The 72,089-nt window shown below is 35.3% G+C and overlaps 1 protein-coding gene across 1 annotated transcript; it reads right to left on the bottom strand.

The window, feature by feature from the left end:
- Nucleotides 1–33,605: 33,605 nt before the first annotated feature.
- Nucleotides 33,606–68,082, bottom strand: RPA4 (replication protein A4). The gene is given in 7 exon segments (XM_010821615.4): nt 33,606–65,433; nt 65,435–65,542; nt 65,544–65,717; nt 65,720–65,807; nt 65,809–65,914; nt 65,917–66,045; nt 66,048–68,082. Coding segments are annotated over 7 exon segments (774 nt in total). The 5' UTR covers nt 66,178–68,082; the 3' UTR covers nt 33,606–65,394.
- Nucleotides 68,083–72,089: the final 4,007 nt, after the last annotated feature.

Below are 72,089 nucleotides of genomic sequence, written 5' to 3'. Positions count from 1 at the left end.
ACTGGAGAGCTTTTAGACTTGGGCTTCAAACCTTCTCTTGCCATCAGGAGGAGAGAAATACTGTATTTATGCTTTGTAGGGTCTAGAACCATAGAATGCAACTTTTGGTAGAACCTTATAAAACTGTAGCTAAGTTTTCAGGAAACAAGGGATAACTGAGATCTAAATTAAATTCAGATATTCGTAATGCTGACATTTACCTAAGGCATTACACAAAGAAAGAGGAACCTCAAATTCCACCAAGCCTACATACATGAAGTAGCAGCATCATTTCAAAAATCATAATTATAAAATTCATAGATAAGTCTAAGCAGAGAGAGACAGAGAGAAAGAAAATACTACATAATTTTGTTGCTACAAATAGCACTGACTTAAAGAACATGACAGATAAGATTAGCTAAACATCTTGCAGTTCTCCAAGGAACTATTGTTAAGTGAGACCCGCAGGAAAGCAATGGGAAAATGTGTTTTTGGTTGACTATTTCTAACTATATGCTTCTAGCAACCTAATTTTATTTCATTTATCACTTTACTAGGATATGATTAGTGTTTTTCTTCCATACTGGATTAAAGGTGGTGAGCAGGGAATGGTAGCAACATTATCTTATCAGGAAAGAAATCAATATTCTGTGGTTGTGTCTGACTTTAAAAACATAAAGGACTATGTAACTGAAATGACATGTATAAGGCCTCGCATAAGGAAACAAGGTAGAATACGTATTGTGATAAACTTATATAATTAAGACCAATATTTTATAAGCCTTACCTTCTTTGAAAATTCTGCTGCTCTTTGTTCACTTTCTTCAACTTTTGCCTTATTCACACAAGAATCTATTAAGATTGACCAAAAATGATTAGAAATTATTTAATTGGACCACTAGGCAAATGACAGCTGCCAGCCTATAATTCTACTATGGAGACTATCATTATTATGTCAACTGATGTTAGAGGGAAACTGATGTATACTACACATAAAACATAAACTACCAGATTTTCTTTCTTTTGTATACTACCTGAACTCAATGATGGTATTGTTGAGGCACAAAACCAAGCATCCAAGAATATATTAGACACAATCATCATCATTTAAATGTATTCCATTATTTACCAACTTTATCTATCACAGAACTCATTAAAAATATTTTGTAGCTTATTATGGGTAGAGAAGTGCCAAAGAACTATGGTTAAGATTATTAAGGCTCAAAATGACTCAAAATAAGACTAGAAGGGGAGGTACAACGTACAAAGATTTCACTTGAACAACTTTGAATCAAGGGCAGAATATATTATGTAAATAAGAAAACAAACATCAAGCTTCTCAGGTCTAATCAAACACTAAAGAATGTAAGTAACTGAAGAATCTGCTTTGGGAAGCATTCTCACTATTTATATATACAGTGTATTATATATACCAATCCCCAACCATGTTATACCTCTTTATTTACCTAAAAGAAATGAAAGCATATGTCTATACCCAGACTTGTATGTGAATGTTCATAGCAACTTTATTTATAATAGCCAAAACCTACAAAGAAAGCAAATGTCCACTAACAATAAATGTATAAACAGATTGTGGTATATACATATACTGAAATAGCATTCAGTTATAAAATCAAATGATACATGGAATACCACAACACAAATGAATCTCAAAATAATTATGCTGAATGAAAAAAAGCCAAAACAGACAGCACATGCTATATGCTTCCTTTTACATAAAATTTCAGAAAATGAAACTAGTCTATACTGAAAGAAGGCAGATCAGTGATTATCTCAGGATGCGGAGAGGTGGGGAGGCATGGGAAGAAAGACTACAAATGGGAACACAGAAATTCTAGGGGGTGACAGAGATGCTTATAATCTTGACTGTGATGATTTTAAATGTACACACAAACATCAAAATTTATCAAATTTTACACTTTAAATATGTTTTTTTTTCATATGTCAAGAATACCATTAATAAAGTTTTTTCTTCTTTGTAAATAAACAATGTGTGGCTGGAGCAAGGCAACCAAAGAACAAATTGGGAAATGGTTAGATCAAAGAGGGGTCAGATCTGTGTTGTGCCGGCAATGATTGGTAATGAGTTTGATTAAAATTTCAATGGGAAGACATTGAAGAAATTTAGGCCAGGATATGATCTGATTTATAAAAAAAAAAAAACTAGACTTACAGACCTGTGAAATCAGAAGAGACGCTATCCTCTTCAAGTTCAGGTGAGCTAGAAAATCCACAGATTTCCTAGAAGTTCTTGAAGCACCTGTTAATTTGTGTGTGTGTGTGTGTTCTAATGAAAGTTTCACAGTCTGTATTAGCTGCTCAAGACCTCTGAGCATAAAATATTAAGAGCTACACATATACTTGAGTAATCTGAATTTAGGGCCGAGGTAACTGAAGCCTAGAGAAGTTATATGAGGTCATAATGGGTTTTTAATACTGACTATGTTCTCTCAACTTATCCATTCATGTTTTCTCACCTCAGTGCTCTTGATAAAGGGGACACATTCCTAAGTACCTGGCACACAGTATACAAAACAAATATCTATCTATTTGGCTAACAAAATCAACATTTAGTGTGTATGTGACAACTATGGTCTGCAATAGATAAGCCAATTTAAACATTTGGAAATAGTCCCTTATAACTCTCAACAAATATGAAATAAACCACTGTGCTTATTAAGCTCAGGGAAAAAGATGCAGCAATGCCAGCATTCACATTAATTGTAGGTGAAAGGTACACTGGCAAAAGCTTTCTGAAAAGCATTTAGCCTTTCAAAGTTCATACACTCACTTTAGAGGAATCAATCCTAAGGAAATATTGAGAAGAAGCCAAATATTTATATTAAGAATGTTCACAGCCAATTCATTTATAATTGTAAATACCTGAAAACAATCTGTATGTATAATAAGGTCTAGTCAAGACAATTATGATATTCTACTAAATGGAATATTATATAGATATACAAAGTCAGATTTTGAAAGGTTAATATTGAAACATTCTAATAATATAATGCTCCATGAAAAATTATCATACAGAAGAGAAATGAATGGAGGGAGAGAGAGCAAGAGCTAAACAGAGATGGAGATGAAGATGGAGATAAGATGTACTGAGCTGAGAAGTAATGCTGAAATGTACTGAGCTTGAAAAGTATGATTGGTGGTTTATTTTATCAATTACATACATCTCTAGACTGCCTTTAATAAGTGAGCATGAGTTTTACAATCAAGATAAGAATTACACATGATAAATAATAAGGAATTCATCTGAATATTACTGTGAGTCTTCCTGTGCTATGGAGTGAAGAATAGCATACAATTAGCATTCAACAGCTGTAGTTTTCTACCTTTAAAGACAAATGAGTTCATGTTTGAATCTTACCAATAGTAATTTTGATTAGGTATGAATAAAACAGCTTATCTATAAAGTCATACGGTATAGTATATTTCATAAGAGAGGCTGCCCATTGTCCTTCAGTGATTATTCCAGAAAGGGTAGCTGATTACCATCTCGGATAATATAAGGTCATTTCCTCAGCAATCCAAGCAGATGAACATGATCATCTCAAATTCCTTCCCAGATCTAAGGTCTATGAAAATATAAACTGATCTACTTTCATAGAATTAAAATGGATACATGTATACGTATGGCTGAGTCTCATTGCTATTTGCCTGAAACTATCACAATATTGTTAATTGGCTATATCCCAATACAAAATAAAAGTTTTTTTTTTTTAAAGAAAAAAGGTCTTAAGTTACTAAATTAGCCTGTATTTCTTTTTCTAGGACCTGAACACTAACATGGCATTACTAATCAGACCCTACTGTATACATGATTTACACAGAGCCACAAAGCTATCAGCATAACCTTAACGGATTTGAGTCACGTTTCTAAAAAGCAAGGCACTGACCCCTAATATAATGTCTGTTGGTGCAGCACTGATTTTAAACTCAATTCAAGAGTGTTGAAACTTAACAAACAGATTAGGATTTCCAATCACACAGACAGAACTCTCATGATCATCATAATTAATAGTTAGAGCAAATGAGTACCCATGGATACAATGACCTACCATATTAAAAGAGGAAGTTTAGTGAGAGAGCTACACTTGAAAAGTGTCTATTATAACCACAATCAAAAGACACTGAGGATTATGTTACATACCTATCAGATGAGTAAAATCAATGTCTAATCTTTGTCTATACTTGAAATCTGGATCCATTCCACTGCAGTGCAGCACTATCTGTGAAACACACTCCTCAATTATTTTGTAATACTGCGGCCTGCAAAAGAGAGGAAGTGTTCTTGAATGCCTTTTCTACCCAGACAAATCTATTTTAAGAAATGATTCTGCATGATAAAGAAAACTAAGTGATTTTCTAGAAGGTTAAAAACTCTTCCTAGCCATTACTCTCTCTCAGGAAAAACATGCCTAAGCTTAAAGGTAGGCTGGACATTACAATGCAAAACCCACTGTGATATAATCAACTGTTAATACCTTGACTTAATACTCTAGCTTGCAGGGATTTATGCTTGTGTTCAAAAATACTTATCAACCTTATATACTTACTTAAGCTATTATTCCTGAAGTTAATAAAAACAAATGACTTTTTAGTCCTACATCTATGGGTAAAGAAATTGTTCTAGGCCTCTCCAAGTTCTCAATTTCAATAAGGGATGAGTATCTTGGCATTACATGGCAAATGATGTCTTGAATTTACTGCCACACTGTTACTCAAGATAGCTATAACAGCTTTTACAAAACTGGACTGGGCCACTTATGTTACAGACTATACCAAAGATCTATTTATACACATATTTTAAAAGATTTATTTTATAGAAGCATACACACTAAATATGCATGGCTATAGCTTCAATTTGTTCAAAGTGTCAAAGGTTCTAAAACATTTCCTAACTCTATAATCTATCAAGGTAATTATGGCCTTAAAAATGACCACTTACATACTTCAAAAAATTTTAAAAAGTACATTTTGCATTAAAATTTGGGGAAATTTTAGCATTTACCAGCAGCTAATAAATTCAGAGAAAAATCATAAGGAAATATCAGTATGGACAAATTGTAACATAAACATCCTTAACATTAGTGTGCTGATAACTAGTCAAACTACTAAAAGTTTGCAAACAAATCCAAACATATTCTAATTGCACTTATGTCTTTTGTCATGGGGTTGGTCGCAAGGATGAGAAGAAACAGTAGTATATATTACACATCTGAGGCTTTTTCAAGTCATCAAAAGATCTATGGTAAATAATATCAGATTGTAATCAATCAGGTCAAAGACTCTCTGGATAAACAAGGAAAACACAATAATTCTCTTTAAGTCAAAGTATCCATCAGTAGAATAAAAGTACTAGTGACTCATCTTCCTCACATGGATGTTCCCAGGATGAAAAAAGTATCATATTAGAACAATTTCTCATTCATTCAAAGTTACTGAGAAATGGACACAAATTATTTCCCCAGGTAACTGTGTACCCATGGGCACTGTACCCCTTTACTTACCACCACTTATTTGAGAAAACAACAATCATTTTACGTTGCATTACTATCTTTCCTGCTTAAAAAAAGAATAGCATATAATATTTTAAACATTTTTCTAGTCTCTGTAACATCATGATGCCTGCCCATCAGTTATTGCACTGGTCTGAACTATAACAGAACTGTAATTGTACTCTATGGGCTTTAGATCTGTCATTTTGGTTGTGACTGTACCCGACCCCATGGTACGTTCCCTTGCCTTTTAATGAAGCAAGGTTTGAGAAATCAGAGAGATCAAGTTTGCTAGAATTTCACACATATCAGAGTATAAGGAACAACTATTAGTCTCTTGAACAATTAAATGTAAGATCATGAGATCATTGTCACCAGTTTATTGATAATTTCAGTCACTCAGAAATCTTTCTCTGGTTTTCAGATATATTCCCAGAACTGGACTCTGAAATTTATGACTTCATATGGATTACTATTATATTCATTTATTTAGAAGAATTACATTATTGTGTATAAATCTAAAATATTAATATTACTATTTTCTTAGATAAGTTCATATCTATTACTAGATAAATACTATACAAGAGGAATAACAATAGTCTTACTTATCAAATGTACAAGAACTTAAAAACTCTACCATAGACTATTTGAAGGTTACTCTGTGCTACAAAAATTTTTATTACAGGGTCAGTAAAATCTGTTAGGTTTATTGCTACTTAAATGGCATACATCATTTTTATAAGCAGATTCTTCTGGCCCAATGAAAATTTAATTAACATATTTTTTTAAAATGTTATCTAAAGTCATCAAATTCTTATACTCTACGTCTGTATATACATATACTGTCTACTTCTCACTACATTGCTAATTTTCCTTTAATATCTAATTCAAATTACATAAGTCGTACTTTAAGAACAGCCTCTTACCTGATATAATAGTCATTTCTGATGAGCAAAAAATGTTGTAGAATGGATAATAAATAATTTTCAGCAGCAGTGTCCTTCAACATATTATACAGAAGATGGTATACTTCATTCATATCAGTGGAAAGTGAGTAAAGGAATAAAATGCTGATTCACTTTCATTCATAACAAAAGCAGCTTCATTTTTTAAAACATTAAGAGATAATTTTGTTTCCATTACTGTTTCTAAACTTTCAAATCTATGATGCAGTATTTAAACATTTGCATAAAGAAATTTAATCTATGGATCACTTTAACTTTTTAACCAGAAAAACAGACTTAAACATTTAGCCATTAAAGACTTAAATGATCAATTATTCATTCTATTTTGAATTACAGCTTACAGTTGGTACCACTGGAATAGCAAATGCCACTAATGAAAATGATTTTTTCCTAACCTTCCTATGTTTATAATGGAGCACCTATATTATTCATACAAGCTACTCCTCCTTCTTTTTCACTGCCACACAAGATAGTAACGCAAAGGAGCACTGTGTGGACAGCTGAAAGTTCATAAAAATCAGTTTTATACAGATGAACCACTACATATGAAATCATTACAATTTGCATTCATTTGTATTTCCTTTGTGCTAAAAGAGGGGGGTTAAAGACAAAGATGACACCACCCTTATGGCAGAAAGTGAAGAGGAACTAAAAAGCCTCTTGATGAAGGTGAAAGTGGAGAGTGAAAAAGTTGGCTTAAAGCTCAACATTCAGAAAACTAAGATCATGGCATCTGGTCCCATCACTTCATGGGAAATAGATGGGGAAACAGTGGAAACAGTGTCAGACTTTATTTTTGGGGGCTCCAAAATCACTGCAGATGGTGACTGTAGCCACGAAATTAAAAGACGCTTACTCCTTGGAAGAAAAGTTATGACCAACCTAGATAGCGTATTGAAAAGCAGAGACATTACTTTGCCAACAAAGGTCCAGATGTATGGATGTGAGAGTTGGACTGTGAAGAAAGCTGAGGGCCGAAGACTTGATGCTTTTGAACTGCGGTGTTGGAGAAGACTCCTGAGAGTCCCTTGGACTACAAGGAGATCCAACCAGTCCATTCTGAAGAAGATCAGCCCTGGGTGTTCTTTGGAAGGAACGATGCTAAAGATGAAACTCCAGGACTTTGGCCACCTCATACGAAGAGTTGACTCATTGGAAAAGACTCTGATGCTGGGAGGGATTGGGGGCAGGAGGAGAAGGGGACAACAGAGGATGAGATGGCTGGATGGCATCACCGACTTGATGGACATGAGTTTGAGTGAACTCCGGGAGTTGGTGATGGACAGGGAGGCATGGCGTGCTGAGATTCATGGGGTCACAAAGAGTCGGACATGACTGAGCGACTGAACTGAACTGAACTGAAAGACAAAGAAGCCTGAAACATTTTTCTTATGATGCAAAAAGAGTAGCAGAAGTTTAAATGCTTTTATTAAACTATAAAACAGATTTCAAATATGGATTCACTTTTATAAGAAAAGCAAGGACCTAGAAAATCAATGTAAAATAAAAGTAGAAGAGGAGATGTAATCCAGTATCTTAAAAATAACCTGAACTGTCAACATTTTCTCTGAAGTAGAATTAAGTATATGATGGATTACTTCTTACACCTCATCTAAGAGTCTTGTGCTAAAGTCTCATAAGCTCCTTTCAATGGCTATGAAATAGATCCAAAAAACAGATTTATGGTGAAGAAAAATTTATACAAAGCAAGATATTTATTGATATAAAACACATTTAATATTATGGAAACTGCTGTAAACTAGAGTCACTGATAAAGGATAAGAAATTACTGGAAATTATCTCTCAATAACAAAATTGTTACTCACTGCATTTATCCAGTACTCAAATGTAAGACACTTTGGTAAGAACATTGGAGGAAAAAGTTGAAATACTTCTGCCCTCCATTTCATAGGGACACAGAAGTGAACGTAAATAAGACAGATACAGGCAAAGTACTACAGGGCAAAGAAGATGACTGGAGAAGCCATTATAGAGAGAAATGCAGCTCAGAGGGCTTTTTGGTTCTGATGTATTTCCCCATTTTCCCAGAACCCATAGGTAAGAAATTTAGTGTATGTGAAACAAATGGCCAGCAATGCTATGACAATCATCTTTTATATCAAAAATCATTTTGTATAAAACCGTTGCCACAAAAAGGTTATATGCTAGTTGCATTTGACTTAAATGCTTCCACTCTAGCAGCTTTGTTCTAGTCAGACCCTATCACATTTAAACTGTTTTTCCCCACTTAGGCACCCAAATATTTAGAATGAGAAAAAGACATTTATTTGAACTGAATGATATCTCTAAATCACTGGAATACCATTTAATAAACTGAAACTGTATATTACCTATAGTCACATATGAACTCACTGAACTTTTCCCCAAAAATCCTTATCCACAAGGAATATTACCTTAGGCTCCTGTCTATTCAAGACCATTGAACAGAGTATACCTATAATGCTGCAAGCCATTGTGTGTATTTCAGTGTACTCTGGGTAAATCATCAGGAGAGTCTGACAATTCTTCATCAGGAATCTCAAGAACAGCATCATAGTGAGGTTCTAATATAAATAAATGGATATAGATTGGGCTGGCAGACAAGAATTCTAATAATGGTTCACAAAATCACCCACAAATCCCTTTTTCACAGTACATGCAAAACGATTTTTCTGGTTTGTCAAAAGGATATTCCATTTCTGCGCGAATGTCATTGAGACGGTGTGATAATTCAGTTAGGTCGTCCTCTTTGTTCTCATCAAATACTTTCAACTGAATATCAAGTTCATCATTCTCTTTTTCTTTCAAATCCTAATATATAAACAGAAAACTTAACAGCCGAATAACAGTTTGACAACACCATACTTTGGAAATAAAGCCCTGATACTATTATTTATTTGCATATGCAGAAGCAATTTCAAATATTGACCCAGGCACTTGGTTTCCTGTAAGAAAGTAAATGTACTCTGTTTTTCTATTTAAAAATGAAAAAAACCTCATTGCATTCACTGAATTTTCTTTTCATACCCCAGATTTTGACGATTCACATTAAAAAATTAATGATCACTTTTACAATGGAAAAAAACTAATTGCTAACAACCCAAATTAAATGCTGTTGTTTTGACTAAACACACTAATCAAAGATTGCAAAAGAACTCATGCAGCTAGAACATTCACATATGCCTCTGGCAAAAAATGCAAATATAGATCAATTGTACTAATGAAGAACAAATGCAAGGATATATTCAAGCACAACAGTACCAAGTATGGCGTGAAAAGTTGTATAAACAAATTTATTTTCAATGATATTTTGTGATTTTAAAGCAAAAAGGCATCAGGATTTTTTAATCAAGATGCACAACTAGCCTCCTCCCCCACCTTTTATTTTTGCTTAGCTGAATCACAAAATACCAACTTGGGCATCAAAGATTTGTTTTTGTAATACATTATAAGCACATGTGTTACAAACCCCTGATAATTCAAAATCATAGTATAAACAAAATCTTTGGGAGCATGCCATGCTGGAGATTCGGAGAAGGCAATGGCACCCCACTCCAGTACTCTTGCCTGGAAAATCCCATGGACGGAAGGAGCCTGGTAGGCTGCATTCCATGGGGTCGCTAAGAGTCGGACACGACTGAGCGACTTCTCTTTCACTTTTCACTTTCATGCATTGGAGAAGAAAATGGCCACCCACTCCAGTGTTCTTGCCTGGAGAATCCCAGGGACGGGGGAGCCTGGTGGGCTGCCATCTACGGGGTCGCACAGAATCAGACACAACTGAAGTGACTTAGCATAGCATAGCATGCTGGAGATTGTTGGGCTTAATATATATCACCTGGAATATCTTTTAATATGTATCCTTTAAGTTTCCGCTTTCAAAACCCAAATTGATAATCACTGTGGATACTCAAGGGTGTTACAGAGAGACTAGGATGTTCAGATCTGAGCTTGAACTCTAAAAGGAAATGCAAGCATGGTGTACTTCAAATTCGGTTGATAAAACAAACTCAGATGCATTTTTTTTTGTTTCTGTTTTTATTCACTAAGGACAATTATAAATGAAGATGTAATGGCTATTACTGAAACCAAACACAAACTTATACAATTTCTAGATGTTTTCTTCCTAACATTCACATACATAAGAATTTCCTGAAAATTTACCTACAAAGCATATGAAAGTATTAATATGTTTTAATATAAAATACATAACAAATACATGCATTTAAGTTTAGTTTCCTCTTTAGTAATAATTTGTTTTAGGTCTAACTTTTCACTTTGAAGGGGAATGAAGAATTTATTGGAATGTAAAGTTACCTAACATTGATGAGTTACATTATCAAGTGATTTCTGAACTCAATTCAGAAAACAGCAGAAACAAGACACATCCAATGAAGAAAAAAACATTTTTATAATACAGAATTTTTCCTTATTCTTATGTCATAATATATTCCTTCTTAGATGTTCACTATCAAATTTTAACACATTCAAATATGTTTGAATAGAAAAAACAAGTTATATACTGTCATTTAATAAGCCTCAGAAATTTACAAAAACATGGAATCAACCTGTATGATCTAAATACTTTCATTAAAAATAACTGGTTAAATGTTTATTTCCATTTTTAATTAGGATAATACATTATTTATATAGTATATATAGTATGTGAATATATATAGCACAATATAAAATATAGATATACATAAATGAAATATCTCATAAATATTGTTTGTTAACAATGTACCATTAAAACACATATGCATATCTACATACACATACATATATAGAAAACTTCCTTTCATTCAAATGTCAAACCTTGTAAGGTATATTCAAAAAGTCTTGATTAAATAAATATTTAATGAATTAATAAATTTTTTATACAGCACAAGTGTGACAGATACCTTATTGGAATATTGGAAATGTATCACTGACGTTTTATATTTTAAATGAAGAATGACATAAAATTGCTGAATTACACTGTTAATTATGTGAAATACTGTAAATATGTTTCAGATATTTTTTGAACAGATTTGCAGTACAGATACAGAACATTATCAGCAGTTTCTCTAAAATAGATAGTTACGTCTCTATAATATGGTGTACTTCAAAGGAAATCAAAGTCCATTACCAGTATATGACTGATTACCAGTCAAGCAATCAAAATTGAGTCTTCAAAGGAATAAGAAAAGGTTTATTGGTCTTCTAAAAGAGGTTAAGAATGCCGGCTGCCTACAAACACAATTTCTTACTGTCTTATTCCTTCACATACCTGATTTATCTAGTATTTTCTTAATTCATTTAACTAAATAAAATGGCAGATGGAGAAAACTTCACAAGAAATCAATGTAAGTTAACTACAGAGCAAATACTATTTTAAAAATCACTATGCAGTGTTTAACAACTCATTTGTCCCAAATTACTAAAGCAAATTTATGAAAAGTGAATTTTCCATGTAAGTGAAATATAAATTCTCTAAACACCACAATGTATCTATAGAGACAGGGAAAATTTTGAAAATAAATTTCTAACATAATTTAATTAAAATAATTGTCATTGTCTTGATGATTCTAATGATTATATGAAACAACATATTATTCTACTACAATGATGGTCTCTGGGATTTTTGAAATGTTAAGAACTATTTTTTCCCTAGCATTTAATGATTCCAGATAGGTATTACTTTTGATGCATGTGCCAACAATTTATATTACCCCTAGTCACATCTAATTTGCTACTTTGAAGATGATATATTCTAGAAAATTAGAAAGTTCATCCTGTTACACAGTGTATAAAAGAAGAGAAAACAGGATACAAATAAGGATATTAAAGACTCATCTTTGAATATATTACTAGGTTTCCGTGCATGTGTAAAAGCTGTTTAAGGTTATTATAAATTCTACTGGTTGAAATGTAAATATTTAGTACATTAGATAGATAATAGTTGACATGCTAGGGACATCTAGTATAAATTAAAGCATGCCCATTCTGAGTTTTCCTCTGAATTTTGGTAATGAAACTACAAGGACAACATCAAAATGGGTCTACCTGCCTAGATTCTGATTCTCATATTGTGTATCAGAAATACCTGGGAAGGATTATTTTTTCCAAACAAACATCTCTGCCCCACCTCTGATAAGACTGCAATAGGCTCTTTAGGGGGACAATCTGCCTGCAATGCAGGAGACACTGGTTTGATTCCTGGGTTGGGAAGATCCCCTGGAGAAGGGATAGGCTACCCATTTCAATATTCTTGGGTTTCCCTGGTAACTCAGATGATTAAAGAATCTGCCTGCAATGCAGGAGATCTGGGTTCAATCATTGGATTGGGAAGATCCCCTGGATGAGGGCATGGCAACCCACTCTAGTATTCTTGCCTGGAGTGTTCCCATGGACAGAGGAGCCTGGCAGGCTACAATCCATGGGGTCAAAAAGAGTCCCGACTTTTTGACATGACTGAGCAACTAAGCACAGCACAACTCAATTTCTTGAAATCAGAAAAGTACTTAGCCATATTTCACTTTATTGTCATAGATAGAAAAAAACATTGAGAATCTTTGTAGGTTCTATTCCAAAATTTGAGTAGGCAGATACAGGACACTTCTTTTGCTGAGGAATCACTGAGACCTAAGAATTAGGACATACTGAAGAGATATGGTAGTTAAATAAAAATCTAACTGGAAGCATGTTTAGAAGTACAGGGTACCTACCACAATATATAGCAGCTATAGGGCCAATAGAAAAGTGCAGCTAAGAAACACTGATACAAAACCTTAGCTGTCAATGTAACCAAATGAAAAATACCATGAGACCAGTGAATAGCAGAGATGAGTACATCCTGACAAAAGTGCAAAACATAAGAACAAGAGCTATTATGTACACTTTCTGAAAAGATGAAGACTTAAATAAATTGAGAGTCACCATTTTCTTGACCAGCCATTCAGTAGTATAAAGTAGAAAATGAATGTTCAATTATAAACATAGGGAAATGAAAGCTGGAAGACTAACAACAACAACAAGGGCAGAAAAACACCACAGATTAGTAAATGACTAGAGAATGCTCAGGAGCCCCCGAGGCCAACAAGTGTCCAAAGACATGATTATTGTCCCAGAAACAGAGGAACAATCCCTGGAGGACAAAGATGGAAAGTAGTGAGTAGGCAGCTCAAAAGCACACTAGAATCCAGACTGTAATATTACCTACATAATTACATACTGTAATATTAGCTACATAAGGCCACAGTCTTTTCATGAGGAGAGATTTGTGAGAAAAGAAGAATAAATATGTAACATACACTATTAACTAATGAATGTCCCTAAGTTAATTACATGTGGGAAGAAAGTGTTAGTCACTCAGTCGTGTGTGACTCTGGGACCTCATGGATTGTAGTCTGCCAGGCTCCTCTGTCCATGGGGATTCTCCAGGCAAGAATACTGAAGTGGGCAGACATTCCCATCTCCAGGGTATCTTCCCAACCCAGGGGAACAAACCCAGGTCTCTGTTTGGCAAGTGGATTCTTTACTGTCTGAGGAAGTCCCAAGTTAACCTCATACTGAACCTCTCAGGTCACTTATCATTCACTGCAACCAATTCCTTGGTTTATAAAGTCATGGATGAAAGAACCACTCAAAGTGGAACTGACATAGAAATTTCTGAAACTGCATAGACTCAATCGTATATCTTATTAAAATGGGTCTCAATGGACTTAATTATATATTTTATGATGATGAGTTTTAACTACTTTAAGTTAAGATCATCAGAATACAAGTTACAGATGCATGCTACACACTAATTTCTCACCAGGAAATCTCCTTGATTTTGGTTATTTCTAATACCCTAGGAATACCTTATATACATGCTCATTGACATTTGTTTTGTCTTTTCTTTACAGGGTCCTTTTATTCCCTTCTGCTACTTTCACTTCTTATTTATTTCATATGGCTTGAGTAGATTAAATAGAGAGACTAGGGATATTTTGCTTATCTCTTTTAACAATGCCATGGACTTAAACAAACTCCTTCATCAGTTAACATAATCAAGTCATGGCAGCTGCATATCTATTTTTAGAACACCTGTGTTGATTTATCCTAGAACAAGCTTATAGTTATTTGAAAAATGTTTTTAACAGCATCATAATTAGAGCAAATAACCACACTCAATTTAAGAAATAAAACTGCTTTTCTTTTAGAAAAGTTGCTACAGAATTGGTAGTGAGAATACAATTTTTGTTATGTATCTAGAATATATTAATCAAAATTCAATGCATACTTATGTTGAATATAAAGGAAATCAATCTAAGTTATCAAAGAGGAGAGCAAAAAATTTTATTGAAAGTTGAAGTGGCAAAAAACAAAATAGCAGTCTTTTATGTTCTCAGTATTCAAAGTCAAAGAAAAGAAGTTTCCTTTTGACTTTAAGGAAACCAAAAAAGTCATCACTTCTGGACATATCATTAGCTGAATTCTGAATCATCAGCTGTATGTTGAGACTAATAATACTGCAATATCCAAAAGCTTGCAAAGCATCTAATGCTTTATAAAAGAAAACAGTAAGGCACATTTACTTACTTGGCTGCAAGTACTTTTGTCTAAAGAGAGAAAAACATTAAAGTTCGTAAGCATTATAAAAGTGCACATTCCACTTACTGGTAACATTGTTTTTAGTCCTGAACGAAGGAATTCATTCCTTAAATGTATTCGAAAATCAAGCTCATAAGGAGATGTGACAAGCGCATTTATAAACTGCATGCAGGCCACCTGCAATTATAAAGTAAACTGTGTTAAAAAAAGTTCATTTAATTAAAGAAATACTTAATGCTTTCAGATAACATTTTTTCCCTATACTAAAGGCATACAAACATACATTATGAAATATATTAAGAAAGGCAAATATTTATATAAGTATATTGACTATGACTTTATAGTAGAAACAAAGAAATTAACAATAAAGTTTCCGATGTCCAGAGCAATTCTAATGAAGGTAAAATGCATGGTCAAGTACTGCTGTATTTTGCTAAACTATATGAAGGATTATGATATTTTCTCTGAAAAACTCAAATTTCCAAAAGTGTGGATATAGAGCCCTTTAAAAAGACCATAAAATGTATCTTCCATTTCCAGCCATCCTCAGCATGCACTTGGTCTCAATTCTATATGGTTATAAATACTTTCCTAAAATAAATCAAATAAAGCTATGAAATTATGATATTAAAGAGTAGTGATAACTTAGAGATATTATTACACTGATTTATACTTGCTCCATTCTGTTATTAAATGGATCTGCACAAAATATAGACTATTAAAATATATGATTAAGATGAATTAATTTACTACATAAAAAATGAATGCAAGTGAATTAATATCAACTAGAAGGCACAGTGACAGAAATACTCATGTGCATTACATGATAAAGTAAATATAAGAGCTTGTTTTCAAGTAAACACGATTCTTTACTTAGATTGATGCTAGAAAATGGGTTTTGGTTTTCCTCTGATATTGTGCCTCCTTATTAAAAAAGAGGGGGGAGTTATTTTCTGGTAATGGCAAGCTAGTAGAGTATCAACCAAATGCTAATTGTCAGGTATTCCAAAGATTTTCCTCATTTTTTAAAAATGCTCAAGTCTAAGGCAATTGGCTGATAGTTTAACTGAAGAGCTGCACATTGAAATTGATTATTTTTAAAGTACATAATGAGTAGTTAGAGTGTTCAAAGAGCGAATGCAAGGGGGCCTCTGGAAAATATCAGATTTAGTAAAGATGCTAACTATATATAGAAGGGGACACAAATAAATCAATAGTTAGTATGAGAAAAACACCAGCAAAAGAAAAATATTTCAAATGTTATTCTGGCTTGACCTTATCCAGATCTGTCATTATGATAGTGATTTTTTTCAAGTATAGACAAAATATTAAAAGGTATATTGGTTTTATTTTTATATCTTTATGTTATACAGTTAAGCTGCTTTGGGGTGGATCAAAAATCAAAAGTTGTAGGCATGAAGAGGATGATCAAGGTTGTCTTTAACATTATTAGCTACCTAAAAGATAATTAAAGAATGTAGTCCAATTTCTATGAATGCTCAAATGTCAAGCTAAATCACTGAGACATCTGACTAAATATTTGCCATTGACTTGGCATTACCTTAAAAGTCATATCAGGTAAGTTATTATGGTGCTTATGCCTTAATGTGTTACTTAACCTTCCTATTCATAATAAGAAAACGTTTAAGTCTTCAAATAGTTTAAATAGGCTGGAATATAAGTTTGCACAGCATACCCATAGCTATACTATCATTGTATTTGCATGACTGATTCTTGTTACGTTACAACTATGACCTGACCGAACAAGCCAAAGTACATGTCCAATCCAAAATTAATAGAGAGAAAAGTTGCCATCTGCTAGGATTGTTTTTGCCAGAAGGAATTCTAGCTTAATGGCTTGTATTAATATCCTACAAGTAAAGAGAACATTTCCATAACAAACAAGTTAATGAGTCTTGGAATTGTACCTTTATACAAGAAAAATATTTGGATCAGGAAATAATAAAAATAGTAAAAGTCAAAAAATTAATGAATGTAACAACATCTAAATAATTCCACATTTAGTAAAATAAATGTTGCAATGCTATTAAATACTTAACATGTAATATATATTGAATATATAACTAAATGCAGAAAGTAAAGTTACAGCCATTGACTATAGTATAAAGTGATTAGCAAATACTTTGAAGTTAGTAGTTTAAACAGGTAAGAGCACTGATTTATTAATGTATTATTTGTTATAAAATTCTAATGGATATTTAATTAATTACAAATAACATAAGATGAATATTGATACTATCATTTCATTTTCCAACATAATCTGGAAAGTAATGCTCTTTAAGAGGAACATCTATATTGAATGGATATGGAGAACAAAAAAAATCTTTTTAATTATCTCTACCTCTTTATATTACTGCACAATTACTGCCCAGGAGCAAAATCAATCCAATTGTCACTATTTACAAATACAAAGTTAAATTTTTAAAGTGTAATTAGTTTAAAGGGCTGAATATATTATTACTTAATTATAAACATGAAATATCCATTTTGTAGATTCAGAATTTATAGCTAACTACAAACTCCCAAATTATTATCATTATTATTTTCTATTAGCTTTTGTTACCAGACAACTTAGGAGTTTTACATAACATAATTCACCATCTAATCTCATTCTCACAACAACCACATGAACTGTTACTATTACACTCATTTCACAGTTGATGTAGCTAAGACTCAAAACAAATAATTTATACAAGGTCACACAGAAAGGAGGAAACTCATGATTCTAAACCATGTAACTTTACTCAAAATACAGTTTAATTTCCAGAACATTCCAGATGCCTAACCAACCCCATTCCTAGACTAACACAACAAAAGATTTTAAGGATTGGTAAGATAATAAAATTTAACTAGTGCATCATGTTTAATATATTAGGAATACCTAACTTTGAAACTACAGGTTTAATCAGAAAAACATTTATTTTAACAGTATGTTGTTTAGTATATAAAGTGGGTATCATATGTCAATTAGACTTCAATAAAAATAAAGTCATCATCATAATACATAATGGAATACAAAAGGAAGGAAAGAAGAAAAGGAAAAGAGAGAAGGAAGGAAAGAGGGAGGGAGAAAGAGAGGAGAGGAGATAGAAAATCGTCCTTGGAATGTGTTAGATTTCACTTTACATAATATAAACAATGATCTATGGGCAGTATTCAATCATACAACATAATGGCCTCTCACTCTCCTTAACTTGTTGCCAATCCCACTCCCTCCACTCCTTACTCAGCATGGATGAGCATGCAAATATATCATACACACACACACACACACACACACACACACACACAAGCATGCTATTCAATATGAAGCCACTAAATACAATTTAAATGTAGCTTAATTACAATTAAGTAAATTTAAAATCCAGTTGCTTGGTCTCATTAGTCACAATTCAAATGTTCAACAGCCACATGTGGCTAGTGGCTCCCATACTGGACAGCATGGATATAGGACACTGCAAAGTCTGAACACAGCACTGCACTGGACACATTAAATTAAAAACAGTTCTGTCCCAATATCTAAAACCTAAGCTCCTAGGGGGAAAACACATTCCTGAATAATGAAACTTTCAAAATCGGTATGTTCAACTTCCAAGTATACAAATTTTTAAGAGCATGATTGAAGGATATTGTCCTCTTTCAACGAAAAATTAATCTGCTTTCAAAAAACAAAAATCTAACTCCAGAGATAGAAAATTAAAAATTATGGGCTTCAAAAGCGAGAAAGAACAGAAAATATACCAATCCAATATTCTCATTTATAGATAAGGAAACTGAAAACCTAGGAAGATTAGCTCATTTGCCCAATACTTTATAGCTAATATATTTGTGTGTGTTAGTTGCTCAGTCATTTCAGACTCTTTGCAAGTCCATGGACTATAGCCTGCCAGGTTTCTCTGTCCATGGGATTTTCCAGGCAAGAATACTGGGGTGGGTTGCCATTTGCTTGTTCAGGGGATCTTTTTGATCCAGGGATAGAACCTGGGTCTCCCGTATTGCAGGGAGACTCTTTACCATCTGAGTCACCAGGGAAGTCCAATAAGAAGCCACAAAGATTGGATTTGAAAACAGGCCTCGTGACTTTTAGTCTTGAAATCTTCCTACCACCCTACAATGCACAAACTTGGTATTGCTGAATAGCATTTTCCCCTGTACTGGAAAGAAAACACGTGCCTTTGAAATGAAATCATGAAGTTTACTATCTAGGTTTCATCTGATGCTTATTTTCTTTATAATGCATCTAAGGTTCAAAATGGTCTGCCACATCTGTTTTAAATCCAGCTTTCATAAGAATTAAAATTGTAAAAGTCTGAATTTTTTCATTATTGATAAACATGCTAGGCTAGAACCAAGATTCTGATTTTTGACCAGTAAAAATAGTTTCTGTATTTGCAATGTTATTAAATGATCTCCTTATAAGGAGATACCTATACAATATCTATACAACCTATTGAAAAAATGCATTAACATGTAGATAAAAGCTTTGTGCATGTGACAAAGCATCCAAAAATTTGTGCCATGCATAATTGTACTAAATTGAGTTCTATCAGTTTTTCCATAACATTATAAGCCTTCCTCTACCATAACAGTATACCTTCTTTCTACAATAATCACCCACATTCTTCAGTCAGAGGATGCTAGTATCTTCATTGTCAGGTGTGGGGTATGGTATAGAAGGTGATATATCACAAAATTGTTTTTAAACTTCCTAAAGATATGGCTCTAAATTTGTTTATGGTTTTCTTTGTAACCCCTAATTGTTCCCAATAAAATGTTTAAAATATAACAGGTATATTATATTACCTTCGCTGTTCACCTGAAACTATCACATTGTTAATCAGCTGTAACCCATACAAAATAAAAAGTTAAAAAATATACATAATGGGTAATAGTCATTAAATATTTCTAAATTTATTGACACGCAACATTACTATAAAAAGAAACTGCATTCAGTTTCTTAAGTGATAGAGAAGGGAAATATTTAAAAGTAAATTATCCTCATTAAATTCCTTGGAAAATGCTAGAACCTTTATTTTAACTCACCAACTCTGAAAACTATACAAACATATATCTGTCTGTGTGATCGCAATTCATAGAGCTATGGAGTACAAAAACTGCCAACTCCAGGACATTCTCAAAACAGATTATCCATGTTGCTGTTAGCTCTGACAAATTGTGCTTTTAAAATGTTATTGACACTGTCAAATATTGACCTTATTAAGTACTTTGTTGACATTAACAAGGTCTTTCTTTATCCCAGCCTAGCAGGAGTTAGGAAGAAAGATAGTTTGAGTCAAAGTAAGTGTCAACCAAGAAAGACACAAATATACAGAGAAAGTTAATTAATTCAAAAAATGGAGAATTCCAGGCACAGCAAAGCCATGTAGGAAGGTACGGAGGTAGAGGGATGAAATAGCATGAAATGTTCAGGAAATTGGGTACCAGCTGACTGGACCAACTCTATATGTAGCAGAGTGATGGAATAGAATATGAGGTTAGAGTTTTAGCAAAAGTTAGATGATGAAGTATTTTGTGTAGACTAGCATTAGACTTTAGTCCTAGGGTCTCTGGGAAGATATTATAGGATTTTTAGCAGTGATATAACAAAAGCTGGCTTCCCTGGTGGCTCAACAGTAAAGAATTTGCCTGCCAATGGAGCAGACATGAGTTCTATCCCTGGGTCATGAAGATCCCCTAGAGAAGGAAATGGCAACCCACTCCAGTATTCTTGCCTGGGAAATCCCATGGATAGAGGAGCCTGGCAGGCTACAGTCCATGTGGTCACAGAGTCAGATAGGACTTAGAGACTAAACAACAACATAAAAGAACAGTATTTCAGAAGTATACCTTGTGGAAAAATTATTTACAAGGGCCTGGAATGAAGGGTAGAATATATTTAAGAATCTATGGAAATGGAAAACATAGAGCTGTGACAATGCCCTGAAACAAAGAAGTGGTGGCTAGGGGTTATACTATAAAAAGGAAGGGAAATACTATAAAAAGATACTGTAAAAAGAAAGGGAAATACAGTGATAAGGCTGTAGAACTGGTAACATTTAGTGACTGAGGTAATGTGGATAGAGAAGAGTAGATTTGAAGATAACTATTTATTTCTGGTTTATGATACTTGGTGGACAATGCTAAGGTTAACTAGGATGGGCAAAGAAGAGAAAAGCAGGTCAAAGTTGAAGAGACTGGAACAGGATAGACAGGATGAAGAAAAGAAGATAAGGACAGTTAAGGAAAATACTGAACTTGAAATCCAATAAGGAAGCAGGTGAATATATGTGATCTGTGAGTCAGGATGTATTTAGAATAGAAGAGTTCAGAAAGATTCATCTCATAGAAGTGCTGGAGGAAGTCATAAGGATGGATTAGGCTGCCAGGGATAATATACAGAATGAGCAAAGGACCAGAGTAAAGGATCAAAGGACTAAGGATAAATCTCTAGGAATAAGTATATTTTAAGGCCAAGCATAGACAAAAGAGATCTTCAATGTAACAAAGAGGTAAAAGAAAACAAGGAGAGCATGGTATCATAGAAGTTGAAGGAGGAGAGAGCTTAGATAGAGTGACCAATAGTGTTGAATGGTGCTGGAGAAGCCCTTATGATGACTTCCAAAGTGTTGTTGCTTTCTATATTTATGGAGATCACTAGTGAATTCCCATTACCACAAATTATGGATTTGGCAATTACACAACTTTGAAACAGATTTAAAATAAAAGACATTCTTTTTTAAGTCAAGTTATTTTTGTATTTGAAACATGATTACATTGTATAAATATCTCTATATAACCCCTTATTGTACTAATTCTACTTTTAAAATGATAGTAGTATAAAACTATCAATATATCGAACAAGTTTCCTAATATCAGACATTTCTTCAACAGAGTATTTAACATGATCATTTATTTTTGCACAAATTTCCTTATTATTCAAAGCTCCAGTACCTTGTTTTATCATAAATATGTCACTATTGACAAATGATAAATCATTTATCCAAAGCTACTTCCTCATACGTGATGGTTTGAGTGCAAATTTACAAATAGGCTTAGAGTAAATTCTCAACAGTTGAGAATCACTGTGGAAAGATCTGCACTATAAAGAATCAGTCAATATTTCTGCAGCGTTTGTCTATTTAAGCATGAGTATGTTTTGGAATGGAACTCTTTCTGAAGTGAATTCCTTAATCCCCACATTCTTAAAATATCTTAAATATAACTCATTATTATTATTATTTGCTGACTCAGGGGCATGATTAAATATATGAGTTAATGAGAGATGACAGAACACATATATGCCCTCAGGAGCTATTGAGATATATAGAGCTATTTTCCCTGAAACCAAATGAAACTAAATGTTATAATTTTTGAATTACAGTTCCACTCTTTCCTTATGTTTCTATCTCCTCACCCCTTGCTTTCGTTTTCTCAGCTGTTGCCTCTTGATCATCTCAGTGCACAAGTCTGTCATAAAACATTTTCCAACCTCCCAACTCATACTTCTAGTCTGCTATGGATAGACAATAAGATACCACAGAGCGATAGGCTCTGATTAAAGACAAAAAGTCTTTGTCATCATGAGGCTTACTTGGTGTACTTGGTGACACTTTGTAGATTGCTCATATTTTCTTTTTCTTTTACTTCCTTTTTGGTTCCAAGTTATATTCCAAAATGATAAATCTCTCAAAACAGTGAGGTCAGGGTAAGTGAATCAACCATGTATTCACTTCTATGTTTTGTGTACCATACCTAATTATAACATGCACAATTTGTGAACTATATTCAATGTGTTAGATAATATTTTTTAGATGTATTAAATCAAAATAAAAACACTTCTGCACACAGCTTCTGAAATACTTTAAGACATATTGCACGTTTCAGACTAATACCAGCCTGTGAAGACTAGGACTTTTCTTGTAATATCTCATGGGAGGTTAGCTATATGACTTTCTCTTTCCATAAACAACTATTATTTGGAGGAATAAACTAGGGGCTGGGGATCAACATATACACACTACTACACATAAAATAGATAACCAATAAGGACCTACTGTATAACACAGGGAATTATAATCAATAAAGGATGTAAAAATATATACATGTCTGTGTGTATGATATATATAGCTGAATCACTTTGCTGTACAAATGAAACTAACACAACATTGTAAATGAACTATACTTCAATATAAATATTTTTAAATAATAAAAACAAGTTAAAGGGAAAAAAAACAATTATTAACAGTCAGTATACCCTAGCTTTTCCTCTTGGGCTACATAAAAATTAGTTTCAACTGTATGTTGGTATTAGCTCACTCTGTCTTCTCTGAAGGGACTGGCAGACTACTCTGGTCTCTCTTTTTACCTCCTGGAAACCCTTCTCCCTACCATATTACTGGTTTTCTATCAGCAAAGATAATTTTCTGGAAAATTCCTGTGATCCTTCAAGACCCAATTAAAGCATCACTTCATCACTGAAGCCTTCCCTGACTTATGCAGAATATACCTAAACTTGCCTTCCTTTGTGTCCTCATTAAACCTTACCAAGACGAAAAGGACATGGTTGGAGGAAGCGCTGCTATTCCAAGCAAAGTGTTCTGCATGAAAAAATGTTTGAGGGCATTTAAAAGTCTACACCACATTTGGAAAACACAAGGTTTAGTATGGATAAAACCTATGGTACATTTGGGAGATCGCTGGGGCCTAAGGCCAGAATGATAGGTTGGGGCCACACTGAGAGAGCTCATTCATTGTGTTTAGGATTTTCACTTTCATCAAGCAATGGGTATAGGTTTCTGGGAATGCTACTATGTTAGAATTAGATTTACTCTTGAAGGATAACTGACAACAGTACAAAACACTTGTCTGGACGGGAAGAATCTATCAGTTTGGGATACTAATTAGAAAACAGCTAGAATAATATTGCTGGGAGAATATAAATGTAGTGGAGATAGTGAAACTGGATATATTAATAGTCTTCTGTAAGACTTGATGATTAATTGGATGCAGGGAACAAAGAAGAATGAAGTCTTAAGGAAAACCAAAGGTTAGGCAGAAGATGATACCTCTATATTATCTAAAATGAGAAAGACAAGAAAAAGAGATTTTCTTTTGGGAGGAAATCATATTAATGGAAAGAGAAATGAGCCAATTTTACTAAAAGGAGGTAGCATACAGTGGTTAAAAACAAGTACTATGGAGCCAGATACCCTAGGGTCTAATTGGGCTGTATCTCTTATTTACTATGTGACTCTAGAGAAGTTATCTAACCTCTATGAGCCTCAGCTTACTCATCTATTAAATGGGGATACTAGTTCTCTATCACTCTTAGAGAATTAGTGTGAGATTTAAAAAGAGGTAACATATTAAAGAACATCAGCACATGGTTTATAAAAGCTAACTTGGCTTTCATATTTTTATGATGCTTCTAAAATATGCAGTTAGCTATTTGGACAGGTAGGTTTGAATACAGACATGAGCCAGACAAACTTGGGGGAATCATTAGAATACAGTTGGATTTTATTAAAGCTAAAGAAGCAATTGAGAGTGATCAGATATGTGTGTACATATAAATGTATATGTATCTGAGCTTATATATGTGTGTACATATCTACATATATACAAAAATGATGACAAAATAGGACCAAGCAAAGAACATAAGGAATAAAATATCCAAGAAGAAGAAATGCACAGAGGCAATAGAGAAAGAACAATTAGGGGTAGTCAGACAGCAATGAGCCAATGGTGCCTAGAAAGGCAAAGGTAGGAAAATTTTCAAGAAGGGAGCCATCAGGATTGGAAAGAAGTCACTGGATTTTGAAATTCAAGAACCACTGTCATCAGTCTTTTTAAGAACTATGAAAAAGTTGAGCTGTGAAAGTTAATTTAGGAAACAGAGAAAACAAGTATGGATGAGTCTTTTACAGACTTAGACTATAAAATGAAAAAGGAAGATGAGAGGCTACTTCAAAAGATAAGAAGGATCAAAAGAAGGCATAGAAGACTTGAGAAGTAAGGAGAGACTTGAGAAGGCTACTCAGCTGAACGAAAGTCAATGAACAGAGAACATACAAAGATATACGATTTATTGTCTATTTCTTGAACTACTGAAGATAATGAAACTCCTATCATGGGTATAGAATTTAATTTTAAAGATGACCTAGAAAACCTCTGTGAAAAGTTAATAACCTGTTTTTAAATCCAAAAAGGATGGAGGAGGGGGTATAGTTATTATTTAAAAATAAAATTTGTCCTGTATTTTAACAGAATTACTTCAGATACTGTAATGACATTTTGAGAAGTCTCAGGATACAGAAATAGAAAACTAATTCTGGTAAAATACAGCACTAATTTTATTTTAAACAACAGATTTAAACTTTTGTTTTTCATGCTGTATTCTAAATATATTTTGAACCTTCAGATATTTTTTATCCACGTGAAATAATCCAAATAAACAAACCCACCTCACAATTCTTGTGAGAGTAATTGTCTCTGTATATAACAAATTACTAATTTTGTACCTCATTAAAACAGGAAATTTCAAATTGTGATTTGTATATGTTTGCATCTGTAATCAGTATTCAATAACTTCTTGAATACCTAGCAAGATAATGATCCTTCAATATGTTACTTGTTAACAATTTGCCATTTTATCATTCCATTCAGTCCAGCTTCCTGAAGGCTAGCAAATGTCACTCTCATTTCACTGTGTAGGCTGAACTATTCTATAGCAGGGGTGTCATTTTAAAGGTCAGACAATGCAATAAACAAATACTGACATCACAGAAATCTGGCTTCAAATCACACTTTACCTCTCAACAGTTGTGTGAATTTAAGAGAGTGATTTGAGTAATGAAAACTTTGAATACAGACATTAACATTTAATTCCTCCTAAGCAAACTCTAGAAGACGAGAACAAACTCCTACATATGATTGAAAGACAGTTAAGTTTAGGTAAGCCCAGGCACATAAATATAAACAAAGATTTCAAGCAGTCATCTAAAAAAGACAGTTTCCAAACCTTTCGGTAGAGATACTGTATTATATTGAGAGAAAATGATATAATAAGAAGTATATTTTAAAAAAGGAAAGCACTGAAAAGAAATCCCCCCAAGTAATAAAAAATATAATACACTGGCCTTAAAAGGCACACCATAAAAGTTTATCCAAAATGCTCGTCATAGAGTAAAAGCAACAATTAACAAACTTCCTCAAATATTTGGAAAGGGATTACACTTTTATGACACTACAATATTCTCTTTGGACAAGCCAATTTATCTGCTGTTGTCTGAAACTCTGGCAAAAACAGATAATGACATATAACAATACAATTAAAAAGGGGAAAAGAAACTGTTTTATATCAGGTAAGAAATTTTAATAAATACTACTAAATAATTTGATAAAATTAAATTCGGAATCATATTCTCTTTGTTGAATGACACCATAAGAGTTTAGAAAACATTTCAGAAAGTGTTTCCCATGGTACATTAAATGCTAAACACTGTCTAAAACAAAGAGATGAGCATCATAGACCAACAAAACGGGCATCGAATTTCACTATGCCACTTACAAGCTGTGGCATGTTTGACAAGTTATTTACTCTCACTTAGCATATTTGTATCATAGGCAGAATGAAGATAATAATAGTACCTACATTGCTAACTTGTTGGAGCATTAAACCAGATAATACATAAAAATGAAAATGTTTAGTCCAGGATCTCACACTATAGGAGCTCTCATCACAAAATAATAAAGTTTTCTTTCATAAAATGGCTCATTTCTTAAAACTATCTAACAAAATATAACTAATTTTATAATTTTATAAAGAAGACATGTGGCTGGGTCTACAGAGGGTTACGAAATAGACCATGACCTAAGAAGTAGAAGTCAGTCCCCTCTATTCTGGGGAGTCAAACTTCTGAATGCTGTGTTAATGGCACAAAAAAAAAAAAAGACATGTATTTAGTTTTCTTAAATTTCTACAACAAGCCCATACAGACTTCATTAACACTTGTTCGGATAATGGCATTAGCTGAACTGTTTGTCCTCTTGCCCTGTTATTGCTAAGGCTTTAATTTCCATGACTTAGTACACTAATTACTAAATTTCTACCCAAATATTAATGATAATAATGATAAACTTATAATAATTCAAAATACTCTTCCTCACTTTAAGCAAATTATCATCTTCACAGACAAAACTTCTAGTTTCTATGAATGACAAAGGAACAGGAAAAATTTCATTTTTACATTCCCTTCTATTTAAATGCTAGCTAAAGTGGAGTTAGTGTCATACAAAATAAGTACTGGACTAGCCAAAAAAGTTCATTAAGGTTTTTCCGTGAGATGGTACAGAAAAACCCGAACAAAAATTTTGGCCAATGCAATATAACCATGGGAGCAATTTAAGACAAAACTAACTTACCTGTAATTGCAAAGCTTCATGGTTTTCTAATCCTTCCACAATTGGTGAAAATCGTTCTCTGTTATTTCGTTCTGCTGCTGTAGTTATAGCCCCTAAAAGTTTATCTAGACTATAGAGAAAAAAACTAGAAATAAGAAATGCATCTTAAACACACTCTATGAATACAGGTTATCTCTTATACACTCTTTCCTGTTTTCAGGTGCTTGATGTTTATATAGACCATCACAATTTAAGAATTTTGTTCTTCTCCACATATTTCTACGACTCAAATATTGATAGCATTAAATAACATTAGGGCATCAAAATAAAAAAATTCAATTTGAAAATCCTGAGGAAAGTCATTTTTCTGGGTGACATTTAAAGAATACTTAATTGATAAACATTAAAATTTTAAATTTCGAGTTTTGATATTACATGTGTTAACAGTTTTTTTAAGCATAGCAAAATAACATAACATAGATATTAATGTCACTTAGACACGGGAGCATCTACAGCTATTCAAAGCTCATTCAAGTGTGATCAGACTGTAATTTTATAATAAAGTGCAAGAAAGAGTACATATTTTTTAAAGAACTTTTAAAAAACTTCTTTGAAAATGGAACAAGGAAAAAGCCTAAAAGAGAAAGCCCAGTAAATTAGAGAAGCATCTATAATTACCTAGCACAAGAAACTTATTTACCTGAACAAAAATATTGGTAGCTATCTCTGTACAGTGTCTGAATCAAATGAACCTCTCTGTAGTATACTACTCACATCAAGCTATATCTGAAATTATAATTAAGTCATAAAATATACCAGACTAGGATGCATTATGTGAATTAAGTACTGAAAATCTAATAGACTAGGAAAATATTTCTTAGTCATATATAAACTGATTTTCTTATAAAACCTAAGGAAGCTTTATTTTTGCATATGTTATCTCATTCTCATAAGACAATGTTGTGTGATATTTTTGTTCAGTGTCTTTCAGTTTTGAAGGATAAACCAGCACTAAGAAACATTTCATTTTATTCCAAGAGGTAAGAGAAAGTCAACATATTAGAATATTCTTAAATCTTTGCCTGCCTCTATTCTAATTTAAACTGAAATGATTACTGTCACACAGAGTATTTAGAAAAAAATATTCTACTTCATATCAGTAGCAGGTATTTCATTCTTTATCACAAGAGTTTCTTACCAACTGGATATCAAACCTGTAATTTTGTTTCTGATTGAATATTATTTCAATAAGAAGAAGTGATCTAATGTGTTGTCAGCAACAACTTGCTGAAAATGGTACATGCATGCATCCTGAATGATTACCAACAGCCTTTTGTTCTTTTTAATCAGTTAATTTCATTCCATGAATAATTGCTTTATTCTTTCACTTACCATACACAGATAAAGTAAAACACTACTGTAAAATAATAGTACAGAATAAAAGCATCTGGTTAATTCTGTTAAAGAAGTCAGATTTATTGATGTGCATGGATGAGGGTGTATATTGTGTAGAGTGTGTATGTGAATGTGCCTGTGTGTGTTTTTAGCCAAAATTACTCCCTAACTGATCTTTCCCTACTTTTCTAATAATTGCTTTCCCTTCAACTAGATAAAATTCTAATCATTCACTTTGAATATCCAACACTGAAGAACTTCACATTAGGATTGTCTTTTTAAACCTATTTTTCAAAAAATCAAAAAACAGCTAAAATGTACACAGATAAGATAAAAATACCAATTTTTCTCCTGAAATTTAATACTATTTTCATGCAAGCTATCAGGTGGCACTAGTGATAAAGAATCTGCTGCCAATGCAAGAGATACAGGAGACATGGATTCGATACCTCGGTCAGGAAGATCCCCTGGAGAAGGGAATGGGTACCCTCTCCAGTATTCTCACCTGGAGAAACCCCATGGACAGAGGAATCTGGTGAGTTACAGTCCAAGGGGTTGCAAAGAGTCGTATACAACCAAGCAACTGAGCACAGCTGCATGGTATCAAAAGAAACGGCACAAATTTCTCAATTTCTCAAGTGTCATTTCTATGCAGTTAATGACAAAGCAATACTTACATGTTGTCTTCTCCAACAATGCAAATAGCTGAAAGTATTTTTACTATTTCAGTCATCATGTTGGGTTGTTTGGGGTCAATTGCTCTTGCTAGGAGTAAAAGACTTCTTTCATCTCCTAGAATCCTTTGCAATCCAAACTGAAAGGAAAAAAAAAAAAAAATGAGGTTCTATTTAATTCAATGAATGTTCTTCAAAATCAATTGTTTTCTTATTTGAAATGATCACTTCTTGGATTTTAGGTCCTTTTATGAAATAGGATCTCCATTATCCTAACTAAACATTCCATAAAAATTTGGAAGAAATATGCAGCAATCAGTATTTCCTCAATAAAGAAGAATATTTAGCTGTTCTACTTATGTCATTGGTTCTCGCTGGAGACATCTGGAACTCATGATTAAATTTTCCAATATGCTTGTATGGAAAATTAAGTTGAACAAAAAGGGAAGATGTTGAAAAGCTCTTTTGTATACTACATGCCAGTTAAAGAAGCTACAAATCTCTGTATGGGTTTTCCCATACCTTTTCTCTTTTAGCCTCCCTCTTTCAAGTAGCTGTGCTGCACAGCAAAATTATAACCCCAAAGAAGGGGAGCATGGGTTTTATGGAATACTACATGTCACAGTCAACTAGGCAGAGGAGACAGACACCATTTTCATTGATTTTCTAGGCTTAAATATATGCATGCAAGTGTGCATCACAAGAATGAATAGGTAAAGAAATGTTGAAGAAAGCCCAAAACTTGGGTTTTCACTACATAAAGAAGGTCATATTTTCTTTCATCTTTGGCCTACAAGGTATTTCTCAGATTTCTTATGAAGTATGTTTGCTTGTTTTTACAGTTTAACAGTGGAATTTGACAATATTTCATCATTGCAAAATTGCCATTTCAAGCTAATCTTTACTGAACTACCACACACTTGAATATTTTCATGGTTTCTATTTTCTAAAAAAATTCAGGAGAAAACAACATGAGCTTTAGCTATAATAATAACAAAATACACAGAGATAAGACAAAAAAGGAAATGGAAAAGACAAAATGAAAAAGAAGCAAAGAAAACAAAAGGAATATGAATATATAAAGGTGGGTAGTAAACAATAAATAGTAATTAAAATAAACGAAAATTGTAAAATGGAGAAATAGATGATTACTATACAATTACCAGACTTAAAATAACTTTTAAAATCAGTTAAACTGACAGTGAAATCATTAAATTTTTCAAATTTCCATTTTATTGTTTAAAGGTAGTTCTAACATGAGGGGAAATCCTCAAAATAAAAATGAAGATATGAGAAATGATGGAAAACCATCAACCTAAACATTAGAGCAATATTATAGCAATGGAAGTTAAGGGGCAATGGGTCCCTTTTCATAACTGTATTATTCCATATACTATATAAGCAAAAAGAGTTTTTGAAGTAGGTAATCAAAACCTTTGGAGTCAGTAAATTTGATGCATAAGTCATTTCAGACTAAAGTTTCATGCTTTGATTATGACAAATTCAATACAACATAAAATTGATATATCAGTGTATATTTTTTAATGTAACTTTATGCCTATTGTTTCAGATGCCTGTAATTTAAAAGATTTATCATTTATTCATGTTCCTAGCACCAAAGTAAAAGACATTAACATGCTCTAACTAAAGCTCAGCCTTAGTTTAGAGTGATCTAAATCAAACCATCATGTTCTCCCTCCTACACTGTTAGTGGGAATGCAAATTGGTACAACCACTATGCAGAAACAGTATGAAGGATCCTTAACAAAATAAACTAATAGAACTAGCATATGGTCTAGAAATCTCACTCCTGGGAAGATATCTGGAGAAAACCATAACCTGAAAGGAAACATACACTCCAGTGTTCATTGCAGCACTGTTTACAATAGCCAAGACATGGAAGCAACCTAAATGTCCATCAACAGAGGAATGAATAAAGAAGATGTGGTACATATATACAATGGAGTATTACTCAGCCATAAAAAATAATGAAATGCCATTTGCAGCAACATGGACGGACCTAGAAATTATTTTATTAACTGAAGACAGACAAAGACAAACATATCATATATCATATGATATCATTCATATGTGGAATATAATTCATAAAAAAGGAAAAAAAACTTATTTACACAACAGAAACAGACTTACAGATATCAAACACAAAATTATGGTTACCAAAGGGGAAATGTGGTTGGGGGAGGGATAAGTCAGTAGTTTGGCATGAACATATATATATTATAATATATAAGATAAATAACCAACAAGGACCCACTATACAGCAGAGGGAACTCTGCTTAATATTCTGTAATAACCTATATGAGAAAAGACACTAATAAAGAACAGATACATGTATGTATGCATAACTGAATTACTTGGCTGTATAAATGGAACTAACACAACATTATAAACCAACTAATTATGTATTGGCATATTAACTGCTGTCTCCAGGGAAAAAGCTCTATAGGAAATCTCACTAATATGACTTTCTCTACTAACTATACTGATGACACTCATACCTGGAAAGCTGTAAGAGTTCACTACTCAAACCAATAAGAATTTAGATCAGACTCCTAATTTTACAGGTTAGGTGACTGATTGGCAGAGAGGTCAAATGATTTTCTAAAGGCCACACAACTTGGTGGCAAAGCAAAGACTCTGTCTCCTGATTTCTAGTACTGTGTTATCTTTCCATTATTTCTTAGTTTCCCTCAATTAAAAAAAGAGATCCATCCTGAGAAGCAATGTTCATTAACTGCTTTCCTATTAGGTATCACATACTGCATAATTTTATCATCAAAGACTAAGAGCTCAAAAGCTGAGAAATTCTGCAGTAATACTGATGGAAATCTTTCCAGAAGAAACTTCACAGCACAATTAGTATATTCTATACATGAGACTCATGTCAATTGGCAAGCATCCATCAGATCAAAAAATTATTTGCTGATACATGTGTGTATAATATATGCACACATAATCATGCATAATCCCATACACTTAAAAAAAATATTTCAGACTACTTATGTAGATACTCTTACTGCATTGCTTATTATTTAAAAATAGCTATATTTCACATCTGGCAAGATTTAGGTCACTGTTACACTTATTTATTTTTATTAAGTATTTTGAGATCACTAGAACACCATCTGAAGGGATTTTTAAATTACTGAATGTCAATGGTATTTTACCTATAGGAATATGGCGTAAATCATACATAAGAGTTCATTCTTCATTCTAGTTTAAAGAAAAAAATGACCTGAGAAAAGACTACTTTTAGAAGATAAATCCTTAATAATAATGCAACTGGTACCACACATATACAAAAGTCTTCTGCTATCTTCCAGAAAAGTCTTTTATGGATATTAACTCACTGACATTAACTGAACAAAAAAAGAATGAAAAATCTTAACATTATACTGTTTTTAGCAAAAAAAAAAAAAAAAAAATCAAACCATAGTTTTGAATTGTCCTTTATAACGGAAGATAAACTCTCTGTAAGGAAACGGTATCCAATCCATCAAATTTAAATTTTCTGGAAATGGTATCCAATCCATCAAATTTAAATTTTTTGACTACTATTAAAAAAAAAAAAAAAACAGTATTATCTGATTTGGGAACAAGACCTGATGTCTGCACAATTGCAAAAACCTGTCATTAAATATTTTGAGAAGCAAAGTATATTTTAAATAATACTTAAATGAAGCTCATGATGATTTGCATTATAAAGAACCTTTTGAAAACTGAGTAAGTGCCCATGATTCTGCCTGTTTCATACACTCTGTTATGAAAGTTCTCATCTTTTGTAACAAAGGTAGAAATAAATACTACTTGCCTTATTGTTCATAAATGCTTTGAGGCACTGAATAAGTTTATACTGATTCTTCTTGTCAATATTTTCTTGCCTGAATAAAAGAAAAAATAATTATATTGTGCTTAAAAATCTCCCCTGTTGTGAATTTTTTTTTCATGTTTATTCTTACTGTTTCTTGTCCAGAAGCTTTTCCAGCACATCCAACAAGAGTCCAAGACCTTCATGGCCAAAGTTGTTAACCCAGCTATTAAACAAACAAACAAAGTATAAATAAGTTTATAAAATTAAAACATTAAATATCTCAAATTAAATTTTTGATTTTCAAATCTGCTAATCCAGTCTTCATACTGTTTGTCATTCTTTTTTTCTACTCCAATTACTTTGAGTATTGACCCTATGAGAATGACTTAAGAGATCTTTTATCTCAATCCAAAATTTTCTTCACATTTTAGATTGCCCATTCCACAGCACTACCTTGGTTGTTTCACCAGCATTAAACACTTAAGCCTGAATTTATACCCCAAATTTATTTTCCACTTTGTCTCTGTTTCCCTGTATCAACTCCTCTTCCACTCTTCCATATTCTGTTAATAACACCACTATCCTTTGAATCCTTCAGATTTGAAATACTGGCATAATTTCCTGATCCCCCAACTTTTTTATCTTTGCATTTATTCTGATCATTCATTCAAAAAATATTTATTTGAGTTCCACTAACTACCAGGCATGTTTTATGTGACAGAGATAACTGGCAACAAACTAAGCCCCTATGTTCATGTAGCTTATCATCTAGAAAAAAGAAGACAAAGACTAAATAAACAACTATTTAGTAAAATACCACTGCTTTGGTACTATGAATAGAAAAAAACCTTGGGAAATGGAATGAGCAACCCAGTATTATTACTTTTTTTTTTTTTTTTTTATGTGTAGTCAGGGGAAGATTCTTTGATAAGGTGATATTTGAGCAGAGCTTTGAAAAAAGTAAAGAATTTTCCCAGTAGAGGGAATAAGAGCAGTCTTCCATCAAAAATCTTCTCTGGACTACCTAACAAATTGCAACTCCTGATTCTGATAAAACCTCAACCTACCTTTCAAGCCTCAAGCCTTAGACCACATGTTCCAATAAAATCAGACATATTCTGTTTCCTGCAGTCTTCCCTGCTTGACCTCATTTTTCAATCTTTCTTTCCAGAAGGTAACTCCAACTCCATCTCTCCAAGGCTCAAACTGACTGGCAACTCTTCCATTAATGTTTTTCCCTGTAAGTACTACATCCAAATGTGTTATTTCCCCTTGAATGCCCATGTTTCTATATCTCTTGCATCACAAGTGTCTTACCCACCTTTCTGGATTAAAAATTCTCTGAAGATTGTTACATGATCTTATTCATCTTTGAGTCTCCCATACTGCTTAGCAGAGTAGATTACATATAGTCAACACTAAATATTTGCTAATTAAACTTTAACTAAATTTACTGACTTGTGTGGTTAAAAGAATGAGCAGAATCATATTGCCCATGAAATTCTCAAATGTAAATTAATATACAGCAGGACACCTGTGAAGCAATAATTAATATATATATATATATTTAAATCATGATTATAGTTCAATGCCACAGTCTGTAAATCATGTTTCATATTTAACTAAGGCAAACCTTATCAACAAAGATGAGACCTAAATTTCTAAGAAACTATCAGTAAGAAACAACAGATCACTGAAGAAAACTATTTTAAAAATAGTTCAAATATTCAGAACCAATCACATTCACAATATATATGGAAACTCATTTTAAACAAATTCTGCTTTAATTTCCACAGTGGAAATGAGAAAAAATCAATATGGCACTGTAATGATAATTGGCAGCAAGCTACAATTCAATTGAGGCATGTAATCAACCAGTATAATGAGCTATTTTCTCAGACTCTAGATAATCAGTAAGGTGGTGGTAGAAGGAGAAAAGGACACCCACTCTCTAAGCATAAAATAATGATAATCTATCACAGAGAGTAATCAGGGGATATCATTTCAGCAAATACCCTAATGCAACCTTAAAATAATCAGACTTCTGATTAAATTTATATATACAGCTCTCAGTATCTGCTTTGGCATTTGGGAAGAAAAAATAATCTATGATTTCCTTAAACTTAACATTTATAATTTGTTTTAAGACTCTAAATTTTACTCATTTCTTTTTCTACCTAGTGCTATTAAAATTATTAGGATCATTTCTTTCTTGGTCTAGAGAAGTCTTTGATTTAAGACCATGATTTCTATCTGTTCACATGAAATCACAAACTCACATATCCCAGAATGTTTCAAATCATGCAGTTGATGGTACATTGGTTTCATTCCATGAAAACTAGTATCAGTCTAGAAAAAAAATTGGCACACAACCATGAAACTTAAGTGTGAAGAGGTCAGGCCCATTAAAAGTAGGCAGGGAAAAATCTTAACTGAGAATACCTAAGGCTAATGGTGATGGAATTCCAGTTGAGCTATTTCAAAACCTAAAAGATGATGCTGTAAAAGCACAGCACTCAATATGTCAGCAAATATGAAAAACTCAGCAGTGCCCACAGGACTCAAAAAGGTCAGTTTTCATTCCAATCCCAAAGAAAGGCAATGCCAAAGAATGATCAAACAACTGCACAATTGCACTCATCTCACACGCTACCAAAAGAAATGTTCAAAATTCTCTAAGCCAGGTTTCAACAGTACGTGAACTGTGAACCTCCAGATGTTCAAGCTGGATTTAGAAAAGGCAGAGGAGCCAGAGATCAAATTGACAACATCCGCTAGATTACTGAAAAAGCAAGAGAGTTCCAGAAAAAAATCTACTTTTGCATTATTCACTATGCCAAAGCCTTTGACTGTGTGGATCACAATAAACTGTGGAAAATTCTGAAAGAGATGGGAACACCAGACCACCTGATCTGCCTCCTGAGAAATCTGTATGCAAGGTCAAGAATCAACAGTTAAAACTGGACATGGAACAACAGACTGGTTCCAAATCAGGAAAGGAGTTCATCAAGGAGTATACTGTCACCCTGCTTATTTAACTTATATGCAGAGTACATCATGTGAAATACTAGGCTGAATGAAGCACAAGCTGGAAGCAAGACTGCTGGGAGAAATATCAATAACCTCAGAAACACAGATGATACCACACTTATGGCAGAAAGTGAAGAAGAACTAAAGAGCCTCTTGATGAAAGTGAAAAAGGAGAGTGAAAAAGTTGGCTTAACGCTCAACATTCAGAAAACTAAGATCATGGCATCTGGTCCCATCACTGCATGGCAAATAGATAGGAAAACAATGGAAACAGTGAGGGGTTTTATTTTGGGGGGCTCCAAAATCACTGCAGATGGTGACTGCAGCCATGAAATTAAAAGATGCTTACTCCTTGGAATAAAAGTTATGACCAACCTACACAGCATATTAAAAAGCAGGCACATTACTTTACCAAGAAATGTCCATCTAGTCAAAGCTATGGATTTTCCAGTAGTCATGTATGGATGTGAGAGTTGGACTATAAAGAAAGCTAAGCACTAAAGAACAGATGCTTTTGAAATGTGGTGATGGAGAAAACTTGAGAGTCCACTGGACTGCAAGGAAATCCAACCTGTCAATTCTACAGGAAATCAGTTCTGAATATTCATTTGAAGGACTGATGCTAAAGCTGTAACTCCAATACTTTGGCCACCTAATGCAAAGAACTGACTCATTGGAAAAGACCTGGGTGCTGGGGAAGATTGAAGGTGGGAAGAGAAGGGGACAACAGAGGATGAGATGGTTGGATGGCATCACCGACATGATGGACTTGAATTTGAGTAGGCTCTGGGAGTTAGAGATGGACAAGAAGGCCTGGTGTCTTGCAGTCCATGGGGTCGCAAAGAGTCGGACACAACTGAGTGACTGAACTGAACTGAACTGATTGAACTGAGCGACTGAAAAGCAATGATTAGAGGATGCATAGTATGAGTCCTTAGAGCTTTTATAGAGAATAGGGTTTATAGAGAATAGGTGTCCAAAAGGAAATTGTAGCTAGGGGGATAAAATACTATGATATAGTAGGATGACATTCAAGAGGTGAAGAGGAAGACAGTGCAGCTACACATACATATTTTTTGCTTTGTCTCTTGCCAGCACCAAATGCTTTCTCTTTAAAGCATCAAATACTTTGTGGCCTGTAGCCAAACACTAACTGTCTGTGTTTCTCTCAAACTTAAATATGTAAGTTTTATCCAATATAAATGGCACTGAAATAGTGAAGTGGTTTAAAACCAAAATGTTGGCTACTTTATGTTGGCATGGCTTCCCAGGTGGCATTAGTGGTAAAGAACTTGCCTGTCAATGCAGAATATTTAAAAGATGAGGGTTTGATCCCTGGGTCAGGAAGATCACCTGGAGGAGAGCATGGCAATCCACTCCAGTATTCTTGCCTGGAGAATCCCATAGACAGAGGAGCCTGGCAGGCTATAGTCCATAGGGCAGCAAAGACTTGGACACGACTGAAGTTACTTAGCATGCAACTTCATAGGCAGGAATTTTGGTACTGCAACAACAGAGCTAAGTATAAATCCATGGTTCTCAAAGTGTGTGCACCAAACCAGGAGCATCAACAGCATTTGGGAATTTTTTAGAAATACAAATTCTTGGATCCCACTCCAGACCTACTAACTCAGCAATTCTATAGGTGGAGCCAAAAATCTCTCTTTTAACTACTCCAGGTGATTCTGATGTTTGCTCAAGTTTGAGAATGTGTGACATAAAACAGTGTTTGCTGAGAAGATGATGAAGCCTTTCATAATCAGCCTGCTCTAAATACCCTCCGCACCATACTGTATACCTGCATAGCCACAGGACAGAGATAAGACAACTAGTAAAAGCAAGTATATTTGGTCTGTGTATAAATATAAATATATATATATATATATATATATATATATATATATATGCATGGAACAACAGACTGGTTCCAAATAGGAAAAGGAGTACGTAAAGGCTGTATAATGTCACCTTGCTTATTTAACTTCTATGCAGAGTACATCATGAGAAACGCTGGGCTGGAAGAACCACAAGCCGGAATCAAGATTGCCAGGAGAAATATAAATAACCTGAGATATGCAATTGACACCACCCTTATGGCAGAAAGTGAAGAAGAACTAAAGAGCCTCTTGATGAAAGTGAACGAGCAGAGTGAAAAAGCTGGCTTAAAGCTCAACGTTCAGGAAACAAATATCATGGCATCTTGTCCCATCACTTCATGACAAATAGATGGAGACACAGTGGAAACAGTGGCAGACTTTATTTTGGGGGGCTCCAAAATCACTGCAAATGGTGATTTCAGCCATGAAATAAAAAGACGCTTCCTCCTTAGAAGAAAAGCTATGATCAACCTAGACAGCATATTAAAAAGCAGACACATTACTTTGCCAAGAAAGGTCTGTCTAGTCAAAGCTATGGTTTTTCCAGTAGTCATGTATGGATGTGAGAGTTGGACTATAAAGAAAGCTGAGTGCTGAAGAACTGATGCTTTTGAACTGGGGTGCTGGAGAAGACTCTTGAGAGTCCCTTGGACTGCAAGGAGATAAAACCAATCAATTCTAAAGGAAATCAGTCCTGAATACTCATTGGAAAGACTGATGCTAAAGCTGAAACTCCAATACTTTAGCCACCTAATGTGAAGAACTGACTCATTGGAAAAGACCCTCATGCTGGGAAAGATTTAAGCAGGAGGAGAAGGGGACGACAGAGGATGAGGCGGTTGGATGGCATCACCAACTCGATGAACATGAGTTTGAGCAAGCTCCAGGAATTGGTGGTGGACAGGGAAGCCAAGCATGCTGCATGCAGTCCATGGCCAAATCACAAAGTGTTGGCCCCTGCTGCTGCTGCTGCTAAGTCGCTTCAGTCGTGTCCGACTCAGTGCGACCCCATGGATTGCAGCCGACCAGGCTCCTCCATCCATGGGATTTTCCAGGCAAGAGTACTGCAGTGGGGTGCCATTGCCTTCTCCGCGTTGGCCACTAGTGAGTGACTGAACTGAACTTGGTTGTTTCCAGGTTTTGATGATTATGAACAGTGTTACTATAAACATTCATATGTAAGTATTTACCTAAGCATGCATTTTCATTTCTCTTTGGGAAAATAACTAGGCGAGGAATTGTTAGGTTTTTTTTTTTTTTTTTTATTCATCTATTTTTTTAAATAAATTTATTTATTTTAATTGGAGTTTAATTACTTTACAATATTGTATTGGTTTTGCCATATATCAACATGAATCCACCACAGGTATACATGTGTTCTCCATCCTGAACCCCCCTCCCTACTCCCTCCCCGTACCATCCCTCTGGGTCGTCCCAGTGCACCAGATCCAAGCAACCAGTGTCATGCATTGAACTTGGACTGGCAATTTGTTTCATATATGATATTATACATGTTTCAATGCCATTCTCCCAAATCATCCCACCCTCGCCCTCTCCCACAGAGTCCAAAAGACTGTTCTATACATCTGTGTCTCTTTTGCTGTCTTGAATACATGGTTATCATTACTATCTTTCTAAATTCCATATATATGCATTAGTATACTGTATTGGTGTTTTTCTTTCTGGCTTACTTCACTCTGTATAATAGGCTCCAGTTTCATCCACCTCATTAGAACTGATTCAAATGTATTCTTTTTAATGGCTGAGTAATACTCCATTGTGTATATGTACCACAGCTTTCTTATCCATTTGAATTGTTAGGTTTTAAGATAAGTTTTTTGTTTTTTCTTTTTTTTAATTTATTTATTTTTAACTAAAAGATAATTGGTTTACAATATTGTGTTGGTAATCTTTTAAAACTGCTTTCCAAAGTGGCTAGACCATTTAGCATCCGCATTCCTTCAGCGAAGCATGCATGTGCATGAGTGTATGGTTAAGTCGCTTCAGTCATGTCTGACCCTTTGTACCCTATGGACTCTAGCCCACCAGGCTCCTCTGTCCATGGGATTCTCCAGTAAGAAGATTGGAGTGGTTTGTTATGACCTTCTGCAGGGCATCTTCCTGATCCAGGGATCAAACCCATGTCTCTTATTGTCTCCTGCATTGGCAGGCAGGTTTTTTAACACTAGCACCAAAAGTATAATAGTTGTAACTGCTTCAAATCCTTCAAACACTTCATATTTTCAACAATTTTGACTTTAATCCTGAAAATGTTTTCACATAAAGAAACTGAGAAGAAAATTATTTAAGTAACTTGCAAAACATCATTCCACAAGTTAAATATCAGTTCAAGTACTCACACCCACACACCTAGGTCTGATTCCATAGCCCATGTTTATTTCAATCACACCATTAGAAATTACTAACAGAACCAGTACATGGTTTTGTATGAAACCTGGCTAATGGCTCCAGCAAGAACTCACTGAAGAATTTGTGGTTCTTCCAGAATTGCATTGAGCTTAATCCTACATATCTATGTCTAGACAAAGAATTATATATTTTCTATTATTTAATAGCTTATTTCATTCATTTAGGTGTAATGGGTAGTTTTTAACTCACATTTTTCTTGTCTTTCAAAGTCCTAAGTTTCTTATCTATGAAATACAACCAAAGTAAAATATTTGGAAACTCCATTTAAAACTTGCAATCAAGATTTAGGCAGCAGCTTATTGGAAAGAATAGAGTTAGATGTAGTGAACAGTTTTTGTGTTTTTTGGTTTTTGTTGTTAAGATGGGTTACAGCCCATAATCTCATTTCTTGGTATTAACATGTTGATGATTTTGGGACTTCTCTGTTGGTCCAGTGGTCAAAACTCCATACTCCCAGTGCAGGGGGTCTGGGTTCAATCCCTACTCAGGGAGCTAGATCTCACATGCTGCAACTAACGATCCCACTTGCCACAACTAAGGCGTGGTGTAGCCCAATAAATAAATAATATTTGAAAAACATATTGTGATTTTATTTCATCAAGTTACCTAAGTTAGGGCTGTCTTGACATGCTACTTATCCACCATCATATTTGTAATCATCACGTAACAGCAGACCAGGTAGAACAAACGAACCACCCGAACAAACAAACAAAAATAGAAAGATCACTGAGGACAGTTAATGTATGTGTGAGCAAGAGTCCAAGATCTGAACACTGAAAAAAAAGCCAGGAAGATTTTCCAGGGAAGAAGAGGACTGACCCACAATGAGACAGTATTTTCTGACCTTAGATATAAAAGGTATGGCTTTTATCTATAAGGCAGTCCAACACCCTGACATTGCTCAAGAAGTTACAAATTAGAGATCTTTTCCCACATTTACTCAAAGGTCAGAAATATAAATCTCCATTCATCAATGGCGTATCTCTGTGAGATCACAGAGTGACATGGTTAAATACATAAGCTTTATAAGAAGACAGATCTAGGTTCCAGGTTCCAATCCCATCTCTATCATATTCTAGCTGTGTTATTTTCGATCAATTACTTAAAATCTCTAAGACTGTTTCCTTGTCTACAAAATAGGGATGAGAATAGTACCTATACCTCAGAAGGCCTTTGTTACTATTAAATTAAATCATGCACAGTGAAGCTTGTATTAAGATATTTCTAAAAATGTTAAAAATCAAAAACTTCAGCACTCCTTAAATCTCCTTATCCAAAATACAGTATGAATTTTAGGCATATTCTTCTTAAAAATTATTAACACTTAATAACATTTCCTCATTTATTGAAAAGTATCCTAAGTATATGAAACATGCAGAAGACTCCAAAAAGATACTAGAGGGATTCCTGGCAGTCAAGTGGTTAAGACTGCACTTCCAATGCAGGGGGCATGGGTTCGATCCGTGGTCAGGGAAATTATAGCCTACATGCCACATGGTGTGCCCAAAATAAATAAATAAAAATAAAAAAATAGATACTAGACTTCTACAGGTTGACTTTTTAAAAAAGATTTCATAACTTGATATTTCGTACTCAAATCACATCACTTGCTTTCTTTAACTTGCTGTTATTCAACTTTGTGTATATTCATTACTATATTTAGTTCTGGCCAATTCACAGTGAAATAGACATAGAAGTCACGATAGTGGGGGAAGGGGAGATGTGGAGATAAAAGTATATTTATAGCCCATGCATAATTCTGGCAGAAAGATATCAGAACACATTAAGGTTCTAAAACAAAAATCTGCCCCAGGCTTTCAGAACTTCTGAAGTCATTATTTCTAAAAGGCCCACTTACACTCATTGGCATGCTCAAAATTAAAAAAATAAAAATCTGACCTGTAATGAAAGTATCAGAGGATTCATTGAACCCTATGGCCATGAGAAAGCAAGATTCTCCCCTCTCTGGCTCTCCAGAGCAAAAAAAAAGGGAAGAAAACTCTATAAATGTGCCTATTTTATGAGGGAATGAGATTCTGTTCCTTCACAGTCTCCAAAAACTTTAACCTCTTTTAGCCATAAGTTGTATATTTGGACCCTGAATTATTTAATTATACTTCACGTAAATATAACTAAAAATCAGACAGTGGATGGATGAGTTCAGTATTCTATATGTAAAATAGACATATAGGAAGTAGTGACCACATGCACATTTATGAATAGACTGTCTGGATTCACGTCTTTCTTTCAAAAGGGTTAAAGCTAAAATTAGAAAGTGCTTTCCTGAGTCAACAGTGACTGAGGTGAAAAACTCAGCAGTGGTCACAGGACGGGAAAAGGTCAGTTTTGACTCCAACCCCAAAGAAAGGCAACGCCAAAGAATGCTCAAACTACCACACAATTGCACTCATCTCACACGCTAGTAAAGTAATGCTCAAAATTATCCAAGCCAGGCTTCAACAGTATGTGAACCATAAACCTCCAGATGTTCAAGCTGGATTTAGAAAAGGCAGAGGAACCAGAGGTCAAATAGCCAACATCCATTGGATTATCAAAAAAGCAAGAGAGTTCTGGAAAAATATCTATTTCTGATTTTTTGACTATGCCAAAGCCTATGACTGTGTGGATCATCACAAACTGTGGAAAATTCTGGAAGAGATGGGAATACCAGACCACCTGACCTGCCTCTTGAGAAATCTGTATGCAGGTGAGGAAGCAACAGTTAAAACCGGACATGGAAAAACAGACTGGTTCCAAATAGGAAAAGAAGTACGTCAAGGCTGTATATTGTCACCCTGCTTATTTAACTTATATGCAGAGTACATCATGAGAAATGTGGGGCTGGAAGAAGCACAAGCTGGAATCAAGATTGCCGGGAGAAACATCAATAACCTCAGATAAGCAGATGACACCACCCTTATGGCAGAAAGTGAAGAAGAACTAAAGAGCCTCTTGATGAAAGTGAAAGAGGAGCGTGAAAAGCTGGCTTAAAGCTCAACATTCAGAAAAATAAGATCATGTCATCTGGTCCCATCACTTCATGGCAAATAGATGGGGAAACAGTGGAAACAGTGGCTGACTTTATTTTGGGGGGCTCCAAAATCACCGCAGATGGTGACTGCAACCATGAAATTAAAAGACGCTTACTCCTTGAAAGAAAAGTTATGACCAACCTAGACAGCATATTAAAAAGCAGAGACATTACTTTGCCAATAAAGGTCCGTCTAGTCAAGGCTATGGTTTTTCCAGTAGTCATGTACGGATGTGAGAGTTGGACTATAAAGAAAGTGGAGCACCAAAGAATTGATGCTTTTGAACTGTGGTGTTGGAGAAGACTCTTGAGAGTCCCTTGGACTGCACAGAGATCCAACCAGTCCATCCTAAGGGAAATCGGCCCTGAATATTCATTGGAAGGACTGATGCTAAAGCTGTAACTCCAATACATTGGCCACCTGATGCAAAGAACCGACTCATTTGAAAAGACCCTGATGCTGGGAAAGATTGAAGGCGAGTGGAGAAGGGGATGACAGAGGATGAGACGGTTGGATGGCATCACTGACTCAATGGACATGAGTCTGAGTAAACTCCAGGTGTTGGTGATGAACAGGGAGGCCTGGCGTGTTGCATTCCATGGGGTCGCGAAGAGTCGGACATGACTGAGCAACTGAATTGAACTGAACTGATCCTGAGTCCCATAAGCAGTAAAGGCAATGAGTCTCATGTGCGGGAGTCCAATATTAGTCGTGTCATCCCTTGATCACTGTTTGTGCACTGCTAAAGGCTAGTATAAAGGGTTATGTGTTCTGTACAAAAGATTTTATTTCCCTCTAATGGTGTTCTATTCCCATGTGTAATCTCATACTACAACCCAAATCACAAGAAGATCAAATAAAATGAATGATAGTTCAGAGATTCGTCGTGGAGTTGAGAAAGTTGGTAAAATTGTAAGACATAAAACAACTAATTCAAAGCATTGAGTAGACTTCAAAAATGATTGCAAATAGTGTTTACATATTTTAAGACAAGGGAAACATTTTATTTTAACACGGATTTGCCAATGTAATATTTTTGAATGAAATTAAAACCAAACCTTAGTTATCGGTCCCCATGGAAAGAAAAGGTCCTGGGGTGATTAAAACCAATGTACAACCTAATATAAGCAGTATCATACCTTCAATCCACAGATCAATATCTCCAAAGACTGGCCAAGAAAACCTTAGACTTTTCAGCATTTTTAAACTATAATTTGTTCAGCTAAATCAACTTCATAGATAATTCTACAATCAGTAGCATACAACCATGAAAAAATAAATGTTAACAACAAAAACAAAATGGATTTGTATATGCTATGACTGCCCTGGTCTTATATTAAAGAAAAACTTACATCCACTCAGGTTTGTCTACATGAAAGCAAACACAGTACCCTTCAGCATTTCAATGTCCTTCAAAACTATTTATCATGGTAGATTAGTGCATCAACTATTTCTGACCAATTTAAAATATCTATTATAATACTGCCATTTCCAGATATCTGTGCATGTTCTTTTGAAGCATGACATTCACTGACCACTTATTTCACTTGATTCATAAAAAGGTTGAATATGTCAATTTTCCAGGTCTTCCTCTCAGTCCTTTTGAATTCAATACTGAAACAGATTATAATTTCCTTAGAAAATACCAAAGAAGACAATCCATCTCTCCCTATATCCTCTGGTTTTTACTTTAAGAGGGTTTTACCTGGCTCATTCATTCTCTCCAGATCTCACGGGAAAAATCCTGCTCTGTTTCATGCCACTCACACATTTTTCTTTTAAGAATTCCTCACAAAGGAGGAAATGTGTGTGCTTTTTAGTTGTTCTTGGGTCAGGAATTACCCCGGAGAAGGAAATGGCAACCCACTCCAGTACTCTTGCCTGAGAATTCCAGGGACAGAGGAGCCTGGCGGGCTACAGTCCATGGGATCTCAAAGAGTTGGACATGACTGTGCGACGAACCTTCTTTCTTTCTTTACTAAATAAAACCAAATTTCTATTAAATATTTACAACAAATTGTAAACACCTTACATACAAAAATCTCCTAAAGGCAAGAGTTTAAGTAAAATTCTCCTTCAAAGGATAAAAAATTCTTATTGATTAACATCACTTTCTTTAGCTCTCAAAATATTTTGGAGACAGTCATAATGACTTAAGTCCGAATCTTTTAAAATGCCTAACAGGTTACAGAATAAAGAATATTTTTACACCCACTCTCCATTAAAAATATTGCTAGAAAAATATATAAGAGATGGCCTTAGCCCACAGTAACAATGAAAACAAAATGTACAAAATATGTGAATAAAATTTAAAATAGAATCTTAAATTTACAGTAAGTAGAGGGGAAGCAGGGAAGAAGATCATTCCAAATATTCAAACATAAGCTGGTCATATTTTAAATATTCTTCATATGTTTGAATTGTGAGTATAATTTTGTCACGACACTTAAAAAAGTCATCTTCTTAGTGATGTAACCAGTCAAACTTAAAATGTTAACTTTCTTTTAAAAAATGCATTGGTTTATTTTCCTAAGCTAAGTAATATGGCTGAAACTCTATTACACACTCCTTAGGACATCCAATTTCTTTTAATAGTGGAATTTTGTTAAAATGAACTTACTCCAGGAAATCATATTCCTAATCTATAAACCCTGGAAATGAAAGAAAGCTGACATCAAGTTTATCTGCTATGAATAAGATAAGAAGTTCTTTGAATGCAAGGAGGAAAACAGAAAGGCATAGAACACACCAGCACACATTGCCATTTTCCATACACCAATCTGTATGTTATACTGAATGGTTCTGGTGGGCAAGAGAGAAGGTCAATGAATATTCTTTCATGGTACCAGGGGTAAAGAGAGTTGAAAGATAATTACCATTTGATGACTGAACAACAGAAAGGCAACAGTCCCTCTCACCTACATAATTAGAGACTCATTATAGAGTGTGATAGCTATGTAGACAAAGATCAAAGAAATTTAATGATCCTGAATACTTTTAGCACAGGGTAACTCTCTTAGAATGCAAGTAGGTCAAACCAGTCAATCCTAAAGGAAATCAATCCTGAATATTCAATGAAAGGACTGAAGCTGAAGCTCCAATACTTGGGCCACCTGATGTGAAGAGCTGACTCATTAGAAAAGACCCTGATGCTGGGAAAGATTGAAGGCAGGTGGAGAAGGGATCAACAGAGGAGAAGACTGTTGGATGGCATCTCTGACCCAAAGGACATGAGTTTGAGCAAGCTCTGGAATACAGTGAAGGAGAGCAAAGCCTGGCATGCTGCAGTCCATGGGGATGCAAAGAGTTGGACACAACTGAGCAAATGAACAACAATAAAAAACAGTAACAGAGTTGAGGGTAATACAAGAAGTATTTGACTCCAAAGGCAAAACTTAGCGACTGAACAAAAACAAAGAAACAAAGAATCTGCAATCAAACCACAAAGAATCCACAATCAAACCACAAAGGATCATTTCTTTGGGTCCTCATGGTAAATGTTAAAAAATTCGTAGCAAGTTCAAATGTTTTATTGTCTCAGAATGTGATCTGTAATGTTAATTTTCTGGTCTTTTCTAGTTTATCTTCATGTAATATTTTAAAATCTCTTTCCTCCAAAACTGAGAAAAATATTATTATGTATCTGTATGCACATACATGCACTCTTAAAATAGTTAAATATCTTAATACCTCCAATTTAAATAAATTTTTTCAAAGCATAATCATTCAACAATGAAGAGATAAAATCCTTAATAACCCCACATTCAACACTTTGATAATTCTTAAGCCTTATCTAACAGAAATTAAACCCAAAAAAGCTCATTATTTTTCTCTTCCACTGTGATATAAATGATCTAAAGCAATGACAACAAAACAATAATAATAAACTGTACATGGAATGCAGATAAAACCTTCATAGGATTACAATGCAGTATAAAGTTCCTAAGTAAAAAAAAATATTAACCTTCTACTACATTCAGCCTGGCTTGCACTTATTTTCAGAAAAATCTAGAAACATAGCTAATCATAAAAGTTACACATTTGATGTCTTTTAAAACCTATGAATGCTTTTTAAAGAAAGCAAAATGCTTTAATTGCTGAAGTATCTTTGACCTCCTTCAAAAATGCAAAGACTTTCTTTTCAATTAGAACAAGTAAAAACCACAACAAACACTAAAAACTTTAACATGGTTTTATCTTCATTTATAAACAAGCTTCCATGAAAGAACATGAACTAATAAGAGTAGTTTTATTAAACTAAGTTACTCCATATTGGCTCCTTCATTTTACAGATGAAGAAAATAAACAATTTCATTAACTTGTCTTAGATCATGAGGGTTTTTAATACCAAAACTATGATTGGAATCAATCAATCCTCAGTCATTACATACCTCCCACTCAACTATATTATCAACAATTAACAAATATATCACCAATTAGTGATTATGAGTTTTTTAGGTTATTTTCCTTTCATGAAGGAATACCAGACGCAGGTAAAAATTTATCTAAATATTGTCAATGTGTATATTTAAACATGAAAGCAATATCAGTGAAGTGTTTTTCATTTGCTTTTAAATGTATTATGGAATCAAGAAGCAAGAGAAACTTTAGGTAATAAACACATTGGAGATGTTCAAACATATACTTACTTTCTGCTTCCCATATACCAGTGAATAAAATAGTTACTTGCTCAGCACAAATGCAGAGCCTTGTCATGTTGCAATTCATTACTATAGTTGTACACATACCAATGAAATACAGTAAATGCGCACTTCAAAAAATGTACCAATTGTTAACTGATATCTGGCTTGACGTAAAAATACATTAGGAAGCACTTGGAAAAATGGAGCCATTCAACTTTCAGTTCAGTTCAGTTCAGTCACTCAGTCATGTCTGACTCTTTGTGACCCCATAGACTGCAGCATCCCAGGCCTCCCTGTCCATCACCAACTTCTGGGGTTCACCCAAACCCATGTCTATCGAGTCGGTGATGCCACCCAATCATCTCTTCCTCTGTAGTCCCGTTTTCCTCCTGCCTTCAATCTTTCCCAGCATCAGGGTCTTTTCAAATGAGTCAGCTCTTTGCATCAGGTGACCAAAGTTTAGGAGTTTCAGCCTCAACATCAGTCATTGCAATGAACCCCCAGGACTGATCTCCTTTAGGATAGACTGGTTGGATCTCCTTGCAGTCCAAGGGACTCTCAAGAGTCTTCTCCAACACCACAGTTGAAAAGCATCAATTCTTCAGCGCTCAGTCTTCTTCACAGTCCAACTCTCACATCCATACATGACCACTGGAAAAACCATAGCCTTGACTAGACGGACCTTTGTTGGCAAAGTAATAGCTCTGCTTTTCAATATGCTATCTAGGTTGGTCATAACTTTCCTTCCAAGGAGTAAGCATCTTTTAATTTCATGGATGCAGTCACCATCTGCAGTGATTTTGGAGCCCAAGAAAATAAAGTCTAACACTGTTTCCACTGTTTGCCCATCTATTTCCCATGAAGTGATGGGACCGGATGCCATGATCTTCGTTTTCTGAATGTTGAACTTTAAGCCAACTTTTTCACTCTCCTCTTTCACTTTCATCAAGAGGCTCTTTAGTTCTTCGCTTTCTGCCATAAAGGTGGTGTCATCTGCATATCTGAGGTTATTGATATTTCTCCCTGCAATCTTGATTCCAGCTTGTGCTTCTTCCAGCCCAGTGTTTCTCATGATGTACTCTACATAGAAGTTAAATAAGCAGGGTGATGATATACAGCCTTGACGTACTCCTTTTCCTATTTGGAACCAGTCTGTTGTTCCATGTCCAGTTCTAACGGTTGCTTCCTGACCTGCATACAGATTTCTCAAGAGGCAGGTCGAGTGGTCTGGTATTCCCATGTCTTTCAGAATTTTGCACAGTTTATTGTGATCCATGCAGTCAAAGGCTTTGACATAGTCAATAAAACTTTAGTTTATTCAACTTTAGTTTAGAAATAAAACTTCTTGGTTAGCCTTTCTTGCTTCCTTACCTAGCATGAAGTGGTCAATCATCTTAAGTTTGTTTCTGATAGAGTTCAGAACACAATACCCAAAAATATGGCACTCTAGCATATTCAATATCTTAAGCTGAAGGACTAAGAAAAGGACAGAAGCAAGAAAGTCACTCTGACCTCATCCTTCCCCAGCCTACCCTTCTTCTTCTCTGAAAGCAGGAGATAAATCTTCCATGTGAAAGGTACCCACCCTGCCTGTAACTCTAGGAAGGAAGACATTTGTGTCATCTGACACAGGGAACTGAGGACACAGAAGCCTGTATATATAAACTTTGTTAAACTAACCCTTAGCTTCCTAGTTACTTCTTCATCATGTACTACCCCTAGTCCAAATCCCTTTGTCTTGTCAATTTTTCACAAATTTGTTGTTTCTTTGTCTAACAGGTATAAAAGGTTCTGGTTTTGTTCAGTTCTTTGGGTCTTCATTCTCTTGGAAGTCTCCAGTGTTTATGTACCCCCCCCCAAAAAAAAGTGGTAAAATTTGTATTCTTTTCTCCTGTTAATTTTTATTACGTTAATTTGCAGACCCAGCCAGAGACTCTGAGAGGGTCAAGTAAAACATTTTCCTCCTCTACACTTCCCACTAACTTCCTTAACTTCTCTAACCCTCTGTGCTTTGCCTTGCTCACTCTGGCTATACTAAACTTTTAACAAACCCAATGAACTCTTATTTTGCTGGATAGATCAGTTCCTCTGCCAATTCCTGTCTGCAAATGGAATGAGGCCTGAATTAGAGTACTGACAATGGAAACACAAAAACTATGCAAGAGATATGTCAAATAAGAATGGGAAATATGATGAACAGGAGTATCAAAGATAAGCCTATATCATACACACAGGGTTCATAGCCAAATCCTTGAATAGATGGATGAGTGCTCTAAGTCCAGAATTATGCTTACCTAAGCACCACAGTATGTGTTCAGAATGGTGCTTCTAATCTCCACAGTACTATTTGATCATTCATATTTATCTAGCATCTCTCCTTTCAATATGTTTCAAAAATTTCCAACCACATATCTGAAAAATCAATATGCATGTATAATTTGCTCTTGGCCCTCAAAATTAACTCTTCTATAGCTGACCCTACTTTTATTACTCTAATTTTCCAAGATTATTTGAAAGACTTGAGAAATGCATGAAGGTGAATATTTGCACCAAACTATTGTCAGGAGCAAATTAAGACACATGATTTCAACCTGTAAAATCAGTATTATAATTATAATTTATAAACAATACAAAATAATAACGGAAACCAAAATTAATGAAAAGCTCACATAGCTCAGTGTAGCATACCTGCATCCTATTTCTGGGAGAAAGTATACGACAAAATAAACTGACAGAAGTTTTTTTTTTCAAGGTACAAAACATGTCATAAAGTCAGAGGATATCCCCAGGGCAATATCCCATACCATTTACATTTAAAATATTTTGCCATTTTAATTGATGCTTATAATGCTCCCCTCAACAACACTATAAAAAACTCTTTAACATTTTCTTTATCAAAGAAAAATGCTTAATGTAGTTTCAGTGTTGGAGTCATTTCAGGGTATTCTTATTCTTGAACAAATGCTAATTCACATATGGAAATTTATGATAACTCAATTTTTTGAAATCCATTTAACACTCTAGCACTTAGTCTTCAATATTTTTTGATGAATGAATATTAAATACAAAAATTTAAGAAACAATCTCCAGGAAACTCTCTTGGAAGCTGGTATTAAGGATGCTATGGTACCCTTAGAATCCACGTGCAATGTGGATTTGATCCCTGGGTTGGAAAGTTCCCCTGGAGAAGAGAATGGCTACCTACTCCAGTATCCTGGCCTGCAGAATTCCATGGACTACAGTCCACGGGGTCACAAAGGGTCAGACATGACTGAGCTACTTTCACACACATATATGAAAACCTAGAGAAGGAAACGGCAACCCACTCCAATATTCTTGCCTGAGAATCCCATGGATAGAGGAGCCTGGCAGGCTACAGTCCATGGGGTCGCAAAGAATTGGACAAGACTGAGCGACCTCACTTTCACTTTCAGAGCAATACTCAGTACTCAGGCCTCATTCTCCAAAACAGAATTAGACCCAATCTGCATATTTTCAGTAATGCTGGGTGCTGCAAAACAGACCTAACAAATATGAGTGCATTGATTCGGTACTTAGAAAGGTTTGAGATTCATATTCATATGGCAAACTACTAAGCTAGCCATCTCACTTGAAGCTGATTTAGATTTCCAAAGTGCACTACAGTGTTATACTCCCTTCTATGTTCTCCTTTCATGGATTCCATCTCGATAGAAGATTTTCAGGTTTAAACTGCCTGATGTGAGAGGCCACACACCTATAGCTGTGTTGACCAGGTGGGAAATCTCCCCAAATGAGCTGTCCATTATCTGACACCACTCGAACAGCCAAGGTCATAGAGCAAACACTGTTATCTATTGCACAAGGATTTTCTTTCAATTGACTGCACAGAATACCTGCACTCCAGGTGCTAGCTGGTGTCTTAATCATGAATTGTCAGCTATCCAGCTCCTATCAAAAGTCCAGCAGAGATGATAGATATTCCAGAGGGAGAGCCTCGGGGACATTTCTCAAGTACATCTTGGTAGCAGCTTAGATTATGGGGAAGCTGTACACCAGTATTATTACTCTGGGTTTTTGTAAAAATACCATGACTTTATCTTATTTTTTTTAAACTCAACGGAGGAAATGGACATTTGCAATCCTCTATACTTTATGGAAACTATCAAAGACTCAGTTCTACTGTGTTGTTCAATACCCCTCATCCAGAGAAACACAAAATAAAATTCTCTCAGCTTAGAATTAGAAAGAATGAAAAAAAATAAAAAAGAAGAATTAGAAAGAACGTCCTTCCCTGAAAAAAATAAATGCACTATCATTCATCAGATAACAATTATATCTATTAATATTCTGCCATCTTCCCCCCTTGGCTACAGGGTAGACTGGAACCATTTTATACTCAAATCACTACCTGGCATTGTCCTAAGCATTTTAAAAACTATCAGGTTTACTTGGAGCTTCCACATCTTAGTGGGATATCTGCATCTATTATTGAGAGCTGCAATTGCTTTAGTAAGAGTCCCATAATGATAAGTGTATAAAACTCTAATGTGTGCCCAAGACCTTTACTTAAATTAATTCATATAAACCAAAATAATAATATTTCAAATGACACATATTTAGAAGCTTTCTCTTCCCAAGGCAAATGTTGAATATATAGAAAATACAATAAAATGCATATAAAGTATTTTTAAACGGAAGCTCACCTTCTATTAAGAAATCCATTTAATTATTGTGCCTAGACTCTACTGCTTTATTTTATATACCTTTAGACAATTGTTATATATACAGATTGGTTGTCAAATTAAAAAAACACAGCATTTAAACGAGAAAATGTACTGCCTTGGTGAAACTTCCTATGTCATATAATAATGCCAACATAGGAGTCATCATTTATTCTACTTTAATGTCTATAACTTCTTACTAAAACAATACTTCAGAACTTGAGTCAGTATTTGCTGTTCCTATGTTTTTTCTTTTTGAAAATAATATAGAACACATAGATCTACTTTGGTTCTGTAATGAGATATAATACTGAATCTGCCTTAAACTAAAATTCTGTTTTCAAGCTAATATTATATTTAAAAAGTTCAATATCACTGAATATTTATGGGACCAACATAGCTAAATGAGCCAATATGGTTGCCACGAATACAAACTGTTGACCAAGATTTTAAAAGAAAGTATAAAATTTGACTTAACTATTCTGAATTTACTATTTTCTAGTGTATGTAAAAATGTAGTATGGTCCTCTAAAACAATTTATGCATTTGAAAGTTAAAGCGAACAAATTTAAATAACAACCTTGATTTTGCGATGCTGCATATAATGGTGCCTTATGAGGTGTGCTCACAATTTTAAGTCCTATTCACATTTCTGCACCTAAAAAATTGCCCTCATTATTCTGTTTTTCATAGGTAGTCCAATGCAAAATGTTCTGAAGGTATTGATCTGCATCTAATGTTATATTAACTTTCTAAGTAGTGTCAGCTGCTTTGCCAAGCTTTTAATACATTTAAAATAGGCTGTTTAAATAGTTATTAACATTCATAATTCAGAAAGTACTTTCTATTCCTAATTTGTATTACTGTTAACAGCTATTTTCATTGTGATGATTATGTTAAAATGCATATTAATGTGCTAGACAAAAATGTTTAAATCTAAAAGGAACTTAGAAAGTATCAAGAAAAAACAAATGTGCCAGAGGTAACACAAATAACTACACATACATAAACTGTAAGAGATATTTTATGTGTTTTCACCTGCTTGAAAACTGGCTGAGGAAGCCATCATCACATAAAGGGTAAATATACACACTATGCCATGAGTTTGGGGGATTAACTAAGATATCAAGCAAAAAAAAAAAAAAAAAAGTTTCTCAGTGGGATAATATACCCTTCAATCTATAAGGCAATTTCAGCAACAACTCTGAAAGAATTCTACACAACCACAATTCTCATACTATTCTGCAAACCAATATTATTGTTTTTGTCATATGTTGAGAAAGCTTAGTAACAATGATTTATTGCTACACATTTCTCTGGATCTTCATAAAATGTATTACCAAATACCTATACATCCTGTAATGGGTCGGTTGGGAACAAAATTGTTGAAACTCATTGGTTATTTCTCAGCAGACACAGCTTCCTTTCATAAAATTTAGTAAAGGAATATGAACAAAAATCTGTAAGTAACAACACAGTTCTCATTCTAAAAAACAGACCACGGTACATGCAAATTCTAATTCGATTTGTGATAGCAGATTGGGATTTATTTATAGTCAAAACTCATGGACTTTTAGGGTGTTAAACAGAGTTGTAAATGTCAGAGGAGTGTGTAATTTCCTCGGTTCTGTCATGCTACGGTAAAGATTTGAAGCAGCAGACCAGTGTTATAACTCAGTTTTATTTGGCAAGCAAAGCATAGTACATCCTCTAGGCATGAGGGTTAGTTAGTTAGTTCAGTCACTCAGTCGTGTCCGACTCTTTGTGACCCCATGAATCGCAGCATGCAGGCCTCCCTGTCCATCACCAACTCCCGGAGTTCACTCAGACTCACGTCCATCGAGTCAGTGATGCCATCCAGCCATCTCACCCTCTGTCGTCCCCTTCTCCTCCTGCCCCCAATCCCTCCCAGCATCAGAGTCTTTTCCAATAAGTCAACTCTTCGCATGAGGTGGCCAAAGTACTGAAGTTTCAGCTTTAGCATCATTCCTTCCAAAGAAATCCCAGGGCTGATCTCCTTCAGAATGGACTAGTTGGATCTCCTTGCAGTTCAAGGGACTCTCAAGAATCTTCTCCAAATCACAGTTCAAATGCATCAAATCTTTGGCGCTCAGCCTTCTTCACAGTCCAACTCTCACATCCATACATGACCACAGGAAAAACCATAGCCTTGACTAGACGTACTTTTGTTGGCAAAGTAATGTCTCTGCTTTTGAATATATTATCTAGGTTGGTCATAACTTTGCTTCCAAGGAGTAAGCGTCTTTTAATTTCATGGCTGCAGTCACCATCTGCAGTGATTTTGGAGCCCAGAAAAATAAAGTCTGACACTGTTTCCACTGTTTCCCCATCTATTTCCCATGAAGTGCTGGGAACAGATGCCATGATCTTCGTTTTCTGAATGTTGAGCTTTAAGCCAACTTTTTCACTCTCCTCTTACACTTTCATCAAGAGGCTTTTTAGTTCCTCTTCACTTTCTGCCGTAAGGGTGGTGTCATCTGCATATCTGAGGTTATTGATATTTCTCCCGGCAATCTTGATTCCAGCCTGTGCTTCTTCCAGCCCAGCGTTTCTCATGATGTACTCTGCATGTAAGTTAAATAAGCAGGGTGACAATATACAGTCTTGACGAACTCCTTTTCCTATTTGGAACCAGTCTGCTATTCCATGTCCAGTGCTAAGTGTTGCTTCCTGACCTGCATATAGATTTCTCAAGAGGCAGGTCAGGTGGTCTGGTATTCCCATCTCTTTCAGAATTTTCCACAGTTTATTGTGATCCACACAGTCAAAGGCTTTGGCATAGTCAATAAAGCAGAAATAGATGTTTTTCTGGAACGCTCTTGCTTTTTTCATGATCCAGCAGATGTTGGCAATTTGATCTCTGGTTCCTCTGCCTTTTCTTAAACCAGCTTGAACATCAGGAAGTTCACAGTTTATGTATTGCTGAAGCCTGGCTTGGAGAATTTTGAGCATTACTTTACTAGCATGTGAGATGAGCGCAATTGTGCGGTAGTTTGAGTATTCTTTGGCACTGCCTTTCTTTGGGATTGGAATGAAAACTGACCTTTTCCAGTCCTGTGGCCACTGCTGAGGTTTCCAAATTTTCTGGCATATTGAGTGCAGCACTTTCACAGCATCATCTTTCAGGATTTGAAATAGCTCAACTGGAATTCCATCACCTCCACTAGCTTTGTTCGTAGTGATGCTTTCTAAGGCTCACTTCACTTCACATTCCAGAATGTCTGGCTTTAGGTGAGTGATCATACCATGGTGATTATCTTGGTCATGAAGATCTTTTTTGTACAGTTCTTCTGTGTATTCTTGCCACCTCTTCTTAATATCTTCTGCTTCTGTTAGGTCCATACCATTTCTGTCCTTTATTGAGCCCATCTTTGCATGAAATGTTCTCTTGGTATCTCTAATTTTCTTGAAGAGATCTCTAGTCTTTCCCATTCTATTGTTTTCCTCTATTTCTTTGCACTGATCGCTGAGGAAGGCTTTCTTATCTCTTCTTGCTATTCTTTGGAACTCTGCATTCAGATGCTTATATCTTTCCTTTAACCGAAAAAAACAGAGGGGCTCAATCTTGGCTCGTCTTTTTATATGTTTTGTCTCCTCCCCTGAGCCTACCCTATGTAAATTGGGCTAGCCAGGAGGGCTGTTTGTTTCACCTGAGGTTCTCACTCTCGTCCTCGGATTTTCTTTTTTTCCATCTTCACAGGCTTTTTCCTTTCTTTGTCTTGCCACCACCATTTTGGACTCCTTTTTCCTATTCTAACTACCTAACATATACATTCAATTTCATTAACTCACCATGCAACCATAAGAAGACCACTGTAGAAAGCAAGCTATTTAATCTATGAAGTGAAGTCGCTCAGTTGTGTCCGACTCTTTGTGACTCCATGGACTGTGCCCTACCAGGCTTCTCAGTCTATGGGATTTTCCCAGGCAAAAGTACTGGAGTGGGTTGTCATTTCCTCCTGCAGGGGATCTTCCGCGACCCAAGGATTGAATCCAGGTCTCCCACATTGTAGGCAGATACTTTACCCTCAGAGCCACCAGGGAAGCCTGGTATTTTATCTATAACTGATGAATATGTGAATATGCTTCAAATCGAACCAACAGGTTTCACTCCTGTGAGGAGGAAGTTAGCTTCATTCTTTTTCTCTGATTACATCGAAAAATGCATGGCCACAAAATAGAGCCAGATTAATGCAAACTCACTCTCACTGCTGGAGAAGCATTGGCTGTTATTCATGATGGGTCAATATCTACATCAAATCACACATTATTGTATATAAATTACACCGTGCCTGCCATCGTGAAACAAATAAGAGGGCAAGAGGTTCCCTTCCCCAGAGGAGTCTAAAATCTAACTGAGAAAAGCAAGCATACATGCATGAAACTATTATGGAGCATAAGCAGGTACAGGTGAATTTATACAGTACAAAATAAATGTTAAAGGAATTTATAGTAAGGTAGTGATTTGGGATATGGCCAGTTAATGATGGCTTATAAAAGGGATTGACTGAAATGGACAGGATTCTGTTTAATTTTCTGAAATGACTGTACTTTGAGAATGTTTAGCAAAACTATTAGTGTGTATGGGTGCTTAAATATTATTTCACTATGGGCTGAACACAAGGAAATCAGTTGAAACTGTGGTACAGAAGCAAATCAGTAACGAGAGGCCAAATGTCCAGATTCTAAAGAATAGAAGCTTTGGAAAATAGTTATATAACAGAGACTTAGAGACTACTTCCTCCAATATTTTAAAGGAAACTATATTCTAAGTCTAATTAGAGTATTTTTTTTCTTTTTTGGCCAACCCAATACTTCTTATTGATTTTTTAGATACATTTCAAAAGCTGATAATTAAATTAGCTATTTTCTTTTATTTCGAGGTACAGTAATTTATCTCCATGCATAAATCATTATTATTTTTATTTCCATTGTTTTTACACCCCCTACTGAAATTATGATTATATTTAATGGTTAATTCATTTTTTTACATTTAACCACCAAGTCTTTTTTCCATTATAATTTTTTTGTATTTAAAATTTTTTATACAACTGTAAAGGTTACTTTCCATTTATAGTCCTCCTTGTTATACAGTATCTTATACCCAGTAGTTATTTCCCTTTTCGCCACCACCCACTGGTAAGCACTAGTTTGTTATTTCTATCCATGAGTTTGGAGCACATTATGCTAAATAAAGTAAGTCAGGCAGAGAAAGACACTACATGATACCACTTATGTGTGAAATCTAAAACATCCAACAAACTAGTGAATATCAAGTATTCTTTTTTTTTTTAAAGCATTATTCTTACAAGAGGGCTTCCCAGGTGGTTTTATTGGTAAAGAACTTGCTTGCCAATTCAGGAGACATAAGAAATGTAGATTTAATCCCTGGGTCAGGAAAATCCCCTGGAGGAGGGCATGGCAACCCACTCCAGTATTCTTGCCTGGAGAATCCCATGGACAGAGGAGCCTGGTCACAAAGAGTCAGACATGACCGAAGTGACCTAGCATGCATTGTTATAAGAGACAAAGAAAGGACAAACAGAGAAGTAGAGAAGGCCATGTGACAGAGGAGGCAGAGATTGGAGTTATGCTGCTTCACAAGCCAAAAAGTGCCATAACCTGAAGAATCTCTAAAGATCCTCCCTTAGAGCCTTAGGAGGGACCTGATTGTCAACACCTTGATATCAGACTTCTGGCCACTTGAACTGTGAGAGAATACATTTCTGTTGTTTAAAGTCACCCAGTTTTTGCTAACTGTTATGGAAGTCTTAGGAAACTATTAAAAGAACAATATTAAATGACTCCTGTTGAATTTCAAGGATTCCTTTACTGTTATATAAGAAATAAGACATGATGCATTCAAGTTGATTTTTCCATGTGCTATTTTTTGTTTTCTATACAATTTCCTCATCACTGTACAAATTACTCTCTTTCCTGGGTTTATTCTTGGTTTCCTCCTTTTATGATTTTGTTGTTGTTTCATTGTTCCTGTTTGTTTCTGTCCAAAAGGAAGAGTAATTACTTGTTTGCTCTGTTGCTTTGATCATTTATTTTTTGCTTTCTGGGAAAGAGGTTTTAAAGTAGAGGGTGGTTAGATAAAATCTTACAACTATTGGTGGGTTTAAATCTGATGGAAATAGAAAGTATGGTTTATACTACAGAATGATTATTTGCAAGTCTAAGGAATAAAAGTTTTTTTGTTTTTTTTTTTAATTTGGAAGCTCTGAGTTAACACATTTAAACATGTTTATTTCCTGCAGGATTTCTAAAAGCCTTTTAAAAAAGCAATGCTAATGTTTGTTGTGGGTGGGAAAAATACTACAGTACTTTCAGAACTTTAACCACATGATGTAGACACAAATCCCACTACCACCACTTTTTTATTTTTTTTTGAGGGGTGGCTTGAGAGTGTCTTTATATCAGGAAAAAGAAAAAGTTTTGGTCCAGAGTCAAACGGAAAGTCTAAGGAAATAAAATAAAATAAAATAAAAGTCTAAGGAAAGGCTACTGCTCGGGGGTGGCTTACTTGACTTTGGTAAGAATTCATAGTACACTCAGAGGAAAATTAAGGACACTGTTGCTCTTTCATTTTTTTTTTTTTTCCCTCTGCTCTTGAAACCCACACATACACACAGGAACACTAGAGGCAGTTCATGGTAGCAGTTTGTTACGTTTTGTCATTCACTCAACTTTTAATGCCACAGGTGTGTGTGTGTTAGTAGCTCAGTCGTATCCGACTCTTTGCGACCCCACGGACTGCAGCCTACCAGGCTCCTTTGTCCATGAGATTTTCCAGGCAAGGATACTGGAGTGGGTTGCCATTTCCTTCTCCAGGGGATCTTCCCAACCCAGGGATTGAAGCCGGGTCTCCTGCACTGCCGGCAGATCCTTTACCGACTGAGCTACAATGCCACAAGGAATAAAGCTAAATGCGTAATAAACAGCACAAACAAAACATAATCTTTGACCTTAAGGAAACGTCCACATAGAAACTTTCTTATTTTAATAAAGTTCCTGTATTGGTGGTACTTGACAAGCTCATATCCCCTTCTTAGGGAAGCACTCTCCAGAGACACTTTCTTGGGTGGAAAAAATCTGGACCATATCACTGTGTCTCCCCTCCCTTAACAAGTACAAACCGGAGTCAATTAGGGACTGTCACCTGACCAGTGGTGTGGCCAGCACTTAAGCAGGCCTGTAGGCTGAGGTGGCCTGGCATGAAAACCTGTGCCAGAGCAGAAACAAACGGGAGCCAGAGTCACCCCATTAAGAATTCAAAATGGGGAATACAGAGAAGGCCAGGTAGTTAATGTTGGGGAAAAAGCAGACTCATGTAGAGTCCATGTTCACAATGGAACAAATCAGGGAGAGGCACCATGAATTTCTGCTGCTGTGTTGGAGACTCACGACAAAAATAATCAGGCTCTAGGACTACCTTGGGATATCAAGTGATCTTCCATATCAGCCTCTATGAGGCACAGCTATATGGCTGTCGCTAGAATTTCTGTGAAATTTCTAGCTCTTTCATTGCAACATGTAACATGTCTCCCTGCTTCTACCCAGAGTTATCCCTTAAAAATCTCTTCAGGTCAGGTTCACTACTCTCCTTGAAACCCTCTAATAGCTTTCCAGCTCACTCAGTGTAAAAGCCAAAGTCCTACCAAGGGTTCACAATTCTATGCCTCCCACCACACTGTGCTTTTTGACATTCCTGGAACAGGCCAAGCATTTGCTGTGGATGTTTCCTTTTTCTCACAATGGTCTTCCTCCAGTGGACATCATAGCTTACTTCCACACTTTCTTTAGATTTCTGCTCACATGTCATTCAAGTCAGGGAGGCCTTCACTGGCCATATGATACAAAATAGTAACATTCTCTCCCAGGACAGATCACAACCTGACAATTCATGTATGTGTATATATGTGTGTATATACATATGTTTATTTTATTAATTGTCTGACTTCTCTTACTAGAATGTAAGCTCCATAAGGACAGACCCCAGAGGGACAAGGGGAATTTGTTATTCCTTTACGGGATATCCATCTGCTATATAAAAACAAACTACATAATATTGAATATTATTTATTGACCCGTTCCAACTGAAGGTATTACCAAAAAATTAACACATAATAGTAAAATAAGCTTTCATTATTTATCATATAGTTCTGTATCAGAATAATATCATATGGATGGCATTTGAATTACTAGAAGTATCATCGATATGTATGGAGCAAGTGAAAGTCACTCAGTCGTGTCTGAGTCTTTGCAATCCCATGGACTATACAGTCCATGGGATTCTCCAGGCCAGAATACTGGAATGGGTAGCAATCTCCTTCTCCAGGGGATCTTCCCAACCCAGGGATCAAACCCAGGTGTACCACATAGCAGACGGATTGTTTACCAGCTGAGCCATTCGGGAAGCACAGAGCTATGAGGTCATAAAAAAAGGGCTTTCCAATGCAATGATATATATTCTTAAGATACAATTACACTTACACTTTACAAATACAATTGTAATTACACTTGAAATAATAAATGCATTGGTTTAATTAAATCATTAATTAATCATTATGGTTAATCATATTAACCATTGATTTTTAATCAGTAAAAATGCAGGCACAGTGTGTTATAGTGTCATTGAAAATTAACAAGTTATATGGCTAAGTTCTCTAAAACTATAATAAAAATAAATTATTTCTTAAACTGGTAGATGAAAAACATAGGTATTTTTATATTCCCCTTTATACCTGTTGCTAAAATATTTCATAGTTCTTTTTTTTTAAACTCAAGTCAGGCAAATTTTAATGAAAGAAATAAAGTCAAAAGATTTAGTATGTGACTAGAATGAAAGGAGGATATTTTAAAAGACTTGCCTTATTGTGAGGTAGTATAAAGAAGTGGATAAGGACCCAGCATTGGAATCTTAGCTCTGACAGTTACTAGTCATATAGCATTAAAATGGAGCAAATTACTTAACCTTTCTGAGCCTCAAGTTCCTCATCTATAAAATGTGAACAATATTAATACTAATCATAATGATTCTCTGGTTTTATGTGTGTATTTCAAGTTCTTAGAACATTTCCTGGAGGATAATAAATGGTATATATATAACTATTTCTTGCTATCATTTTTTAAAAATATTTTAAAGATGCCTGTAGGGCATCTGGGAAGACATTTGGAGATGAATGTCTGAATTTCAAGAGAAAAGTCTGAGCTAGAAATATAAATCTAGCCATCACAGGAGCACACACACATACACACATATTCTCTCTTTTAGAACAGTACCTAGCAGAAAATAAGTACTATATAAATGTTACAATGTTAACTAGTATAATTTTTAATAAGTATTTCAGATATCAATTAAATTTAAGCTTATTAAAATGAAAGCTAATTCTTATTGCATAAGTAAGTGCTCACTAAAAGTTTAATGACTGAAAAGAATTCACAGTTGTTACCTTTTTTTGTTCATCATTATAAAAGGTGAATAGAAATTGTAAAAATAAGACAATTTACAGTTCTCAGATTACCCTCAACATATAAATCTAAATTTAGTAGATAAAACATTACTGGCAATTCAAACAATAATATTAACCTTGACTTGAAAACATTTTCAAATTTATTTATTCCATTTAGAATCAACTTTAATACAAATCCAGTCATTTCTTATGTCTATGAGAATCATCAATTATGTTCTTCAGGCTCCTCAGAATTAAATGCCCCTGCCCAAAATAGTCAACAGTATTTCTCCAGGATTTCTATCTTATCCTCAAAGATGTGGCTCACATATAGGGCAGAACTGGAGAGGAAGGGGACCACTGGCCAAATTTATTCACTGTGTAGACAAAACTGAAAAATAAGTCTGCATGCCAAGTGGATGAATTACAATGAATCTGAGAAATCTACTAACCCTAACATGCATTAAATATGCACGTATGGCAATCTAGCAATTGTTACTGCCTCAAAATGTTTGTTGATTTCCATTCACATTATTGATTTCCATCACATTCCATTCACATATATTCCATTCACAGAATACTTAGTATTCTTCCATTGCTGTCGCTCACCTGCAGCAGAATCCCAGTAAAGCTCAAGAAGTGTAAAGTGGGGAAGAGTGCTAGGGTAATTAACAAAGCTAAAAAGGATCCCAAGTCACAAAGAGAGAGGACAGCTCCTGTCAAAGGCTGTGGGAGAGAGTGGGGGTGTTCTCTGGCCTTAAATTCAGGTGTTCAGAGAAGTGTCAGTTCCCAGGCACTAAGGCAACCAAATAAAGCTTTTTTTTTTTTTTTTTAAGTTGCTATTTTCCTGGTTCTGAAGGAATATTTCTAGAGGGGAAAACTGACTACCTATCCAACCACCAATTGAGTCAACTTGGTAATTAGCAAGTGACCTACCAAGTCATAAATGTCAGATTTTAATCTCAGGGTGCCTGAATCTGTATAAGTAATACCACAAAAGAATATTGTCTCTTAGACTACTTTCCACACTGAGATTCTAAGGAAGAAATATGCCCATTGTCTCTCCCTCAGTATGGTTTTCCCCAGGGCAGGCAACCTTTTCAACAGAGTGGTTCAGAATTTCTGTTTGTGAAGACTAGAATTTGGAAAGACTGTCTGATTATTTAAATAACAAACACGTTTTATAGTATTTTAACCATTTCCATCTTACAAAGGAATATCACTTATTTCATTGCTTTTGAAGAGTAAAAAAAGTTTAGTTTATACCTCAGGAAGTTTAAGCAACAATTTGTGATAATTTTTTCTTAGAATTGGCAAAGAAAGGCCACCTTCTGACAGTCTGGACTGCTGGCTTTTCTCTGTTTCTTCACCTTCTTTTTTGTTGAGACAAGTAATGCTTTTCTCTTCTACCTGTCTAAATGAATATATATAATTTTTCTTTCCACTAATGTAACAAAACCAGTAACTTGAAAGATACCATCTTTAGTGTATGTACAACTGAGTGCTTACTTTATTCAATTATTTAAAAGCCTCACATATTTAATATAACCTATACTAAAATGCAGGGCTTCCCAAGTGGCACTAGTGGTAAAGAACCTGCCTGCCAATGCAGGAGACAAAAGAGATGCAGGTTCAATCCCTGAGTTGGGAAGATACCCTGGAGAAGGAAATGGCAATCCACTCCAGTATTCTTGCCTGGACAATGCCATGGACAGACAAGCCTGGCTGTCCATAGGGTTGCAAAGAGTCAGACACAACTGAAGTGACTTAGCAGGCATGCATACTAAAATATATTATTACAAAAAGGATATAATATATGTTATTGACATTACATACAGAAGAGAAAAAAATCCCTCTGGATAATTAAAATGTTAATATTCAAAAGCAAAACTAAAGGCTTTTCGAATGAATTTAGGAAAACAAATCACACAATGAAGATTTGCAAAAGTGCTTTAATAAAATATTTGCATAAACTTTCATTAAACTTGCTAAGCTTAATAATATTCCTATAAGTACTTGTTCATCTAACCTAAAGAATAAAACCTTCTTATACATAAAATAGAGCATTTAGTATTATAAATAATACATCAAAACATAAAACTTACATCAAGTCTGGTATCTGTGTACTATGCAACTACAAGAGATTATAATTTATAAAAATATTACAATGAATTCAAAACAATTATGCTTTAAGAAAAAAAGTCCAAGCTGACCCTGCCATTTAAATGTAGTATAATTTTATCTTTTAAAAAACATAAACTTATGGTAATAAGAGCAGATTACTATATGAACATGAACTGGGTACCTGAATCCAAAAACTACTTTCTTTAGCTCATCTGAATTAATCAGCTACTATATTTAGCATAACATAACAGTATGAATATAAGATGCTAAATCAAAACATAGAAAATGAGTCTATGTAAAAACAACACTTTTTTTGTCTCTTAACTGGCTCCTTGACTGCATCTATTTTCTCCTAATACATGGATATTTCGGAAAAAGAAGCTCCCACGCAAGAAAATAATAATTTTCAACTTTTTCTGTACTTTTGCTTCCCCAAATTCATCCATCCAGGAGTGTTTTCATCTGTTCATTGGTAAATCCTACAAAAAGGCCAGTCAACTTATTTATCATCATCTCTTTCTAAGCTTCAAATATAGTTAGAAAAACAGTTAAGTTCAAAGCAGCTGGAAAAGCAGTGAGGTTCCAAAGGATGCCACTTCCAATCTTTTGTTACAAAAAAAATCTGCTTCCTAAAAGTCAAACAAACTCAGTCACAACAGGAGGCAGGGTCTTCGGAAAATGAAAAAAAAGTTTCGGTGCTTCAATCAGCAGATTTGAAATGCTCTTCATCCACAGTGGGGGTAGATGTGGCCCTCCACAGTCAGATAATCAATGGCTTGCTTGACAGTCCAGATGCTCAGGTCGCAAAGCTTGGTCTGGAGCTCATGAATGCTCTTGCCTTCCCTATGGAGGACACTCATGAATCAAATGCAGCACCTCGTTTTGGACGAAACTGGGGTGGTGCTCGCCGTGCTTCTGGGCTTCATCCATTTCTGATGGATCAACAGGGCCACTTTGCCCAGAGGCCGCTTGGCAGGTGTTATCCAGCATCATGTGTACCTTGACCATTTCTAGAATATGTATGTGCTGTACTCGTTCATGTCTTGGAGGACATGGATTTTCAACATCTCAAGGCTCTTCACCTCCGCAGAACATTCGAGGATACCAAACACTGGTATATACTCCCACTGGAAGCAGAGTCACCTCCTGCTTTGCTTTATCTCTGCCAACCCACTGGCAGACCTCGATAGGTTTAGTGGTCATATCATCAATCTTATAAAGTAACTTACAGTCTTCTCTGCCTGCCTGATTATTCCCATGACAGAAACTTGGGAAATCTTGATTCCTCTATTCTTGAAGATGTTATCAACCAGACTGGAGGTGAGCAGTTGGTTTACACAAGGAACAACAGCCTGGCTTTGGGCCTGGATCCCATGGACTTAGTAGCAAGAGCTACCCTGCCCTGAGACAGTGGGTCACTGCTTCCGCTGGCTCCACCTGGGGCAGAAATGCTGCCATAGCTCCCAAACCCATTCTTACTCATTTTAAGGGCAGCTCCCGCAAAAGAGGAAGTGGGCTTTGGCTCCAGCTAGCAAGTTCCACAGGCAGGCTCCAACCTTTAGCATAGGCTACCACCCAATGCGGAGTTTGTGAGGCCTGCAACTGTGGAGCCAATCAGTTGCCAGGATGCAGCTGTCTGGCAACTGGGACCTGCCAGCTTCTCACTTCACCCAAGAATTCTTTGGCGTGGTCTGATACCTGTTCTGCTGTATTTTAAAAGACCCATGTGCAATTTCAAACTTTTTCCGCTATCTTTATAAAAATACATTTTAACAAGGTTCCCCCGCCCCCACTTTATTACTAAATGTCACAAAATCTATAGGCACATGTAAAAGATTCATTTATTCACTCATTCAGTTAACCATTCAACAGAAATTTTCAGAGCAGTAAGTTCAGTATAGTTTGTGTGAGGAGGCAGTGGTGGCAGAGCAGGGTGGCAGGACAGGGACAAGGGAGAATCCGCCACTTTTACTGTCCTAAAGGACTCACATGTTCAAATCATTAAAACCAGAAGCATTCTGGAAAAAATAGCAAGACAGCCACCTCTGAATAATTATCAAATCCAAATGCAAGTCATATCTTATGATTACCTTTTTAAACTATTTATTGGAGAATTACACTCTTCGAGTTATTCTGCCAAACGCATTACTGGTAAAAATAGATAGTATAAGATATTTCAATTTATACATAAATTCAAACAAAACAACTGAGCTCTAAATTATTTGCAAGCTTCTGTGGATAGGTCAAGGAAGTACTAGTCCCATCCTATATTAGGAAAATCAAGAAAAAAATGGAAATAACAGTTTCTGTATACTCAAATTTCTGAACTTAATATTTTAGTAACTGTGGAAGTAGATCCCAGAATATTTTCATATTATACTGAAAATCTATTTATCCCTATAAAGACATTTTATGTGGAGTGTATTTAACTTAAAGGCTTTTTATGGTTGATAAAAGAACACCAATTATTGGAATCTATCACTAGCAAGAACTTCTTCCTTAAAAATCCTTCACACCTAGGTAATAACCTAAATCTGTAGATTTTTAAGGAGTTTATTAATATTCTCCTATTTACTTTATTGGTTAAAATAAACTGATTTTTGCTATCCCAAATTACATAAAAGTGTGAATAAATATCTAAAACTTGTAAGAGAATACAAAATTCTATTTACTTCTCAAGTTAAAAAGGAATAATATCAGACTTCCCTGGTGGCACAGTGGATGGGCATCCACCTGCCAGTGCAGAGATATGGGTTCAATCCCTGGTCTGGGAGGGTTCCACATGCCAGTGACTGGCTGGGCACGTGCTCCACAACTGCTGAGCCCACCTCTAGAGCCTGCAAGACGCAACTACTGAGCCTGCGTACTGCGATCACTAAAGCTGGTGCACCTGGAGTCTATGCTTTGCAACGAGAAGCCTCCACAATGAGAGGTCCGCACACTGTAACAAAGAGGAGCCCCTGCTCACCACGACTAGGGAAAGTCCACATGCAGCAATGAAGACCCAGCACAACCAAAACTAAAATAAGCTTCTTAAAAGAGAATAATAGAGCCATACATGTAATTTATTTTACAAATAAATATATAATAATTGTTATCTGAGTACAGACTTTCATATAAATGTGGATATTTAACCTCTGGACCCATATTTTACATAATCAATGAGGATTTAACCATCCAAGTAATACTTGTATTCTTAAAATTGCATGTTATTGGAAATCAGATTAACTATATATTTTTAAATGTTTAGACCTCATAATTAGACATTGCTTTATTAGCTAACATCAGACATCTGGTCATGGAATCTTGAGGTCAAAATGATATGATTATATTCCCAACAATCATATACAGTACAAATTGTATGAGTCGCACCAAAACAGTAAAAAGCACTGACCTGACAGGATTGCTGGTTAAAGAAACCCTCAGAGATTCTAGGCAGTTAAGGAGTTTCTCATCGGAAATACCAGATCGTAATTCATGAACATATTCTTGTGAAGATAGGGTGCATTCATGTTTGCTGTTTTTCAGTCCTCCCTATTAAATAGGAAAAAAACACGAAATTCTTTTAGACAAACAACAAGGTTTTAAAAAAAAAACTTTTAAAATAAAATAATGCATAGAATATGTAAATATTTTACTAAAAAATGTGTGCAGAGTGTCAGGCGTTTAAAATCTTTTGGTCATCTAGAATTGACATGGTAAAGACATGTGGATAGACTTCAACACTCTCCTCAACCTCATTTAAAAGAAAATTATACTGATGGTGCTTATGACCTGAACAGAATATGGACTTGAGTAGCATTAATGCTCAGAGAAGGCAATGGAACTCCACTCCAGTACTCTTGCCTGGAAAATCCCATGGGTGGAGGAGCCTGGTAGGCTGCAGTCCATGGGGTCGCTGAGGGTTGGACACGACTGAACGACTTCACTTTCACTTTTAACTTTCATGCATTGGAGAAGGCAATGGCACCCCACTCCAGTACTCTTCCCTGGAAAATCCCAGGGACAGAGGAGCCTGGTAGGCTGCAGCCCATGGGGTTGCTATGAGTCGGACACAACTGAGCGACTTCACTTACACTTTTCACTTTCATGCATTGGAGAAGGAAATGGCAGCCCACTCCAGTGTTCTTCCCTGGAGAATCCCAGGGACGGGGGAGCCTGGTAGGCTGCCATCTATGGGGTCAGGTCTCGCCTAAATTTAAAGTCCAAGCATTAGGATTAACATTAGCTGGTCCTCCTTTACCCGTAGGACATACATTTAGAAATCATTTTATTAAGTTTACTAGTTACTTCTATTCTACAAAATATAATGCAAAACATTATGCTATGCTATGCTATGCTATGCTAAGTCACTTCAGTCGTGTCCAACTCTGTGCGACCCCATAGACAGCAGCCCACCAGGCTCCCCCGTCCCTGGGATTCTCCAGGGAAGAACACTGGAGTGGGCTGCCATTTCCTTCTCCAATGCATGAAAGTGAAAAGTGAAAGTGAAGTCACTCAGTCATGTCCAACCCTCAGCGACCCCATGAATTGCAGCCTAACAGGCTCCTCCGTCCATGGGATTTTTCCAAACAAGAGTACTGGAGTGGGGTGCCATTGCCTTCATAACCCAAATCTATTGAAATATGTCAGAATATCACCCTATCTCAAAACCAAGTGAAAATGGTTATTAAAATGTAAGACAATATAGTCTCCGATTAGCATGTTAGTCTAAAGCATTCACCAGTTCCTAACTATTCCTTCCGAACTATGCTACTCACATGCTATCGATTAATCTTTAGAAGTCATTAAATGCATTTATCTGATATTGACTATTTTTTAGCTTAATTTCCAATATACACAGGGTTATTTCTAGAACTCATTATCTCATCACAGCTTCTGAGCTTCATCGCCTTGCCATAACTATGTAAGTCATTTGGGGAAAAGGCCGGGAGAAAAACATCAACAACACATTCATGGTTCTAATAATTCATAGTTTCAGATCCCAGATCTACATAATCATAACTGCCCCTTTCCTATATTACAAATGTATCCCCCTGGATTAAAACTCTAGCTTGGAGCCCATTTTGTAAGTTCATATGAATTACACTCAGTTTTTGCTAAGTACCTAAGCTATAAATAGGAAAGCAATTTTCTTTTCAATTTGATAGAAGTTTATGTCATTAAAGGATATAGAGTTTAAAAAAAACAGTGTGTTAATAATGAGAAATAGATTCCCTAGGATTTCCTAATATTTGGCTTTTTATTGAAAAGGCCTCCTGATACAGAAATTGTCAACCATTCTTAATGTCTGAGTTTTATTTTTTTTATTCCATTAAATAGTAAATGTTTAAAGTCTGATAAAGTCTCATGTACAAAAACTATTCCCTTACACCACCATGGCCCTTTCACTATTATAGCACTTGAGACATTGGGGCAGAGGTGAGTCTCTTTCTCTTCTAGACTGGAAACTCCATGTATGCCAAGTGTCTAACACAGTGATGGTGTTTAGTGAGCATCAGCAAAAGTGTGCCATTACTGAATCTGTCCATAATAATTACAGAACAAGGAATACAATTTCATATTTTCACTCCAGTTGGACAGTAGATATTTAGGAAGTCTACTGAATAAATCACCATATAGATGGCACAGTAAGTAAAATCATCACCTTGAAATCATTTTCACATTTCTGTAACTTATTTGCCCAGCTCTTAAGGCTACAGATCCACAAGGACTAGCAAGTAAACATTTATAGTATAAAATTTTGCAGATCTGAAGTCACATTCCACTTTCATAGGACCCCCAAATTTATTTTCTCAATTAATGGATGACAAGGCCATACTGATCCTCCCCTGGAGGCTTTATATATACAGGGCTTATTCCTGTAGAACGATCTTTGTATTTGCTGTTTTTTCTGCCTGGAAGACTCTGGCCTCTCCATTGCTGGTTCTCATCATTTATGTCTCATCCCACCAGTCTTCCTGTCTTAACACTGCACTTATCATCACAACATCATTTTAAATCTCACTTATCCTATTAGCTTTATATAATTTTACTGCTTTATATACTTGTTTACTGTGTACTTCTCATTAAAATATAAGCTCTACAAAGCAGGAAACTTGCCTAACTTGTTCACTGCTCTATCTCTAGATCTTAACACAGTGCTTGGCACAGAGTTAAGTACTCAACATATATTTCTTGAAGGAGTGATGGATATATGAAGGGTGAATAATCGAAAAAGGTGAATGACTGGTGACCTTCAACATGCCAAAGCTTTCAAATTCGGTTTAGTTTCACTTCAGAATATTACAGTCCCGAGACATTCCATTACAATATATTCAGAGATGCTGCTGCTGCTGCTGCTAAGTCGCTTCAGTTGTGTCCGACTCTGTGTAACCCCATAGACGGCAGCCCACCAGGCTTCCCCATCCCTGGGATTCTCCAGGCAAGAACACTGGAGTGGGTTGCCATTTCCTTCCCCAGTGAATAAAAGTGAAAAGTGAAAGTGAAGTCACTCAGTTGTGTCTGACTCGTAGCGACCCCATGGACTGCAGCCTACAATGCTTCTCCATCCCTGGGATTTTCCAGGCAAGACTACTGGAGTGGGGTGACATTGCCTTCTCTGATTCAGAGATGCTAGCATAAGGTAACTTTAGATAGTATATGGTACGCTGGGAATGGCTCAAACTGCCACTAGATATGCATCAAGACCCTTTCATTTACCTTCTAGGTAATCTTTGCTCAGATGACTGAACGGATCTCTATAAAAATAATTGCTCATGCTTGATTCAGGGGTAATAAATACCAATCCCTCATATTTGTTATGAGGATTAAGTCAGACAATGCATATCAAAGTGCCAAAAACAAGAAGCATTTCATATATGCTGTGGCTTCCCGTGTGGCTCAGTGATAAAGCATCTGCCTGCCAATGCAGGAGACACAAGAGATGAGGTTTCAATCCCTGGATCCTTGGATCAGGAAGATTCTCCAGAGGAGGAAATGGCAACCTGCTCCAGTATCTTTGCCTGGAAACTTCCATGAACAGAGGAGCCTGGTGGGCTAAACTCCACGGGGTCACAAAGACTCAAACACGACGGAGCAAACATGCACATATGTATGTTGTACCATAGAGAGTAAGGTACTGAGAAAACGTTAACTTCTCTTCTTCTACATGGTTGTGGGTGAGAGATTCTTTATGGAACCACTGGGTCAGTCTATCACCTTGGGAGTCACCTCTCCCTCAAGTCCTAGAAATTGGTTTAAATTTCATAATTGAGGATACTCTATGGTTATACAGAATGAAAGCAAACAATATAATGGTGCAAGACAGAAAATATATAAATTTATAGAACAAATGCCTTTAACCAAGCTTAGACGGACTTTGGGGTTTTAACGGTAGTTCATATTTGAGAATTA

The sequence above is a fragment of the Bos taurus genome, chromosome X, assembly GCF_002263795.3.
Source record: "Bos taurus isolate L1 Dominette 01449 registration number 42190680 breed Hereford chromosome X, ARS-UCD2.0, whole genome shotgun sequence".
Taxonomy (NCBI): domain Eukaryota; kingdom Metazoa; phylum Chordata; class Mammalia; order Artiodactyla; family Bovidae; genus Bos; species Bos taurus.
Note: the sequence above shows the minus strand (reverse complement) of the source record. Positions and strands in the feature narration are given on the sequence as shown.